Source organism: Anastrepha ludens, chromosome 5 (assembly GCF_028408465.1).
Source record: "Anastrepha ludens isolate Willacy chromosome 5, idAnaLude1.1, whole genome shotgun sequence".
Classification (NCBI taxonomy): domain Eukaryota; kingdom Metazoa; phylum Arthropoda; class Insecta; order Diptera; family Tephritidae; genus Anastrepha; species Anastrepha ludens.
Genome location: NC_071501.1, coordinates 3,522,565 through 3,594,267, shown reverse-complemented (window position 1 = coordinate 3,594,267; position 71,703 = coordinate 3,522,565). Strand labels below are relative to the sequence as shown.

Below are 71,703 nucleotides of genomic sequence, written 5' to 3'. Positions count from 1 at the left end.
TTATATATTAAAATATACATTTCAAAAAAAAATCATAGAAATCGGTTGAATAAGCATTAAAAAAACCGCAAAATAAGGTCCCGGGTGCAAACGTATCCCGGGTGTGTGTTTACGTGGTATTTTCTGGGTGTGTGTTCTAGGGTTAAGGTACGAGCGAATCTGCACCGCATTGCTCTTAAGGGCGAAGGAGCTAGCGCTGATATAACTGCTTCTGAACGCTACCCGACAGAGTTAAAAACATTAATTCATAAAGGTGGCTGTGATTCGAAACAAGTCTTCAATGTTGACAAGACTGGATTACTTTGGAAACGTCTACCTAACAGAACGTTCATATCTGAAACAGAAAATTCTGCGCCAGGATTGAAATCTAGCAAGGATATACTGACTCCTGTTCTTAGTGGTAATGCAAATGGTGATTTCAAATTTAAACCATTTCTCATTTATAAATCAAAAAATCCAAGAGCTATGAAAGATTGTTCAAAGATTCTACTTTCTGTCCACGGGCGACAAACAAAAAAGCATGGATGGCAACATCATTATTTCAAAACTGGGTTTCAGCTTTTGATATCCCAGAAATTAAAGCTTATTGCAAAAAGGGAAACTTAAACTTCAAGGCTTTGCTCCTAGTAGACAATGCTCCTAGCCACCCCAATTTATGTTGATGAGTTGTCAGGGAACGTGAAATTTGAAAGGATAAGGAAGTAATGTGGACTTTTAAAAGTTATTACCTTCGATGAACATTTAAACTTCTTTTAAGTGAGACGCCTGCCATGCTAGAGTTTTGAAAAAAGTGCAACATTATGAAAGCCATAAACATTATTTCTGACTAGTGGGAGGAAGTTAGGCCATCTTGCATGGTGTTTGGCGCAAAATATGGTCTGAACGTGTTCACCGAAGTGCTTCAGAAGTTGATCGTACACTAGCTGTTCGTCATGAAATTTCAAATTTAGCTAAAGAGTATAATTTTGAAGGTGTGGCGGAGACCGACATGAATGAATTGCTAACCTCGCACAACCAAGAATTCTCTAATGAAGAACTCTTGCAACTGGAATTGCAATTCGCTAATGAAGAAGATGACAGCGACCGTTCTATAGAAATATCCAAAGAACAAAATTTAACCTCCGAACAAATTTCCAAAGCGATGTGTTTGATTGACGAAGCTATGAAGATTTTTTTAAAAAAAAGATCCTGACAGCGGAAGGAGTTTTAAAGTGTACCAGGCAGTAGCTACGAATATAAATTGCAGCATTTATCGTACGTTAAAAAAAAAGCTGTTCAACAAACATTGGACCAATTTTTTGTTAAAGAAAGCCGACCTACGACAACAGCCACCATGGACTCATCATCAGACAGTGATAAATTTAAATAATGTTGTTCAGAAAGTAAATGCAAGTTTATTTTGTTTCATTGAATACGTTTTTTCGTTTTTTGTATGTATTATTGTATGTATTATTTTTGTATGTATTATTTTTGCTTTTTAAATGTTTACTTTGTTCAATTTGATTTTTAAAAGGTGGTATTGTCGTAAGCCTGGAACCTATGTCCGATCTTTACATTGTTTGCTATAGAAAATCATCCTTCACTTTGCGTCCTTTCAATTTGCGACGTGTTGCTATCCGAGGCTTTTGTGTAGCTTTCTTGACATTAAGTTTCCGCTGAGTGGGTTGTCAGCCCTACGTCAGTGGGGCTGGAGTTCAGCCAAGTGGTTATAAGGTTATATCGCCCATATTCGGTCGTCAGTGCCTCGTTTGTTATCGACAGGATGTACCAGCGTGTAGGAGAGGTTGACTGTTGAATAGGAGAGGCTTTATAATCGCTTTTTGGACGTAACTACGCCGCAAAGTGGGCTATTGGTGTACATTTAATTTTGCTCATGTTCGCCAGGTGGTCGAAATTCGACCAGTCCTGTCACCACTATTTTGAAAACACTTTTGTTATTATCTTCACGACACCTGTGGATATAAAGTGTGCATGTTTTTGTCTCAACTTGCTCTCATTTATATTCTAAGTCGTAAAACTATTTTCAGGAAGTCTAATAAAAATTAATTTCCTCGCTATTTTATACCATTTACATTGTAAATCCACATACATACACACATATTTTCATAGTTTGTTTCAGTGCTCTAATCTGAATTGTCGTACTCGGCTCAATCGCTCAATTCGGAGTTCACTCGAATAGTTTTGATAAAGTGTTAAAATGGTAAACTCATTTTTGTCACCAGATTTTCATTCTATCCATTCTCGAGTTTGCGAAAGGAGTTCATCAATGCGAATTCCAAACAAGCAAAAACTGTTGAGTCCTCTAAGAAATTAACTCAATTTTGAACTGTCAAAGGCACGCACCACTTGCATGCCAACAATAGACGCGTTTAAGTTCATTCCCAGTAACCAACTCAGCTGCATTTGATTGCGCCAAAGACAAAAAAGAAAACTCACAAAAGTGCACTCACTGTTGAACTGTCATCACTACACAACCCCAACTCCACATGCAACACTAACTCCTGCTCACTTCTCACACTACACCAGCCCAAATATTATTCGCCTTCTACTCTCATTCGCATTCTTTCGCATTTTCGTAGCACCTCAATCTCAGCGGCAATGCACTTCGCCTGCTGGCAACCTCTTGTCTCGACAAGCTCATCAATCTAGAAACGATCGACCTGTCCGCCAACAATTTGACCCAAGTACCGGTTGGACTCTTGGATGCGCCCACCCAGCTGCAGCGTGTCAATTTGTCACGTAATGCACTGCCGGACATTCATGCAACCCTCTTCGCTCAGCTGCCGTATCTGCGCCTGTTGGATATGTCACACAATCAATTGTCGTCCGGAGCATTCATCGTTCATTTCTCGCCGCTCCTGCCGCGTTCGGCACTTACATTGGATTTAAGTGGAAATCACTTAACGCGACTTGATACCGACGCCATGGATGCGTTGCATGTTTGTAGCGAGCGTGTGGAGTTGTTCGGCAACTGGTGGCATTGCGAATGGCTCATTGTTGAGTTGGTGCGCGCGCCAGCCCACTTTCACTTCGGGCGTAACTATTCGCTGGCGGCATCCTGGAGTAGAGCGCTGCTCAACGTGAGTGGCATCGATTGCTATGATGTCGAACGTAAGCGCAGTATTGTGGTGCTCGATGCCGGACGATTGTGGGAGCAGCGTCATGCAGTACAGGCTGCCGAGCAGACGGTAAGCATAATAAAAATGCAAATGGGCCAGTTGCCAACTCACTTACGTATTTTATTGATTTGTGCTTCGTTGCAGACGTTCCTTGATCCGGCAATGCCAACACCTCCGCCTTTAGTTTGGCCGCGTGTGCGCATGGACCGCTTCGACTCGCGCTCGATTATCATATGGATGCTGATTGCTATCGGTTTGGCATTCACCGGACTGCGCATATTGCGGCAGTTGATCGATAGGCGTGAACAAGCCAAGCGACTAACAAAATTACGCGAAATGGTATATTAATAAAGCATTTTTTTATTCACTTAAGTGACATTGAATACTCTTTCAGAAGACAAAGGAGCTGGTGAGACTAACGACGAATCAACTGACCGCGCATTCTGACCGCAGCTAATTTTTAAGATATTTCTCGCTTCCTTAATGAGCGACTAAGGTATTTTTAAACGTTTTTTAGCAAGTAATCGATAAAAATTAATAAAGAATAAATTGAAAGAAAACAAAATTATGAAATAGCTGTAACAAAAACTTGTTAATAAAGCATATTAGGTATCTAGGACTTGAACGAGCCTTTCAATTTCCATAAGGAAACTTAGCTAGGATCAAAACTTACTAATCAGAAACAAGAGACGGGGAACAAGCAGCGAAAATGGATATCACACACAAAACGCACTGTTAGAGTTATAAACAACCAAAGAAAAAGCAGACAATTTTTCATTTCCTCTGTGAATGCCCTGTCTTATGGAAGAGGAGAATGTCAACCCTGGGCAAACCACTGTCCGAAAATCTCGCGCAACTGTCTAGCTTAGACGTCAACAACCTAATAAGGTTCTTAAACCGCACAGACTGGATATAGTCATGCTGGAAATAACCGTTAAATAAGTTGGTAGCGAAAATGTGGCAATAAAATCGTGCAAAACCGCTAGTTTAACGAGCCAACCAAGCAGGACAGCAGTAAGTAAATACATAAGTAACTATATGAACTTTCCGAAAAGCAGAGCCAAATTACACACTGAACGATAGGACCAGTGGTACTATTAAAGTTACTACTACAACAACAACAACCAGCGGTATTACCGACTCATAAAGCACCCAAAACATTGACTTTTTCTGGATGTGATATGTTTCAATAACGGTTTGTGAATTGCTAGGGCCAAATTATTCGAAATAAGTTTTCAGAATTTGCAAATGTCACTCCAGCGTAAATCTATTTATGAGGTTAGTCCAATTATCAACTGAATGCCAATTCGACTGTCAGGAAAGCAGTATTGTCAATTTAAATTCTCTGTCACTAAGACATCCTGCAAATGCATATACAGCGCACGCTCGATAACGTGAACTAGTTCAAACCAAGAAAGTTCACGTTAACAAAAGTGTTCACGTTTTGGAATGCCCAAAAAGACTAAGTAAATATATTTTTTCACACTTAAATTCACATTTTATTCTTGTTTTCGTTACATATTAATTGAAAATTAAGTCATATTATGGTTTTATTTACAATAATAAAATCAGTCATCTTTTTTTGTATCTTCTGTTGTTCTAAAACTTGAAGCACAGCTTTCTCCCATAACCGTCTTAGCACACTCATATCATTTTGATCGATGTCTTCATGGCCAGCCCATATTAACGCATTGTTGAAAATTTCAACTGCTTCAGTCGGCTGAATTTTTTTCAGTTGCTCTGATACGCTGTCAACATCGGATTCGTACTCTTGTTGAGGATTGTCATCTGCGTTGCCCTCCTCGATATCTTCGTTCCATTCATGAATGGCTGGTAACGTGAATTCAATCTGAAATTTTTAATAAAAAAGTTTTTTCAATAACCCACATACATACCTATCTTTGAGCATATCTGCGAGCACGAACGAACCTCAGGACTTAAACTACTAAAGAGATCGACGGTGTTGCTCATCAAGGTGCGAAGTTCAGCTTCCCATTTTTCATTTAAAACCGCCAACGGAACATTTTCTTCGGGATCATCATTGTTTACCGCAAAATCTAAAATACTGTTCCAGCACTTAGCTAATGTTGCTTCACCAACGCGAAACCAAGCCGCATCCAAAAGATTTATAGCTTTTTTTAAGTTAATTTTTTCCAACGACTCGAACAAATCAGACTTTGTCGCTGCTATTGAAGCTAGAAGGCTGTTTCTGTAATGCAACTTAGTGATTTTTATTGCATTCTGATGCATCGGTTGAATGAGGGGAGTAACGTTTGGTGGCATAAACATTGGCGAAATTTGTCCATTCTCCGTTGTCAGTTCAGCTTCATTTGGGTGAGAAGGAGCGTTGTCGATTAGGAGGAGAGCTTTAATTGGTAAGGCTTTCTCCTTTAAAAACGATCTAACCTTAAAAAACAACCAGTTAACCTTAAAAAATACAAAAGGCTTTTGGCCAAAAATACCACCGTAATCTTGCCTTAATAACTGCGCTTGCCTAACTCACCACTGGCAATTTTTCTTTTTAATTTTTAAGAAAAGACGGAAATTTACCACAATTGTGAAGGTAACTTCCATATCCAGGCCTGACCAAAGCGCTTTTTGGTCAGAGATGGTTCGAGGACTGAAAAATGCTTGAGCCAAAAGTATTTTATCTCAGGTATCCCACCTTGAAGCGAACAAAATATAAATGGATAAGCAAATATATATTTTTCGACAAAAATAAAAGTTATCTTAAATGACTTCTGTAATCATCAGTCTAACTTTTCATTCAGCTGATACATTTTTTCTGTAGATCAACATTTTTAGATATCTACGCTTAAAAAAAATCTTGGCTTTATTGCCTCCGCCCTAAATCACAAATTTAAATTCATGCGGCATGCGGCCTGCAAACTTCATGCCGGTTGAGTGGGAGAAGGGTAACTGTTAGGTTGAATAACTAATAATAATGGAGCTTAACTAAAAGCAGTTAGACTCCTCTAAACAGCTGAAGAGTATCCCGTTCCCTTTTGTAAAGAATCGGTGAACGAAGGAAACTTAACTTACTGACATAAACAAAGAAGAACTTGGCTTGTCATGTGAACACTAAAGGGACACTGAGCCACCTTCAAGTGTGATGCCCAGTTCAAGAAATTCTGTATTAGCTGTAAAACTGAAAGATTAATGATGAAATGAATATCCCGCACTTCAAATAATGCAGCACTAAATCACCGCCACTGAATCACCTCCAAGTTTAGTGCGCAGCTCAACAATTTCTGTAGGATCCGTAAAAATCAAAGATGAGCACTTTTTGTGCCAATGTCACTCACTTCAAAGAATTCAGCACTACTTTTCGAATATCTCAGCAAGGACCTGAGCTGCTGAGCCACAGAATAACTAGACGCTTGGATGCGATTCGGGTCTTTTCGAAGACTTAGGGTGTTTCAGCACACGAAGGAGTGATTTGATTAACAAAAAACTGATAAAAACTCATTATCGAGACTAGTTCCCTTTGATGTCATTAGGATGGGACATGGCTTTTGAACTTTTTATTCATAAGAAATCCGTGCTGAAATTTTTACTAACCTCCGATTCCAAATGTATTATTGCATCTGTCATTTATTACAAATACTTTAATTTAAAGACACTTTACAAGAAGCTAAAGTTTTCTGTTTTTTTTAAGATTTTTAGTACGCCCACTTGTTTCCAAGCCCAGTGGCTAATTTTGCTACCAAACTTTCACGTGTTTTTTTTTCACTTTTAGATTGTTTGTATTAACTAAACTAAGTTACTTAAGTATTTAATTTTTGTTTGTAGTAAATTTTAAAAAGAGAAATAGAACTACCCGTAGATGCGGTCTATAACAGCAGCATACTTCTGTAGTATTACTTTACGACGCGACTTCAGTGTTGGGCCCAATTCGCCAGTGGGTATTGAAAAGTCGTGCGGCAGTAATGCGAACTTTTGTACTTTCTGTGCATTAGACAGAGCGCGCGTGTTGGCCCGTTTCAAGGCTTCCTCTATGGCCGTCACTATCTTCGCATCGGGCTTTACTAACACAGTGGCGTCATCGTACTCACTGCAGTCAGCTGGTATATTTAAAACCTCCGATAACTTTGTATAGTTGAACCCTAAATTCTTCAGCCAAGCAACGGCATCCGAATGTAGTGTGTCCAAGGGCATGCCAGTGTGCGAATCTATATCAGTCTGCAAGAATAAGCAAATTTTAGAAATATTTCAAGTATTTGTGTGATTCTTCTGCCAACCTTCAACGTCAGTAGTATGGCTAGATATTTGCGATGGTCACCCACCAGCAGGGCATTGCTAACACAAGGTAATTCCGCTTTGACCAGATCTTCCACATGTACTGGTGGTATGTTTTCGCCGCCTGCTGTTATGACCAACTCTTTGATGCGGCCAGTAATCTGAAGATAACCCTCGATATCCAAATGGCCCAAATCACCGGTTAACAACCAACCATCTTCTGTGAGGACTTCACGTGTCTTTTCCAACTCATTAAGATAACCCATCATGTTGGACCGGCTGCGAAGACAGACCTATGAGAAGCGTAAAGAAACGTTGTAATTAGTTCTCATAAATGCAAGAATACAAGATTGCGCCTTCCTAAAAACCGTTACTTCAATATAAAACAAAAATAAACAAATAAGAAGAAGAGGAAGACGAGGCAAGAGTGGGTGTAAACCAAGCATGTAGAATAAATCGTGCACACATACATCTGCACGTGCATACAATTGCACACAAAGGTTTGTTCATTTTCTGTACTGACGTCACATTCGCGGCTTTCGTAAGGCGCCACCTTCTGTATTCCCTACATCGTGCCATATATGTACTTACCTCGCCTTGGCCATTTACATCAGGATTATTAATTTTTATTTCCACGCCATCTAGTACTTTCCCACAAGTACGCAAATTGGCATAATTAAAATTAACCACCGCGCCACCACCCATTTCAGAGAGTCCATAAGCTTCCGCAAGTGGCATATCGAGACTTAGGAAAAATTTTTTCATTTCCTCTGAAACAGGCGCACCGCCCACGAGTAGCCATTCACACCGATCAAGACCCAAGGTGAGCTTAACTTGATGCGTAATCTTTGATGCCAACCATAATTTGAAAGAGCTTCTACGGAAGAATAAGTGCTACATCAGCGACAGTCTCCCAGGAGTTTAATCCAATACTTACGACTTGTCATTTTTGCGCAGGTAGTACTCTAAAGTCACTTGTCGTGCCCAATCCAATGTGTAACGCGCAAATCTAGACGAGGTTGATTCGAGTTGCTTTAGGTACTCCTGTATCTTCTCAAAGACGCGCGGTACACCGAAAACGCTTGTGGGACGCGCCTTGGCAAATGTTTTCAGGAGTGTCCCTTTAAGTGCATCGCGATCGGCAAAATGGATACACGAACCATTTCCTATGCCCATGTAGACGTCGAAAATTTGTGCGGCAACGTGATTCAAAGGCAGGTAGGAGACAGTTGTTTCACCGGTTTTACGGAAGCGGCTGACTTCTGAGGTGACATATTTAGAGTTTAAGATGATAGCGTCGTGCGAAAGCATAGCAGCTTTTGGGAGGCCCGTAGTGCCCGACTGAAAGTATTAAATTGAGAATTTGTTCACCATTAATCAATGTAATACCCGGAAATGAATTGTTTGCAAAATATTAAATGAAAAAATCATACGTAATGTAAATTTCACGAATTCCTTTCTAATGCAAATTATCAGATTTAATTAACACTAACTTTATAATTTTTAAAGCTAAATATCTCAGTCAAAGCAGAAAGTATAGCGAAAATTTGAAACTGCTATTCCTTTACATACCGTAAAAATCAGCATCGCACATTCATTGGCGCCAACAGCACGCTCACGCCGCGCCAGTTCCTCCCGCAGCTGATTGTCGTACTCCAATGCCAGCATATCAGCCCAGCGATAATAGCCCTCCTCTGTGCCCACAAAATCTTCGAATGGGCCATGCAACTGTATAACCGCGCGCAACTGGGGCAATCTCTCCTTCACTTCACGCACCTTTGCCATCTGCTGCGCATCATCCACAACACAAACAGACGCCTGCGAAGTTTCCAGCACATGATGCACTGCCTCCGGCGAACTGCTCGGATAAATACCGGCTACTATGCCGTTGGCACGCAAAGCAGCAAATTCAGCATAAAACCATTCGGGGCAATTGAAAGCCAGTATGCCAATGGACGAGCGTGGCTGTAAGCCAACATGCAGGAGCATAAGCGCGGTTTGCTCCACATGACGTTCGAATTCCTTGTAGCTGACAGTTGGTGATGCCTCATTAGCGTAGACTAGTGCCGGTGAATCGGCATAAAGCTTGCAACAATCGTGAAAAAATTGTGGTATATTCTGTGGCTCCCTAGCCGTAACACCCTCTTCGCCGATGCGCAATTTTACCGGTTCCTGGAGTGAGGTAGAAATGTGGCTGCTGGCCGGTTTTACCGAGCTCACCGAAGCCGCAACATCTGTGCTCTCGTTCATCATTTTAGTTGAGGGACAACAATTTTTGTTTTGGAAAACTTATCGCACTTGGCGGCTAGTCTTAGTCTATTTTTTGGTTGATTGCGCTGGTGGTGGTGAGGTTTATTGTTATCTGCGTTGCTGTTTGGAACCTTAGCGTACTTTTTAAGTTGAGCAGCTTCCGATTGGTTATCAGCTAATAAATACAATGAGGTTCATTTGTTAATTAACCTGTAGTTATGGAAATAGATTTGTATTACGTTAAAAAATAATGCGGCAAATGGTTAAGCTACTGTTTCTCCCGCTAGAATTGTTCACTAAGCTGGGTCTTCTGAAGACCCTATGTTTTTCTTTAGTTTGTCTCAATTCTTTACTTTGGATGGCTGTTATTTTACGTCTTTTTTTACTGAACGAATCTCAGGTATATTAAGATGCACCCTATTTGTGGCGTGGGCGTTGATGTTGTTCCACAAATGGAGTGACCTACAGTTTCAAGCCGACTCCGAACGGCAGATATTTGCTTTTTTATGAGGAGCTTTTTCATGGCAGAAATACACTCGGAGGTTCGCCATTGCCTGCCAAGAAAGACCGCTATTAGGAAAAACTGTATCTTCATTTTGGTCTTACCGAGACTCGAATCTACGTTATCTCTGATTTCTGAATAGTAGTCACGCACCAACCCATTCGGTTACGGCGACCGCCCAGGTATATTAATAGGATATTATTTTTAACCAATCAAAATCATTCATAAAAATCAAGGTTTTTTATGTTTGTAACTACGGTAAAACACTTAAAACCACGTCCTTGAATCTTCCCAAGACCTCGCTTGATTTGTTAAGGGTTAACCAAATTTGAAGGCAACTCTTGGCACCGATTACAGATCTTTAGTCCATACTATGCTTTCTGGCCAAGTTTCTTCAATAAATTAACCAACCAATAATCGTAGCTGTAGTTAGAAAAATCCCGAATATCAAAAATGAGATGAAGTGGAATGTTTTAATGTTTTTGGGTGCGTGCCTCGTAAAAAAAGATAAACAATATTTGTCAGCATTTCCTCATTCCAAAACTTATTTTCAAAACCTCTTTTCTCTCTCCTTTCTCGCTATTTATAAATCTTGACCCTTCGCTAGTTTCAACGAAGTTTTCTAGGATGATGTTCCATAAGCAATATTGACTAACAAACATTGGTAGCGTGGCCGTCATCCAACACTATTCTAATACCAGATTCGAGAAAAATATTTTCTTTGATTTTGGGAAATAATTTTGTTATCTTCTGGACAGTCGGTCAACGGACTTAACGAAAGGTTTGATAAGGCAACGATTTCTATGCTAATGTACGTGGGATTAACACAGGAACTAATTCAAGCAATGGGATGGGAGAGGCAATTATAAACGATTTAATTGGAATTTTTTGTTCTTTTAAATAGAGTTACGATTTAGAAATAAAAAGTATGTACATCCCTTCTATCATTAAAACAGATATGATATCGATTTCTTTTTAGTTATTAGTCGCTTGGTCGATCATCTTAACCGTAGGAAATGTGACCCTTATCTTCGGATTAAAGTCTCCTCTTGAAAAGATTCGCTCTTTCAAATACCAATAAGATTGCATGCACGAGATGATAACGCAAAAAATAAAAACGAAAAATATAATTCAGCGCTCGGGCATAGATTAATTTACACATAAATAATACTAAACGGCGGTCAAAGAACTTAGATAAGCTGCAGTCAATAACTTTGATACTGTAAAGAAAGCATTTTGCCGTTTAGGGGTGGCATGAACGCTTCAGAGGAGATCATTAGTCCATCGAGGATGATGAACCTAGTGCCAGGTCGTCGACATCGTAGACTCATGAGAACAACAATAACGTTAAAGAAAAGTTGACCAATAAACGCAAGTTCACCATCAAAAAGCTGACAGAGCACCTGAGCATTGCTTATCGATCTGTGTAGGACATATTATTGTAGTTAGAGGTGTGGATTTGAGCCATGTTGCAGTAAAGTTGGTCCCAAAGACCTGAATTTCATGCAAAAAAGCGACCACTTTAAAGAATTTATTTCCAAGATCAAATCCAGCCCAACTTTCATGAGACGCGTAATTGCTGGAGACGAGATGTGGGTTCACGAGTATCACACGCAATCCAGACATCAAGTGAGTGAGTGGAAAGCTTCGATTAAAGCAAGACCGGAAAAATACGTCATTTTCAGTGATATACGAAAGGGATCCTCCCAATTTTTATGGATTACAACAGTATTGTATTTACAACATTAATTTTTGCCAAAAGGTCAGGCAGTTAATAATGATTATTACTTCGGTCTTAGGAGACGTTTGTGTGAAGCAATTTGCCATTAAATAAATGATTTGTGGGAAAACAACTCATGGATTTTGCGCTCTGAAAACACGCCGTCGCACGGTGTCATCATCATACATGAATTTTTTTACCAAAAACGAAACGAATACAATCTAACAACCATCCAAGCTTCTTCATGTGGCTTTTTATTGCTAATTAATATATATAAACCAAATCCTTCACTAGATCTAGAAAGCCTGAGAGGTATTTTTGTGCATCATCATATACCTATATATATATATTTCCCCGTGGTTCCTTGGGGGATCATAGGGCCTCAACAAAAAAGTTAAGCTTAGATTTATTCAATGCAGAAAATTTGATGTGTTGCTATGAACGGCCTACTTGAAGCCCATGTAGACCATCCTTGTGGATATCAGTCTACTGCTACTTTTGCAATACCTCCATAAGGCTTCCGAAGTGTATACCCAATCCATTTCCATTTTTGTTACCGATTATCGTGCAGAGTTTGTACATCACACATTGTCGTATTCCATGTTTCGCAGCCATGCAGAACGACAGTCGAGAGCCTACAAACTGAACAAAACCGGGCAAGAGAGAACCTTGTGAGACTCCAGATTTTAATGGCATCAAGCTCGGGTGATCCAACTTTTTGCCGGCATTTGTCAAATAGTTTTCAAACAGTCTTACTACATCCTTGCTGAATCGCAAGTATATGCAAAGCTTTGTGAAGAATTCTGTGGCAGATCGTATCAAACACTTTAGAAAAGTCGAATGATGTGGGTATCGCAAGGCCTCCTTTGTCAATAGTGATCGCATATCCTCCATAACTTTGAGCATAGCTATTGAGCAGCTGTGCCCCCGGAAATACAATGTTTACTATCGGGATAGTAAATAACTTACAATTTTGAAAAAAAAATACTAATTTCTGAAAAAATTGATTCCTTTTTGCTTTTACCTCCTTTTCCTCTTTTTTTCTTTTTTTGTTTTTTTTTCTATTTTTCAGTTTTTGTAATTCACATATAACTAGAATTTCATGGAACAACTCATAAAGTGGTTAAATAACTTTGGCTTTCCTTTACCGATTTAACTTAAAGTAGCCACTTACAAAAACTAATGGAAAATTAATAATGTTATAACTTTTTTCCATCACAAATGACTCACTGATGAATAAAAACCACATGGAAATATTTCACATGACACATCCCCTGTAGCAACCGAATTTTAAGCAAGTCTTCCCCTCAAAAATTGCGGCAAATCCCCACTTAATTACCTCTTAAATTTCTTTATGCAAATTACAACACTTTAAATTTTTAATATTTATATTTAAATCAATTTCAACTAGAACTGTGTGCAGCACCTCACGCGCAACCGCAGTACTCGACCATTGGAAATGTTTTGAAACTTTAACTGCAGAGGATCGATTACTTATTAACTTCAAACGATGCTCTCGAACACTGATTAAATTCTATGAGAGTTTATCAGTTGGACTAGACAAAAAAAATTAAACATATGTACATAAATTTAAAGAACTATGACTTATGATTTTTTATACAAAGTAAATACCAAATTACAGCGAGATTTGTACTCCCTTATCAGGGACAAGAAAAAAACACCGGGCTACTCTGCTGTTGCTTCTCTTCTTGTTATTATTGTTGTTGCTCAGTCTAGCATAACATGACTGCTGCTGTTTCTATTATTGTTGCTATTGTTGTTTCTTAGTCTAGCATAGCATAATGGGCAGCGATAAGGTAATGACGATGCGTGCATAGATCTTTGGACAGGCTCAGTGAAGCGGCGGTCAAAGGCTTTTAAATGTATCAGGAAAAAATTGAATTGAGGAATTTCTTAATCCAAAAGTAGCATTGCGTTCATAGCTGGTACACTCGAGTTTTTAAAGTTAAAGTTGATTAAATGTTTGGGCCACACTTCTCTTCACCGATTGATTTGTATTTTTTGCTTACTGTATTGAAGTACGAATGAATTTTTTCGATATATTTCATCATTTTTTATTGAAAGTAATTTTCAGATTTTTTTACCATATTTTGAATCATAACGTTTGCCGCAAAAATCATTTAGCTATGCACACTAGGGTGTCTTGCCAAAAAAAGTTGTAGCTTTTCCAAAGCAGTCATACATTTTTTTATATTCTAAGACATCCGCTGAAATATTTGGGAAAAATATTAAGATTTTCGTAAGCAGGATCAATTTGAAAATACCTCCAGAGATTGAGTTTTTTATAGGTTTAGCTGAAAAGAGGTACTTAACTTTCATTATCACTACTATCGGAGGAGCAGATCTATATGTGTCTGCAGCGACAGCCAAGCTGCGCTTATGGCCTTAGACAGCCCCCAAACAACATCAGGGTTAGTCAAGTCCTGTAAATCTAGGCTGAACTATGTCGGTAGACATAATAGCCTGATGCTAACATGGGTCCCGGGACAAGTGGGTATTGCGGGTAACGAGATCTCTGGCTCCGTAGCTAAGATGGGATCTGAGGCCAACTTCTTTGGACCAGAGCCCGCTTTGCCACTCCCCTCTGCGGCCATCACGGCCACGGTTAGCAAATGGGTAACTACTACCCACAAGCGAGCTTGGCAGGCTGAGAGAGGCTGCAGATGGACAAAACTGATGTTACCTGTCATGTCCGATCGACTGTCGCAAACCCTTCTGTCATTAAGCAGAGGGGAGTGCAGACGGCTGGTTGGACTGTTGACGGGCCACTTTCTGTGGGCGAAGCACGTGGGAAGGTTGGGCATCTCAGACAGTGTACTCTGTCCAGCTTGTGAAGAGGAGGATGAGATGGCGGACCACTTCCTGTGCGTCTGCCCCGCCTGCGCTCGAATCAGGTTTGAGGTCTTTGGCACTGATGTGTTAAGAAGCGACCATCTTGGCTCCTTGGCACCACAAGATCTATTCAGATTTCATGTCTTGCTAGTTGCTCCGACAAAACAAAAACACACAAAAAAAAAAAAAAAGAAACTATGCATAGGATAATAATAGGATTTATAAAAATTTCTTTTACGAATAAGCTTTAACATTTGGGCCTAGCAGCTGAGGTAAAAATCCAAAACTCATGATAAAGAGTGCTCAAGAGCCTTTTGACTTTACACTCATTCTGCACAATTTTCGAGAAATGTTGAAACTTTTTTATTTAACTTCCGAAGCCACTCAAGGCGGTCGAGCGTAAATTTTACATAAAATAATAAAGTTACAAAATTTGTTTCTTAGAAAACAGAGTTGTAAAATGCACAAAATTTTATTAATTAGTTGAATTTGGTTTCCATTCACTAGTCATAAGTCATAAGTCACTTGTCCCCATTGACTAATTAATTTCATCATGATCGATTATTAGATAATAATTATTAGATACTTTTACTAATTGACACTATCAGTCTGTTCCTTTGCTTGCGCACGATCGCCTAAGGATGCCCAAAGCTGCCCATTTTTTGTTTCAGTTGTCGGTACTCGGGCTATTAAGAGCCGCTTTGAGAGAATTAACTGTCAAGCTGAGTTGTCAATTTTTTTGTGTAAGGGGAAGAGAAATTGAAAACAACAGTGAACAGCATGACAAGGTTGTTTATACTCTATTGGGAGCGCATTTCGTTCTTACGCGCATTTGCCCGAAAGTGAAAAACAGACCTCATTGCAGGGTTTGGGCTGGCTCGTGACTACCATTCATAACTGCGCGCGTTCGAATCTCCACTCATGAAGCAACAAATGATAGAAAATTTTTTTCGAAAAGCGGTCGCCCTACGTCAGGCAATGGCAAACCTCCGAGTGTATTTGTGCCATGAAAAAGCTTCTCGTAAAAACCATCTGCCGTTCGAAAACAAAAACAAAAAGTAAGAGAGGGAGCTTGGCCAAATACCCAATATAAGAGTGAAGGCGCAGATAGTTACATTTGTCTAAAAAATTTTAGCTATAGATATTTTTAAAAATGATTGCTAAATATTCTTAAGTCCATTTAAGATATAAATTAAATGTAAGAGATTAAAAAGGCTACATGGCTTAATGTAAAATTCGTTGGCTCTTAATTTTTTATAAATGTGTAATTTTCCACAAATATGGATAGCTTAAAAACATTTGTCCCGATATTCACACAGCAGTTGAACTCATTATTAGTGGAATTCGGTCACATGAATGTATGGGTGCAGTCGGTGATAACATTTTACAAATGTACAATAGTAAGCTAGCCAGCGGCTCATTTACAATTCATTCACACTTAAAGGGCACATTATTTACGCTTAATGGGCACTCCAAGTATTGTGGAAAGTTACGCTGCTCGATTCAATGACTGCACTTGAGTTGCAAGCGATAAGACTGGCTCTGCTTGATGGATGTAGTTGGATTACAAGCATGACTCGTAATTTTTTTAATGAAATACATGCGTATATACATACATATTTACGAGTGCTTATGTTAATCTCTTTTAGTGGAAAGCAACAAATGACATATTTAGCTAATCTGGTCAGCTTCTTAATGTTGATTCAAGCGCCAGAAGATTCTATGCAATTTGGAGCTATGGTCATCGCCTGAACTGGGGGTCTGTTACAAAGCATGCAGTTTGGGTATTTGGAAGAAAAGTTTTAAGAGGTGGTTGCAATTTTACATACAACTTATCCTGTATGGTTGCTAAACAGGGGACCTCCATCGACGAGAAATCAAATTCGCCCCTTGTGACACAATTGAAGCGGAGAAAAGAAATCAAAGAGCAGAACAAAAAAAATGGGGCTAATCACGGCTGTGTTAACTGACTCATGCTATTGATAAAATTTATCACATTGTTAACATCTAAGCCTGCAATTACCGATGGCGTAGTAAAGAAGTGAGCACCACAAAATGGACTCAAAGTAATATCGAGGATCGCAGCATGCATTTCTAGTGGACTCTGAGGTTTTATTAACCTTAGGAGCAGCCTCGAGTGCCTCTAATCCACACGTTGCCCGAATGACCTCGCCACCTCGCAATAGCAACCATTTGCGATGAATCGCAACATCTAATTCCAAATTAACATTTACACCCGCAACAAGAATTAGTTTTCCTTATTTTTTCTCGTGAACCACCGCAGGCCACTGTGCAGTGTTTGCAGTGGCAGCATCAATATTTGCAGCAAAAACACAAACAGGTGGTTGAGTAACTGAGAGACAAAGCGAGATGACAAAGCAATAAAAGTAGCAGTATTCAGCAGCAGAGCAGCGTGACAATGTGTTTTTAGCCTGAGTGGGAGAGTGCGAAGATATTTTCCAGTAATGCTTAGCAGTACTCACAGTAATAGAAGAGTGTGAGACATTTCCAGAAGCAGGAATCGATGAAATCAAGGCGTTTAACCCTTTCGGTCCGAATGGGACCCATGTGTCCCGGTATATGTTCGAGGATGCCTAGTCTGGAAATTAAGGGACTAAAATGGGTTTAGCTTATCCCATTTCGTAGCTTATGGTATTCTTAGCGGTATTTCCTTGCATTATTTGATATTTAATGGTAAACACGTGCTTGAAAAAAAGATCGCAAGTTTGGACGCAAATTCCGTAAGTGACACTGTTTCTTGCAATTATTCGTGGTTTTTGAGTTTTAAAAACAACCAAAAGTATAGTAATTTATTGTATTAGTGATTTCGTTATATACAGAGGTAAGTAAGTATTCGTGCTTTTGTTTATTTAAAAATCATTAGCATTTTCATTTCACTGGGACGTATGTGTCCCACCAGTATTCATGGTGTCCCAGTCAGTATTGAAGATTCTTGGAAATTTATTAAAATGTAGATACTGATATTATTTTTCATTTATAAACTCACATTGTTTGTACAGACTCATAATGCCTAAAAAGCTTGATAAAGATGCCATTGCTAATATTTTTGAATCATCTAATGAGGATGACGACTTTTCAAACGGTAGCAGTGTTAACTATGAGCCTTCTTATAGTGAGGTTTCATCTGGTGATGAAAGATATATGGATGACAGTAATGAGGTCGATGCAGAAAATATTTTGGTTCCACAGCTGATTCTGCAAATATTACCACTATTTGGTGTTCTCCTCGTGCAGAGTTTGTACCAATAAAAACAATAACTAGCTATCGGCTTCCCGATATTGCTCATAGCTTTGAGAGGACTGACAATCCTTACAATTTGTTTATGAAAGTTTTCCCTGAAAGCCTTTTTATGCGTATTACCCAGTGCACGAACGAACGTATTGAGATAATGCGAAACTCAAAACCAGCGCACAAAAATATAAAGCTAACAGATATTGGAGAAATTAAAATCGTTATTGGTTGCATGATAATTATGTCATATAACCATTTGCCATCTCTAAGACACTATTGGTCAAAACATAATTCTATGGGAAACGATGCAGTTAAATCGGCTATAACGCGGGATAGATTTCAGTTACTATCATCGAAAATGTACTTTGCTTCACCTGAAAAGCCTGAGGGAGCATCCAAACTTTATTACGTGGAAGATATGGTTGAGTGCCTAAAGACTCGATTTCCAAGTGCACGGAACGAAAGTGCTTACCAAAGTATCGATGAAAGCATGACGAAATGCAAAGGACGCTCCTCTATGAAACAATACATACCATTGAAGCCCACTAAACGTGGTATCAAAATGTGGCTCAGGCGTGATGCTCTTACTGGCTATACTTACGATTTTAATATCTATTGTGGGAGAGAAGATGGAAAAGTCGAAGGAACTCTAGGCGAGCGCGTGGTAAATCAGTTAGCTGCAACAATTCGAGAAACGAATGTGACTCTGTGTTTCGATCGGTTCTTCACAAGTGTCAATCTTCTAGGGACTATTAATTATGCAGCGTTAGGAACTATTAAGTCGAATCGCAAAAAGTTGCCAGTCATCAGCACAAAGCTAAACAGAGATCAGTGCATTTTCCGAGAAAGCAACACTGGTATAATGTATGCTGAATGGCAAGATACCAAGGATGTAGTAGTTGTAAGCAATTGTCACTCCTCTGAAATCTCCATAATAGAAAAGAAATTAAAAAACGGTCAAAAAGTTAACGTGGACTGCCCCGAAATGATAAAATTTTACAGGCAGATAATGCGGGGAGTTGACCGAGCTGATCAAATTCCAGGCCAATATGAGTTGGATCAGAAGTCTAATAAATGGTGGAAAAAAGTTTTTTACCGATTGTTAATGATGTCAGTAGGAAGTTGTTGGGTAATCAGTTCGCAACTTTCACGGAAACAAAACCACTTATAGACTTTATGATAGAGCTGGCGGAACACATGATTGATGAAGGGAAGGAAAGAGCAGCTGTTCAACGCAGTGGCACGTCAGGAAGAAAAAGGAAGCTAGCCGCAGGTCACCTACCCATTCCAATTCCCAATCGTAGACGTTGCACAGGCTGTGCAGATCAAAAAAACGAGAGGAGAACAAAATCGATTTGCGAAGAACGTCAGATTCCTCTCCGCAAAGATTTCTTCGCTCCTTGCCATAAATAAAGACCAAACTTTTTTATGTTAAATATATTGATTTTGTATTATTTTCTGTTATATTTTTTACCGAAACAATTAATTGAATCACAAATAAAATTAGTTTCATACAAAACCAAAGGGCAATTATATATGAGGTACGGATCATAAAATACTAATCGGGACATATAAGTCCCATTCAAAAACACCCATCACCCCTTTTTACCCGATTCAAATCCTGAAGTGATGGAATGCTTTTATTTTCCCTATTGTAACGATTGAAAACGTAAAACAAGTTCCCCTTACCTCAGCGGCTTTTCGGATCGAAAGGGTTAAAACAATAGCATTATTGAGAGTATAAAATATCAAGAGACTGCGAGACAACTTCAGCTGCCAGCTAAGAGAAACTAATGGCTCTATGAGAGCAATGCATTGCACTGTCTCAATGGTATCTCCGTGAAAAGCAGGAGAGCCGTTGTTTACCTTGGCAACAACAACAGTTAATTTGATAGGTTTGGCAATATCACATTTTAAGGCATTGAAACCTGAGCATAAAAAATTTAAAATTTAAAAATGTTATAGTTTTATTATCCTTATAATTTGTGTGATTTGTAAGAGAAGTTTCTTCTCATTTCGTGCCATTTTTCACTTCACCAATTTGGCAAATTATCACAGCAATGATGGAACCGAGCCCATTTCTTGAAACGCCAACAAAGCATGCAGACACCCTCTGCGCACAAATAGAAGAAATGCTTATTCGGCTTAAAACATGTAATATCGCACACAGTTAAAAAGCCCAGCAAGTTAGGACGAATATTTTTTTGTTAACCGCTTTATGCTGTTGACGAAGTTCATCAGGTTGCTAATTCCAAGGCCTGCGCAGTGGGAACCAAGAAACCCAAATCTTAGTTCCACGAGAGTAGGGCAGCTAAGGAGAATGTGCTAAGATGATTCCACCTCATTCTCCATACAGCTGACGCAAAAAAGACACAAAGTATTTCCAAGTCTCATAACATGTATTCCTCGCGGATAGTATCCTGTCCACGAAATTCGAGAGCTGAGATTTTGTCAACCTCAGAAGATTCGTCTAACGTCGCCGATCCGCACGGGGCGAGAAGGATTTCGCGACCTTACAAGTTCGTAGGTTTGCCAGTTTCGCATGCACCGTTCTTGAGCCCAATGCCTTAATTTTGCAAAACATAAACAGACCGAAAAAAATGTACTAAAATTGTATTAATTTTTTGATGTTGTATTACACGAATGCTTGGCCAGTGCATTTATTTTAAAGCGGATAGCATTTATTTTGAATAAGAACCAAATTGGGCCATTAATGCGACTTTCAGAGACATCGCGACTTCAGCGCCACCTACCGACCTTATGATGTTCGCACACAACAAAAAACAAACACCCATTTTCAAAGACAAAATTATTTACCACAGTGATTATAAAAACATTTGACATGTTAAGCTAAACCATATTTTGTTTATTCATAAAGCCGTTCGATAACTTTAGCATATTTCTTTAAAATAACACTACGCCGCGACTTCAAAGTAGGACCTGAAATAAAAAACAAAAAAAAACGATTCTACATAAACATTCATCAAAAATACCACCCACATCTTCAACTTACCTAACTCTCCAGTGGGGATTGAGAAGTCGTGTGGCAAAATCGCGAATTTTTGCACCTTTTGTGCGTTGGACAAGGCGCTTCGGTTCGCAATTGCTATGGCCTCCTGCATCGCAGCCACAACTTTGGGATCTGGATGCACTTCCACGGTGGCAGCATCGAAATCTTCTATGCTCGGTGGTATGCGCAAAACATCAGAGAGACGCGTGTAATGCAAGCCCAGCGCTTGGAACCAGGCAATGGCTGCCGGTTGTAGAGTGTCCAAGGGCAGCCCCGTCTGAGTGTCAATGTCGGTCTGATGGTGGAATGCAAATAAATTTGTAGACAGTGTAGTCTTTCCGCTTAACATTATTTACCCTGATTGTCAATAGTATCGTGAGATACTTGCGATTGTCGCCCACAAGTATGGCGTTGCTGACGCACGGCAGTTCGTTCTTCACTAAGTTTTCCACGTGAACGGGTGGTATATTCTCACCGCCCGCTGTTATGACTAGTTCCTTTAACCGACCGGTTATAATTAAGCCGCCAGCTTCGCTGATACAACCAATATCGCCTGTGTGGTACCAACCGTCTGCATCTATGGCTTCCTTGGTTTTCGCTGGCTCTTTCAAATAGCCCATAAACACGTAACGCCCACGGAAGCAGATCTGAGAGTGTATTGCATTTTTTAATTTGTTGCACTAACTGCGCACTTCAATCTCACCTCGCCGTTCCCATCCTGATCGGCATTGTCGATCTTCATTTCCATGCCCTCATATTGCTTCCCTGCGTCATCCACTTGTCGTGGTTCCACTGTAATAGTAGCGCCACTAGTGGTTTCAGAGAGTCCATAGGCCTCAAGCATTGGCAGATCTATGCTAATGAAGAATTTCTTTAAATCTCTGGAAACAGGTGCGCCACCAGCGCTCACCAAATGGCAACGATCCAAGCCCAAGGCGGTTTTGACTTTTTGTGTTACGAAAGAAGCCAGCCAGTATTTGAAGGAATATAGCGGCTTACTACAAATTGCAATTGCATTACGACTTCCGAATATTTTCCAAAATTAACTAAAATATCTTCCACACTCACCCCTTTCCCTCATGGTTCATATAGCATTGCAACATTGTGCTTCGCGCACGGCTCATTATGAATCGCTTCAGCCATGAAGACTCTGCTTCGACTTGCTTCAGCCGCTCCTGCATTTTCTCGAAAACACGCGGTACAGCGAAGAACCTTGTTGGACGGGCCACAGTCAAAGTTTTCAGCAAACTGCCCCTCAGCGCATCACGATCTGCAAAATACACGCAACCACCATCCCGAGCGCTGACAATGACATCGAACATTTGTGCGGCAATATGGCACAGTGGCAAGAAACTGACGGTCACCTCGGCACTTTCTTTGAAGTATTCATTCAAAGGTAAACCTGCAGCGTTTACGATGACATTGTCATGTGACAACATAACGGCCTTTGACATTCCAACGGTTCCCGACTGTAAACGTAAGGTTAGTACAGACATTCAAGAAACTTCACCCACGAAAAACTACTCACTGTAAACACTAGCAAAGCACACTCATTAGCGGCTATATTGCGTTCGCGTTCCATCAATTCTTGCTGCAGTTTCGCATCGAATTCCATAGCCATCAAGTCTTCCCAACGATAGTAACCCTCATCGCGACCGACAAACTCCTCAAACGGTCCATGCAGCTGTATGACCGCACGCAGCAGTGGTAAACTTCCGCTGACCTCGCGGACCTTTGCCATCTGTGTCGCATCATCCACCACACATACGGTCGCTTCCGCTGTTTCGAGCACATGACGTACTGCTTCCGGTGAGCTGGTCAGATATATGCCGGAAGCAATACCACCACCACGCAGAGCGCCCATTTCGGTGTAAAACCATTCCGGACAATTGAAAGCGAGTATACCAACCGAGGTACGAGGACGTAAGCCCACATGCATCAACGCCAATGCTACCTTCTCCACATTGCGTTCATACTCTGCGTAGCTAACAGTCGTCCAAGCTGGTGAGTTATTATTCATACTCTGGTTGCTGCCACTGCTATTGGAATCATTGGTAAAAACCAGTGCGGGTAGATCTGCATGGCGTTGGCAGGTTTCGTGGAAAAATTGTGGTATTGTTTGTGGGAGTGCCGACGTGATGCCCTCTTTTGTAATGCGAAGCTTCACCGGTTCGCTAAGCGAAGTCGATGTGTAGCTGGTGGCTGGTTTGAGGAGACCCGTCGATGTTAATGACTCGATAACGTCCATGATTGTTGATTATTATATTGTGTGTTGGCGTGTTTGTTAATCAGGACGGATATTTGAGATAGGGGGCATAAGGCTGTGGGAGTTTGGGATAGTAGATGGAAATGTTTTTCACCTAAAATGTGAAAAACCCAATTTAAATGAATTAAAATGAATATGTAAAAATGTATTGGAGGTTGAATTAGTTTTAAAGGTTTTTTTCGAAGATTTGGGGCTTTATTGTGAAAAAACGATACAAAATATTTTATTCGAAGTATTGGCCATCGCTAACTACAACTTTCGCCCATCTTTCGGGCAATTTCCGGATGCCGTTTCTCCAAAATTCTGGCCGCTGCTTGGCTATCCATGACTCAACCCATATTTTGGTAGCCTCGTACGAGGAGAACCGCTGGTCCTCCAAATCGAGACTCATATGCCGGAACAAATGATAATCGGAGGGAGCTATGTCTGGACTATACGGCGGGTGGGGTAACACTTCCCAGCCAAGCGTTCCAAGGTATTTTTTGACAGGTTGAGCAACATGCGGCCGAGAGTTGTCATGTTGCAAAATAACCTTGTCGTGCCTTTTTACCGTTTCCGGCCGTTTTTCTTTCAATGCCCGGCTTAAACGCATCAATTGCAGTCGGTAACGATCCCCCGTGATTGTTTCGCCCGGTTGGAGCAGCTCAAAATATACGACGCCGACCTGATCCCACCAAATGCAGAGCATGATTTTCTTGCCGTGAATATTCTGCTTGGCCGTCGACGTTGATGCGTGGCCGGGCAAACCCCATGATTTTTTGCGTTTTGGGTTATCGTAGTGGATCCATTTTTCGTCGCCAGTCACCACCCGATGCAAAAAACCCTTCCGATTTTGTCGCTCGATCAGCAATTCGCACGTAAAAAGTCGCCGTTCGACGTCGCGCAGCTTCAACTCGTACGGGACCCAATGTCCTTGCTTTTGGATCATTCCCATCGCTTTTAGACGCTTGCAAACGGTTGATTTATCAACGCCCAATGATTCAGCAAGCTCTTCTTGGGTTTGGCACGAGTCCTCGTTTACCAATTCCCCCAATTCCGCGTCCTCGAACTTTTTGGGCTGGCCAAGACGCTCCTTGTCTTCGGTGTGAAAATCACCACTTTTGAATCGTCGAAACCAGTACTCACATGTTGAAATCGACGGAGTATGGTCTGGGTAGGCCTCCTGCAGCAAATCACGGGCTTGGGCTGTATTTTTTTTCAAACTGAAGCAGAAAAGCAAAGCTTCCCGCAAATTGCGTTTCGACGGCACGAAAGTTGACATACTCGGAGCACGAAAACACTGCGTTGTTTATACTTCAGCGAAATGACAAATACTGATAAACAAAGCCTAGGGATGAGGCTTTATCATGAATATATATTCAGTATTGCCAACGCGATAAAGTGATAAATAGCGCCATCTGTGTGTCACCTTTAAAACTAATTCAACCTCCAATAAAATATAAATTTTAGGGGAAAAATTAAAAAGTGAAATAAAATTCTTAAATTCTATAAAATATGATGTAAATAAAATACAGTTAAATAAAATAAAAGGGACAAAATTAAATTAAAAAAGTTCAATTAAAAACTGTAATTAAATAAAATAAATTAAAATAAATATGTACGGCAAAACAATATAAATTGAAAAAAAATTAATAAATGAATGAAATAAATAAATTGAAATAAAATAACTTCAAGTTAAGGTTAGGTTATAGGCCACGGTGGTTGCCACATTTCCTGAGAATGCAGAGGGGCTCACTTAGGCCTGGATGCCCTTTGCGATACCACTTCCAAATAAGCGACACGTCCTTAGCGACCCAAAAAGTAGTGAAATACTAAGGCATTCTACTTGACTGCAGGCTTACTTTCTGGGCCCAGATACGACACGCGGCTACCAAAGCAGCAAAGGTCACGGGTATGCTAAGTAGATTAATGGCAAACATCGGTGGCCCAACACAGAGCAAAAGAAAGCTAATTATGGCGGCCACAAGCTCAATTCCCCTTTATGGCAGCGAAGTATGGAGAATTGTGATAAACTGCAAAGCGAAGCGCAAAACACTGGACAGTGTTAGAGTTGCCTCAGCCTACCGCACTGTCTCAGTTTCAGCAATTTTCGTGATCTACGGGCAGATACCCGTCGACCTCATGGTCTGGGAATGAATGAATGCGTGGGATTCCAAGAAGAAACACGTCATCACTAGCTTCTCAGAACGGAGATGCCAAACCATGCTGCGGTGGCAAAGCCGATGGGACACTGAACCGAGTGGCAGATGGACGGAGAAACTTATTCCATCAACTGACAAATGGGGCCAAAGGAACTTCGGAGAAGTGAACTACTTCTTAATTCAGTTCCTCTCGGGCCACGGATACTTCCGGAGATACCTACACCGCATTCCAAGTGCATATACTATGAAGCGCTGAGCGATGACGCTGAACACACATTTTTTGGCTCGCGGAAATAAATTCTCTGAGGGAGCAGATTGGCGACATCGCACCGAGCAAAATGCTCGAATGCGAGGACAGCTGGAACGCGGTAAAAAAATACATCGAGAACGTACTACGGAAAAAAAAGATCGACCTCGACACAGTGCGGCAAAGTGAAGCCGCACAGATAGAGACACAAGAAGACGAGCCTATAGCATGAAAGCTGGCTACAAATACGGTGGACCCAGATGTGGGTGCGTAGAATTGTTCATTTATGGATGCTGTTCTGGGCCCTTCCGAAATAATATAGAAAGCATTTCCGGGAAGGGTGTCCCCCAGAAGGAGAGGAGGGATCGTTTTAGTGGTCACACCTCACGACGCAGTAGACGACGGTCGCTGTAAATACGAAGGCATTTTGAACTCTACCTCACCCACCAAAAAAAAAAAGAAAAAAACAACACTTGTTTTGGCACAAGTTCTCCCTCTAATTCTCATTTGGTCAGTCTAATAAAAAATAAAAAGCTGTGGAGTTTCCGATTCCAAGTCTGCCAGATATTAAGTTAAAGTATGAAATAAACAAAATAAATTAAGCTAGAGTAAATTAAAATAAAATAAGCAAAAATAGCGCAAAAAATCTAATAAAATATTATATAGGTTAGTAAAATAAAATAAAATTAATTCAAGACAAAATTGAATTTATTAAATTGGAATCACATGAAATAAAAGAAATAAATAAGACAAAAAAATGAGATACACAAAAAATAAAAAACTGAAGAAAATTTAAGGTAAGGTGGAATAATACAATATTTTAAATGAGTAAAATAAACCAAATCACACTAAATCAAAATCAAATATAAAATAAAACAAATAATTGCAAGTTAATAAAAACCAAAATAAAATAATAATAAATGAAATAAATAATACAAAGTCAAATGAAATAATACCTATAATATAAATAATAAATAACATATAGTAAAAAAAAACATTTCTTAAAACCTTTTATTTATTAAAATAAAATATTAAGTAAATAAAATCAAATAAATTGAAACAAAATAAAATCACACAGTAATTACTTAAAACTTTTTTTTTTTAATTTAAGTCAAATTTAATTTAATAAATTTCAATAAAATATTTAGCAAACAATATAGAATAAATAAAACAAATTTATCCAAAATAAATCAAAATAAAATAAACTATTTAAATTAAACCGAAAAAGTAAAAAAATTTAATAAAGGAATATAAAATGCAATAAAATAAACACGAAAAATAAGAAATAATTAAATGAAGTAATCGTGTTAAATATATACAAATTACAAAGAAGTATTATAATAATTGGCGCGTGCACTTCTGTTAGATGTTTGGCCGAGCCCCTCCTCCTATTTGGAGCATCTTGATGTTGTTCCACACCAAAAACTAATTTAAACAAAATAAAATAATATTTAACGAAGTTTTCAGATGAAATGAATAAAACAAAATCAAATGAAATAATGTAGAAATAAATAAGGAATAATTAAACAAAAAAATAGAGAACAAAAAATATAGTAAAAAAATAAATAAATAAATGTAAAAAAAATAAAATATTAAAGAAATAAAATAAACTAAATGACACTAAATTAAATATAAAAAAATTAAATAAATAAAATAAAATCAAATTAAATAATATAGAAATAAATAAGAAATAATTAAATAAAAAATAAAGTCAAATAAGAAATTAAATAAAAATAAATAAAATAACAATAAAATAAAATAGAATCAAATATTAAATGAATAGTTTACGATAAAATGACACAAAATAAAACAAAATATTAAACAAGTAAAATAAATTCAAGAAATAAAACTGAAATTAAATTTTATAAATTACAATGAAATATCAAGCAACCAATATTGAATTAATAAATCAAATTTAACCAAAATAAATCAAAATAAAATAAAATAAAAAAAACGCCAAATTAAATTATTTTAAAATAAATAGAGTCAAAATAAAAGAAATCGTATTTAAAAAACCTAAACTTATTGCGAATCAAATCCACGCATTCAACTTAAAAACTGCAAATTCTCACCATTCATTCACACGATTCATTCCTTCACACCTCTTTTTCGCACAAATGTTTTCGCTCGCCGCTGCAACAGTTAGGTCGCTCGCCCATTTATCGACTTATTTATCATGTTTACATGCACATTACTACTTTCGCCCCCCACACACACACACATACACATATGTATGCATGTACTTATAGATGTAGATAAGTATGCATGCTTGGAGGTGTATGTCTCTACTGACTTACATGAAAAAATTCATATAATAACTATGATACAATAATGTACTAGCCGGCTATGTTGTTTGTGTATACAGATTATTTGTGTGTGATTTATTTGAGATACATATAGATTTCTTGTTTTTCAGCAGGCGCACAGCAATTAGTAGCCGAACGAGATGTGCTCATTGCCTTGCTTCACAATTGTACATATTTATTATGTTATTTTGCCATGCACCGAACCAACCAACCAACCAACCGACCGACCAGCCAAACAACCTAGTTACATACCCACATATCTACTGATATATGAACTTGGGCACATATTCATGCTCGTACTTATGTATGTATGTATGTAGGTATGTGGCTACATCAAAGTACATCCATGCGCTGTTATGAGTTTGTGCATATGTTTGCGTTCAGTGATATCTAAAAGCTGCCTGTTCTACATACGTAAATAAATACTTGTGCGCACATAAGCCGAGCGGCAGTTTCTCACGCATAGGCCTAGCAAATCGAGTGTAATTATGTCTGTATTTTGTTATAAGTAGATGTTGACACATTGGAAATGAATAGTTTTACGTATTTATGTATGCTTACTGCCTTTATGGCCGAGTTTAGAAGACGAATTTGGAAAAATTCGGGATGGCCGCCCTTGAAATACGTCAGCATATTTTTGATACTCATTTGCATTTTCTGGTTTTTTTTATAATATAAAACCTTTGAATTTATTTATAATTGAATATTTTTATTTAATTTAATTTTTATTGATTTATTTATATCAGTGCTATAGCATAAGACTAAGGTATTTTAAAAGTACTATACTCCAACATTATTAGACGCAACTAGAAGGATTTCAACATGAAAATTCCTTAATCTAAATTTTTATAACTTTTCATTAACAAATCAATACAATGGGGCATGAGTTTAAAAGTCCCGGGCCTAACAAGAAAACGCTTTTTTTTTTTGTTCAAAATTAGCTTTATTCAGCCACGTAATTTCCATCAAGAACGACGCAATCATTCACGCCCCGTTTTAATATTTCAATACCACTTTTGTAAAGGGTGATCAAGTTTCAAGGGCCGGTGTTGATTTTGAATAAAATACAATTCTTTTAGGAAATTATTGTCACTTCTCTTTATTATGATAAAATTGGTATAGCTCAATTACGTATCAAACAAAGTATCGGCCAAATGGCTGCCACGGCCTCGGCGGCACACCTCCATCCGATGGTCCAAATTTTCGATGACGCTGAGGCATAGTTGAGGTTCTATGCCGTTAATGTGCCGAATCATCTCATCCTTTAGCTCTTGAATTAATGCTGGCTTATCGACGTACACCTTTTCCTTCAAATAACTCCAAAGAAAGAAGTTTAGGTGTGGTTCACATTCAACATCGGCCCTTGAAATTTAACTACCCTTTAGAATGACTTATCCTTAGCCTCACAGTAGCGAATAGCCACTTCATTCGAGCGAAATTTCATTTTTCATTTTTTTAGGCCAGGGAACACCCAGTAGTCGATGGGAGCCAAATCTGACGAATTCGGCGGATGTGGGAGCAATTCGAAGTTCAATTTATATAGGTTTTCCATTGCTTTACCAACATCATGTTCTTGTTTTTGGCCAACAGTGAGCAAACGCGGCATCCACTTTGAACAAAGCTTGCTCTTAGTGAAGTGATCATGCAATATAAAGCCAACACGTTCTCTTGATATTTTTACGATATCAGCTAACTCACGCAAGTTCACTTTTCGATCATTCAAAACGATTTTGTGGATTTTTTTATGTTTTCTGGTGCTACCGCCTCATTTGGACGTTCACTGCGTTGAGCGTCGTCGGGGTATCTACGACCACGTTTGAAGCCAGCAAACCATCATTGTTATTGTTGTTTATGATGGAACGGAGTGCCATAACACTTCACAAGCCATTGCTTCGCTTGAACGTTATTTTTTCCCATCAAGAAGCAGTGTAAAATTAAAACACGAAATTCTTTTTGATTCATTGATTTGAAAATAACAAAATTCCCGTCACTCTTAGCACAATAACTCACGAACTAATAAAGAGAATATCATGAAGTTTTAACAGCTGTCTGTATAAGGTTAGTACTAACTGCAAAATTGGTGAATGGAATAATGTGTTTGGCGCGGGACTTTTCGGCCCATGCGTTATGACTTAATAATAATAATAAAATATCGTTTTGACTGTAAAAAATATAGTAATCCGAGGTAAAATTTGTAAAATTTCGATAATAAATCCTCAACTCCTTTTTTCTACTACTCGAAATTGAAATTTGAAAAGGTCGAGCCAAGGAGCGCCAGCAGAGTTGGTGGCTCCTAAAACACTCAGGCTAAAAAGGCCATTGTATTTAAAGCTCTGGGGTAGATATTCAGGGAGGGAAGGAGAAAAGTATCAGAGAAAGAGATAGGAAAGAATAGAGACAGAGATAGAGATAGTTAGTTCTGTGAGAATTTTCCAGATTCTTTGGTAAATCTGTAAATATCCTCCAGTTTTAGAGAACGAATATTACTCATTCTCATGACATCGGAGCCCAAAACTCGTAGCCGTGCTCTAGCACAGGCAGGACACTAGCAGAGAAAGTGCTCAGTGCTATCCGCCTCCTCCAAGCATGACAGGCACATTGGGTCCTCAATGATTCCAATGATGGTCATATGCTGACCCCATGGATTGTGTCATGTAATGATATCGACCACCAACCGAACGTCTTTCCTTCTAAGTTTTACTACTTTTTACTACTCTGTGCCACTTTCTTTCGGTTTCACTAAGCAATTTCATCTCATCCCTGTGCTTGCACCTAACTATTTAAGCCTTGTTTTACCCACTAAACCGCTCAAGTATGAATCAAATTGACTTAGTATTGTAAACAAAATTTAAATATACAAATTGCGTTTTAATTAATCAGAGCGCAACATCGATTTCTCTTATCATCTCGATCACATTAAAAATATTTTTATCTTATATATAAAAATGGAGACGTTTTTTTGTGTTCGTTAGTCGCCGATTCACGCCTAAACGCATTCACCGATTTCAATCAAACTTTCACAGATCATTGGTATTGGTCCATAGATGGTTTATGTGAAGTTTTAAAGAAATCGGTAAAAGTATGCGTGCGTTGTTTAAGTGTGAAAAATACAATATTTGCGTGTTTCCCTTATACGGACATTACGTATACGGAATGAGAATACACGCAAATGAGTAGAATATACACAGATATGAATAACATTGTTCTGATGTCGAGTGACGTATGCGACTGTATTATTCGTAAGGCAATAGTTGTCATCTCTTTTCTTTCCTTTTTATGCATGCGTGATACGGTATCAAAGCACATTGCTTTTTTTTAAACTGGAAAAATATTTTGAGCTTCATTTGAACGTTTTATGATTTAGATAAAATAAAAATTCGTTAAATATATTTGATTCCATTAATAACCATCAGCCTGTATTTTTCGAAGTTCAAAGTTTTTGGACAAATATTGAAACGTTTACTTAAATTAAATGTTAAATACATAGGTATATATAAATGCGCAAATGTAAAAGTTTAGATGGATTTAAAATATACGAAATTATTCAGCGGTCGAACCCATACATTTTTTGAAATCCATCACTATGGATCGACAGTCGCCATAAATGTTCTTTTAAAAAATAAAATGTGTTAATTTGATGGTAGCTCGAGTATTAAGATAGGTCTCTATTAGTATAACTTTGTTCATGGGTTTGCGTAATTTTTTTGTGGTGAAAGTCTAAAACCAAGAAAAGAAAACGCGAAAGCAGACGAGCAAAATGTATAAAATAAATCCTCCTGTATGTATATATACTCGAAACAGTTATGCTAACACTTTTTTCATGCATTTAGGTAGACAATTTTATATGGGCAAACGTACATTTACGAGATAAATGCCTAAAAGCAGGTATAACTAGAATGGCGCTCTCAGGGATTTCTGTTACAATACTTCTGTAAATTTCATGCTCCAAGTGTTCGAGCATTGGTATAGCGCTGAAGACAAATGTTCAGGATATAATACAAAAATGCATATTTACTTGATTTCACATAGTAATATTATCATTGTTAAAAGAGAACAAGTTTGTATTAGGTAATAATTAGTTTCAAAGCCAAAGAATAGTTGCAAGATTAAAAAATACCTGAACACATTTTCATTTAACAACTAAAATAGCAAATATGAGCAAAATATGTACTTTCTTCAATTTTCTTCTGTTGCCAACTTTCTGAAAAACATGAATTCACCGCGATGCGATACAGAAACAAAAAGACAGCGACAGCACGCAGAGGGTTTTGAGCAATAATATAAATTTGTATCAAACAACGCATTAAATAGTCATTTTAGTATACTTTTGGTGTTTACTTATTCAAGTAAATGCATGTATTAGTTTTTCTTTAAGAAATTTCTCTAAAATTTGCAACTTTTTTTTATGATTTCTAAAGATTACTTTATTTTTGCCAAAGAGCAACCGTGCGTACAGAAAATTGTGTTGTACTTAAAACTTCACCACTATAAACTTGGTCCTTATAAAGGACTTTCACTACAGTTTGTTTACTGGATATACTGAGGTCAACATAATCAGCTGTATCAAATCCATTTGGTGAGTGGTCAAAAATTTTAAAGTGCGTTTTTCATTGTTTTTTTTTTTTTTTTGGGAAAAAATTTATAAAAATAAAATATATTGTGCGTAAAATTTTAATAATCAGTGAAAATAAAAAAACGGTGGTTTCGTTGTTGTTGTTAGCAATTTTAATGCACATTGTGAGTTTTTCATGTTTTTTTTATTAAATTCATTACTTTTCAATTATTTTCTCTTAACTTATTTGAAATCAACGTATGCGGCCAAAAGAATTAGAAATTTAATTTCAACAATGGGAAAAAGAAAATTATATTATTTATATTTTTATCGCTTTATTTCAGAAATCCCACGCCCGCGAAGAAATGATATTGATCGTCGGTCGCGTAGAACGCGAAATAGATCAAATGAAAGGCAAAATCAATCACAAGAAGAGCGAGAAATTCAAAACCAAAATCAAAGGGAACGTATGGCCAGATCACGTTCAGGCCATTCACCTGAAGAACGTATACAACGTAATGAGCAAGATAGATTAAAACAAACACATAAACAAAACACAAGGACAATCGCTGGAATTATGCGGAATTGACTTAGAATATCCATGCTTCTCCCACGGACAATTATACGAGTATGTATCGTGTTCACGTGTAGGAAAGACATCAGTTCTGTTTATTTATACGACAACTCAGGGCAAAACAAAAAATGTAGTTTACGAAAAGGCTTTGCGTTAGTTTAAGTTTAAAATTAACATTAATTTTATATTGTAAAAAAAGAATAAATACTCATAGAGTGAATTTAAATCGATTGTTCATTATTCATTTCTAATTTTGATATGCCTAGCGAAGCAGGCAGAGGGTCCACTAGTTTACTATAAATTTATGTAATATACAAGAATGTTAGATACAAGATTGCGCCCATCAGAGAGTGCGTGCCGTCACACTAGCCTTGTTGTGCAGTGTTGCCGACCCTTTGCTCTTCGCAACTCGTGCTTTTTTATACCCAAAATGCGTAAATTTTTGAGTCTGGTTTTTGTTTCTTTTTTAATTTGAAGCTACCAAAATTATAAGTTAAAACAAAAAGTTTTATGATTAAAAAAGGCTGAGAAAGGTTTTTCTCAGAAGATTTTAGTGTTATTTAAATTAAAATTGAATATTTTAAAAGTGCACATCTAATTTGTTGCTCCTCTTGAAGTTGTGAAAGAATATTGGATCTACTTCTCTTAACTCTTCTTGCCATTTAAAACTCTTTTAAATTTTAAAAGCCTTTGAATTTACTGAATTTGAGTTAAAGCCCTAGAGGTGTAATTATAGTAAAAGAATACAAAAAAAAAATAGCAGATAATACCGAAGAACCCATAACTTTTTTGAAAAAGGAGTACCTTATCTTGTTACATAACCTCAGATATAGCAAAAAAAAGGTTTTTCGGTCCTTTTTTAAAGAGATTCTCTTAACGTGCGTTTTAGATATAAGGATACATTTATAAAAGTCTGTTTTTTTGTACATAACCATAACTCATTCATTAAAAAAAACGCACACAGCCAATTTGTCACGCATACAAATTTCTTTCAGTAATTCAATAAAAATTTGGTATTTTCTTCTTTTTAAACCGGTATTTTAGTGGCTCTTTATATCGAAAACTAGGCAACACTGCCGTTGCGAGAGAGATGTCACTACTCGAAGGAGAAAACGAAGAACAAATTTGTAAAAATGTAAATAAATCGAACAATATCACACACAAATAAAGCAGGCCACAGAGGTGATACAAATGGGAACAATCGGCTTAAACTCATTTCGCCACACACGTGGGGATTTGTTAACGATTTTAGTTGCTGAGCAAACAAGTCGTTGAATTTGGGCGCAGAACTTGTTTAAAAGCCGAGATTAGTATTCGCATACAAACTTTTGGTTTTTCACACTTTCTGTACTTCAAAGGAAATTCAAAAGTCTGTAAATGAGCGGACAAATGGCCACATTAAGAGCAGCTTATAGATTTTTTTCAAAAGCCATCATTGTGGAGAATTAAGAGCGCTAAATATAATGACTGAAATGTAAATTTAAAATCATGGCAAATTTTATAAGAAAATATAAAGAAATAGATAAAAACTCGAATACAGCAAGTGTGAAAAAATAAATAAATTTAAATTCGAAAATCATGTCGCCCTTTAAGCCTGTCCTGCACGCAAATTGAACGACTTTTTTCCTAATCCGCTCTTCTCTTCTTTTCACGCCCAAACATATAGTAACAAACAGCGTGAAACTGAAATCGTCAACAAATCCGCGCGTGCATGTCGAAATGTGTTTCAACAGATTGTTTCGATTTGTTTCCCGTCAGTGGCCTGCTTAATACACGCACAAATAGCACATGAAATACCAACAATAATCGCCACTTTGGTGATATTGACATCATAGGCCTTAACAACCGGGCTTTTAGTTCAGCCTTTTCAAAACTGGATAAAGAAGCAAAGCGAATGTGTCAGGTAGTGAACGAGCACAAAAAGAAGTACCTCCTGTCATCAAAGAAAGAGTCGGTACACTCGCGTATCGGCACCCTCGTCACTGTTGCCAGTTATGGTTTCGAGGTTGTAAAATACTTCGATTATTTAAGAACCAGCATTAACACCGATAACAGCGACGAATATCGCAGGCGATGGAAAGATGAGCTGTATGAGCTTTACGACGAAATATCCAGCGGCTTCGTGGGCTGGGTCATGTCGTCCGAATGGAAACGACATTGAGCTCCGGCTTTAAAAGTGCGGTAACAGCTGATGGTAGCAGAGGAAGAGGAAGGCCTTCTCTGTTTTCAACTAGCGTCGATTAGCACGAGAAAAAAACGACTGATGCGCTTTGCTAAGTTCGACCAAAATCGAGTAAGCGGTTATCGGACAATCAAGTAGAAAAGGAACACGTTAAAAGGCGAAGAAGATAACTTCGCTAAAGCGACAAAACATTTTCATGTATTTCGTTTTTGTAATTTGGTGGTTTGTTTTTTAACATTTCAGTGAGAATGGAAAGACACAAATACAGAAGCAGAGCACTCTGACTTTCAAATCAGCAAATCGCATAGAAAAAAAGCATAGAAAGTAATTTATAAATTTGATTAGCTCCGAATGATGCCACACATTTCAAATTTTTATTGCAAAAATTGTACTCCAATCCATTTTTGATTTTTGAAAATTAATTTACCGATTTTATAGCACATTCTGGCTTATAGACACGCCTACTAAACAGCAAAAACTCTGTGCATATCGGAACATTCTATGTACAGCTATTAGCATACACAAATACATACATATTTCGGGGTTTTATTTTATAAGATGTGGAAATTTGGAAAATTAGTGTAGTGAAGTCAATTAATGTATCCATATAATTCCGAGTATATAATTTTCGGATACGACATTAGCTATGAGTCATCGGGAAGTCACACCACACCCTAGCTTATCGAGCATTGAGAAGTGCGCCGAATTACTGATTAAATTGCGCCTCGCATTTTCCGGTCACTTCTGCAAAAATTATGTTAAAAACCCCAAAACTTCCAGAAAACTGCTTTTGAACTGAAACACAGGGTGGCGCACAATTAATCACTCTATCCGAAGGTTTATAATTTTCGCAAATGGCATCGACGTCAATCATATTTGACATTTGTGAACTAGACATCTGCAGTATACAAAGAGACAAGCAGTGGAGCGCGTAAAGATCAACTTAAAGATTTCCATCACTCAAAATTATTTAATTTCATATAGTAAAAAAGTAATTCAAAGACTAAGTTGGATGATTAATTTTGCGCCACCTTGTATAACCTTTGAATCGCCGTAGCATGTTACTCGGTGAAATATATAATATACATCGTGGGATATGCCTCACAAAATACATCTATGGAAAACATTCACAACTTTTTACTTCACCTAATACTTAGCGGTTAAATTTCAAGGACCGATATTGAATGTGAACCACACCAAAACGTCATATTTTTTTCTACATTTCATCTAATATTTTTCAATTCCACACTAATTCAATTTGAAGCATGGAAAAATACACAATCGAGCAACGCGTTAAAGTAATTCAGGCTTATTATGAACGGGCGTTCAAATCAAAATCAAAATCATCTTCAGTGATGAGGCACATTTTCACCTCAGTGGATTCGTCGATAAGCAGAATTGCCGCTGCCGCATTTGGGCGAATGATAATCCAAGAGTAATTGCCGAAAAACCAATGCACCCACTAAGAGTGACTGTTTGGTGCGGTTTATGGGTCGGCGGCATCATTGGGCCGTATATTTTCCAAAATGAGGCCGGTCAGGCAGTTACTGTGAATAGTGTTCGCTATCGTGAGATGATAAGGAACTTTTTATGGCCCGAATTGGAAGATATGGATGTGGACGATATGTGGTTTCAATAGGACGGTGCCATTTGTCCCACAACTAACGAAACAATGGCTCTTTTGCGCGAAAAATTTGATGGCCGAATAATCACACGTCGCGGCGATGTCAATTGGCCGCCAAGATCATGTGATTTGACACCGCTGGACTTCTTTCTTTGGAGTTATTTGAAAGAAAAGGTGTACGTCGATAAGACAGCAACAATTCAAGAGCTAAAGGATCAGATAATTCGGCACATTAATGGCATAGAACCTTAATTATGCCTCAGCGTCATCGAAAATTTGGACCATCGAATGGAGGTGTGCCGCTGGGCCGATATTTTGTTTTATGCGTAATTGAGCCATACCAGTATTATCATAATAAGGAGAAATGATAATAATTTCTAAAAAAAATTGTATTTTATTCAAAATCAACACCGGCCCTTGAAACTTAACCACCCTTTAGATATGGAACTATTTGCATTTGGTGGCCTTTGGAGGTGTGCCGCCGAGACTGCGGCGGCCATTCGGTCGATATTTTATTCCATACGTAATTGAGCTATACCAATATTATCACAACAAAGATAAATGACAAAAATTTCCTACAAAAAATTTTATTTCATTTAAAATAAACACCGGCCCTTGAAACTTAACCACACTTTATTTTCTACCTTAAAGGACATCACTTTCACTTTGACAGGCAAACCCCTTCTTAACACCGGCACAACTGAAACCAACATGCACGCAATTGCAAATCACTTAAATTTCCACACTCGCTGCCCATCCATTGTACTTTCAAAAGTTCAACACTCAATTTTCTATTCTTTCTAGTTTCCTCTTACACTCCGTTTAATTATTGTCCTTCAACGCAAACGCAATTTCTCTCACTTAATTCCAGTTGCAGCCGAATTTCAAATTGATAACGTCTTTAGTCAACAACACGCGTGCAGCTACTAAAATATAAATAGAACAAATTTAAAATCTAAACTAAATCGCGCCACAACACATTTTGAGTGTATTTTCTTTGGAGTGAAGTTCAATCAAAGGTTAAAATTCACATTTCTCAGCTGAATGTAGAAACTATTCACAAAAAAGAAACAAAAAAAAAAACACATTAACTTGCACTAAATTTCGTTTTTTGTGCGCCTCTGTTAATAGAAATATCAATTACATTTGTTTTTCATATAATTACAACGGCAGTTTACTTTTGGACCCATCAAATGTGTCCACAAATTTTATAGAAAAAGTTGGAAGTGTACAATGTGCAAAGAAAATAATGATTTTATGCTATTTGTATTCACTTTTATCACTATTTCATTCATTACTTTGGAAAATGGATTCTTGTGAGTGACCTACCTAATGTGAAAAGAATTGCGACTTGTAGATCATTTTAAAGTAGTGATGGGGAAGTTCAGTATTTTCAATCCTTTGTCTCTGTCGCATTATCACTCGCCTAGCTGCTACAATTCGTGAAAATGAAAAAGGTTCGAAACCACTGAATCATTTGCGAGGGAAACCGAAGCAATAAAAATTTATATTTCTGTAGCCTGTCTGTACTTTTTGTTTTAAAATGCAGGCATTGTTTGAAGTAAATATTAATCACTCTACGTATTCCATATTCGAAGTGATAGACACATATAAATAATAAGTCGTTTAAAATATATCAATAGATATCGCATTTATGGAATTGTTTTATATATTGTAATATCTTAGAGGGTTCAGAAACTATAAAGAATATAATGTTAAGTTGTATTCAACTATACCTGCTAACACCACCAAAAGCATCTAACAAAACAAAAAGACACTTGAAGCCCTCCTACTCCCACTCTTCACGAAACACCTGGCCCCAGCCCCACATCAGCACGGTTTCCGACGAGTGCATAGCACCACCACTGCACTCACCGCCATAAACACCCAGATAAACCGCGGGCTTAACCAAAACCGCCCCTGCGAGAGGACTGTCCTAGTAGTGTTGGACCTGAAAAAGGCTTTCGACACAGTCAGCCATTCCACGCTACTAGATGATATTTATCAGTCGACACTCCCGCCAGGGCTGAAGAGGTGGTCCGCAAACTACCTGAGCGTTCGTCATTCCTCAGTGATTTTTCGAGATAAAACGTCAAAGCAGAGGAAGATTAAGCAAGGTGTACCGCAGGGTGGTGTCCTTTCCCCCTTGCTGTTCAACTTCTACATCTCGAAGCTCTCCCAACCACCAGAGGGAGTCTCCCTGGTCTCATACGCTGACAACTGTACGATAATGGCGTCGGGCAATGACATCGAGGGCCTGTATTCCAAAGTGAACAACTACCTTACCGACCTTTCTCGCTTTTTCACTGCAAGGAATCTCCAACTTTCCCCCATTAAGTCCACCGCGACGCTCTTTACCACCTGGACAAAGGAGGTCAAACTGTCCCTTAAGGTAAAAGTCGACCACACACCAATTCCAACGGTAAACAAATCCAAAATTTTGGGTGTAACCTTCCACAGTTTGCTCTCCATCTCTGCGCACACAAGCGCAATTGCCACTAAGGTCCAAAATCACAACAAGGTCCTCAAGTCGCTTGCCGGCAGCACTTGGGGCAAAAGCAAAGAACTGTTGCTATCGACATTTAAGGCAATTGGTCGGCCGGTTCTGAACTATGCTGCGCCTGTCTGGTCGTCTGGAACTAGTGCCACGTAGTGGATAAAGCTACAGACATGCCAAAATACTGCCATTCGGACAGCGACCGGTTGCCTCCTGTTGCCCCCTGTTCAACACCTTCTCAACGAGGCACAAATGCTCCCTGTAATGGAGCGTAACAAAATGCTCAGCAAACAGTTCCTGCTAGGATGCTACCCCAGGTTTCACCTGCAGACACCTGCTTGAGCCTGAGCCTCCTCCCAGGCTCGTCAAGAGACACCTCTTAAACTACGCCGACGAAATCCAGGAAAAAACTGACAGAAATTTACTGGACCAGACAGTGTTTAGACAGTCAATAAACGACATTCACCGGGAGACCGTCACCACCTTCTTAAGCTCCCGTCCTGTGAATGTCGTAATGGGAGTCCAACTACCACCTACAGTAGGTGAAGAGCTCCAGCTTCCCCGTGAGACACGTGTAATACTGGCACAATAACGTTCTGGATACTGTAGCAGGTTAAACTCCTACTTATCCAGAATAGACTCAAACATATGTCGGGCATGTGAAGGCACCCCGCACGACACTAACCACCTTTTCACATGCCCTCTAAAACCTCATCTAACACCCCTCTCCATCTGGACCCAACCCGTCGAAACAGCATGTTCCCTGGGTCTATCTTTAGATGAGCCTGATGAAGACGACCGGCGATATGCCCTACACTGACGGGGCTTCTATTACTGTTAAACAAACAAAAACGAACACGGCTCAAGTAGCAGCTATGGGGGTAGTAGTAGCGCAACAGAAGTGAGAGTAGTAGCGCTGGCTGGAGTACACATGAATAATTTCGCAAGTAGCGGTCCGGCCAACCTCAAATTTTCTGCTACTACTCCAACAACAGACAGTACTTCGGTTTTATTTACTCTCAGCTAATAGCAGTAACGAAACGTAGCCTTGAGCGGAGTAAAACAATGAGCGCACGTTTTACGCTACCTGCTCCACTACTCATCTGTTCAAGTTCAAAGTAGTAGCGAGAGCAGCGCAATGTTTTCGGTAATATTGCTGCTATATTGCAGTTAATGCAAACCCTGTATATGACTCATCACAGGAATATTAATAGGAAGCAAAAGCAGTATCTTAGAGTACGTAGCTTTTGCAATAATTTCTAGGGCAGAGGAGAGTGGAGTAAGGAAGTGGCAGACACAATTAGACAGTTTCGTCGTACAGCTCTGAAACCCTTGCCTTCTTCTTCTTCATAATTTATTTAGGAGTATGTCGTGTTTAAAAACAACTTTGAACTACAATCTATTAACTATAAATAAATCTTATAATAAATAAAATTTACTATGCATAAATTCCTAATGTAAATGAGTTTCATAAAATAGCCAATATTATTATTCGGATTTTGAGTCTGATGTCTGATGTAGGTGAAATGGTTGAAGTGCACCTGGCACTCCACAAGTAGCACTAAGGCGCCGATTTGATACCATTATCAGACCTCCAACAGGCAGATATCTACAGCCAGCCAGAGCTGTTGATATAATGGAGAAGATTGACTGGATTTAGGTTGGCGCACTGCCCCAGGCTATCGAAGAAAGGAGTTCCCAGTGGCCTTAGTCGTCTAGCTGCCAAGCCCGGACATTTACAGAGAAAATGCTCTACAGTCTCCTTCTCTGAAAGGTCCCCCCAGTTTCTGCAAAGGCGGTTAAATGGTAACCCTAGCTTTTCCGCGTATGTGCCTATCGCCCAGTGTCCGTTAAACACAGCTACTAGTTTGGAAATTCGTATATCGTATTGAGAAATAATTTGGAGGTCTACTTGTAGTGGGTCTTTCCAACATAGCTGATTTCACCAGACATTCTGTGGGCGTCCTCAACTTCCCATAAGCGCCTTCTATCGTCGTTCTTCTTGTGGTCAAGTCTGGAGTATCCCGCTATACATCGTAAAGTCTGCATTTCTGCTGCTCACTTGCTTATTTTTCCATACTACATCGCGTAAATAGCCAGGATGATATTATAGCATCTTAACCTTTTTTTAGATCTCCGCCATGACGCCATATAAACGCCTAGGGACATAACCTCCATGACCTACGCCACACTTTCGTCAACAAAGTTCAGAAGGTGTGGTCAATATCAGACCTTTAACTGGCTCTCAACTATTTTGAAAGAATCAGCTGACGTAACCAGGGACAACTGGTACTTTACGAAAAAACTGAGCTTGTGGTGGTGAAATACGAAAAATCCATTTTTAAAGCTGTAGAAAAACGAAATCACTTGCAGAGGTAGATTTACTCAAGACGGCGTAACTTTTGTTGTTATAAAATGGTAATAGAATTTTCATATAAATGTTAATCACAGATGTGACAATCTAACGAAAAAAACAGAACTGAAATCAGTTCACTTAGAGCGTCACCTGACGGTTATGGCGGAAACATTTTGATCCAGGAGGTATGTGAAAAATGTGCAAGGTAGACAGCAAAACACTAAACTCGTTCAAAATCAAAATAATTTAAAAAGCTATTTTATTTTAAATGGCCTATAAAACTGCGTATTCCAAATATTGCTGAAAATTCTAAGTAAAAAGTTTGAAATTTTGATGAACCTTTTTGAGTTTTTTTTTCAAATTTGCAATGGGTGTGAAACTTGGAATTAAAAGGTTTTTGTAGCAGAGTCAATATTTTCATAAAAAAAACTTTAATAATTAAATCAAAATTAATTATTAACTAATAAATTGTCAAAACTTGTCAATAAGTCGTTGGCTACAGTTATTAAACGCAACTTATGGTATCAACTCCACAAAATTTTACTACTTACCAAATTTACCCTAAATTATATTGGAATGTTTTATTATATTATTTAAATATAACTACCATTTCGATAAAATCAGGAATATGTTGTGATCATTTGCTTGTATTTTATTTTATTTTCAAAACCTTTATACCCTTCATGCCTTCATGTCTTCATGAAATGTGTAATGGAAATATCTTCTTGAAACTAAGCTACTCTAAAACTAGTTACAACCAAGTATCTAACAAAAATATAAAAAATATAAAATATCAAAAATTAGTAAATATGTTTTTCACTACAAAAATACAAAGACCCCTACAAATACATATACATAGTAGTGAGGCACTGAAAGTCAACTCTCTTCACTGTACAATCGATCTATAATATGGAGATATTTGTTAATGACGAAACTGCGTTTGAATTTCAGTGTAGGACCTGAAATAAACATAAATAAAAGTTTTATTAATAAATTATTTTAAAAGTATTATTATATTATATTATGTTTGAAAGTATTTAAAATACGCAAAGTTATAAAACGATTGCTTTATATTTTTTTAAAATTACAGTAGGAACTCGATTATTGCGACACAATTTTTTTTCATTCCGTACTCAGTATCTGCGACATTCGAGAATTTTTAACTCGATACTTGCAACATTTTTGGTTTTGTCTTTCTCTTTTGCCCTCTTTACGTTGTACTTTTAGGAATAAAGCACGAAGAAGTAGCGTCGATGTCATTCTAGTAGTGACATATTTTGAATCAGCTGAATGCAATTAGCGGAAGTACCGCCTAATTCTTTGCTTCATTTGCTGACGAAATGACAGTTTAGCGTTAACTTTTGCGTAGTGTGGTCTTATAACGGCAAAGAGAAAAATTACGCTGCTTATAATATAAGGAAAAGCTGGCATTCTGAACAAATTAAATGCGGAAATTTACAACAAAGCATTGGCTAAAAACTTTAAAGTAAAGGGTTTTCCAATTGCAGGTATTTTGAATAACAGGTGCTATTTCGAGAGATGATTAACGATTTTTTATAACCGGAATTGGATGGTATTGATCTGGAAAACGTTTATTTTCAACAAGACGGCTCTACGTGCCACACAAGCAACGAAACCATTCATATTTTACGGGAAAAGTTTCCGGACAGAGTTATCTCTCGAAGAGGTGATCACAATTGGCCACCGAGATCAACAGCCAAGGGTCGATTCAGCGACTGAATTTACCACACTCCGATTGTCCAGCGGTTGACCGGTGTACTTCCAACCGCTCTCTCAATTTCTAGTACCCAACTGCATTGCTCTGACTCATTCTTATATACGCATGCAAAAAGGTTTTTAATGGTGTGGCCAATATCAGACCGCTCGCCGGGTCTCAGCGAATTTGGTAGAATGAGCGGATAGGCTGACGTAGCCCGGGTATTGAATCGGTTTATTTACTATCCTACTAAGAATGTGTTAATGATATACGAAAAAAATTAACAAATTGTCACTTAGTTGCTATCTGAACAACGACTCCTTGGACGAGTGAGTGAATTCATGAGAAATGATCATGCAAAAAAAACACTTCCGTTACATGACAGCGGAAGTTACCATCACAATTTTGTTTTTCACCATAGTTATTGGCCAAACCTATTAATCTGCAGTTTCGTACCGTTTAAATGCAGCCGTTAGTTTTTTAGATAGGTTTATTGACAAGCGATTGTGCATATTGAGATTTAGAGTCTGTGTCAGAAAAGAGGAATCGCGATTATTCATGAAGTATAAAGATATTTAAAATTTTTTTACATGAAAGTACGAGTCACAATTACTCAATAAGCCGTGTAGTTTTCATCGTTGTCCAGAATAGCCTGACATCTTCTTTATGCTTTGGACCAGCTTTTCTGCGTAGCTCGTCGACAAACAGGACTAGATTTACTTTAAATCATGGACTGGCCTTCCGGCAATGTGCGTTTTCATAGTTCCGCACACATTTTTTATACCGCTGATTCCACATCACAACAACTTTTTGATTTTTTAATCTCTTTTGCAGCCGCGAATGCGTGCATAAAAATACCGCCTTAAAATGCTTCGCGTAATTCTCACTCATTTTTGTTAGGAAAAGTTTCGAACGACACTAACCTGAGTTAGCACTGGCGTCGTAGACCTTGCATGGGAAAAGCAGCACGAAATATATTTTGAAGTTACAAGAAAACAACCGGTTCTTTTCTTTTGACACAGACTGTAGTTCAGTTAGTTAGTTCATTTTGTGAGTTAAGAGGGTGAGCGTGTGCTATCCAGAGAAAGGTCCCTAACCTAAGCATATTTCTATATTTATATATGCTACAATAAATTAACTAAAATTTAATAAAGACTTCAGCGCGACCACTAAATATCTGTTGCTTTTATTAGGAAGGCGAACGGGCGGCTCAACACCGAGAGTGGCGTTCTTGAGTTAAATAAAAATAAATTTGTTGTAAACTAGTGTAATTATTAATAAAATATCGGGACGTCTGACTCCTTAGCTAAGATGGGCTCTGAGGTCAATTTCTTTGGCCCAGAACCCGTTTTGCCACTCCCTTTGGCCATTAAAGCTACGGTTAGCAAATGGGTACCTACAACCCTCAAGCGAGCTTGGCAGGCTGAGAGAGGCTGCAGATGGACTAAATTGATGTTACCTGCTATGTCCGATCGACTGTCGCAAACACTCCTGTCATTAAGCAGAGGGGAGTGCAGATGGCTTGTTGGACTGATGATGGGCCACTTTCTGTGGGCGAAGCTCCACTTCCTGTGCGTCTGCCCCGCCTTCGCTCGAATCAGGTTTGAAGTCTTTGGCACTGTTGTGTTAAGAAGCGACCGTAATGGCTCCTTGGCACCACAAGATCTACTCAGATTTCTTCGGAGATCGGGTAGATTTATAGAAAATTAAAAGGGAATCCGAGTGCAGTAGAATTTATTTAAATGTGTCTGAGTGCTGTACTTGCTAGTTGTCCCGACCAAAAAAAAAAAAATATGTTTTTCCAGCTACTGGCAGAGATGATTGAATTTACTGAATTACTTTCTGCGGTGGCACCCCTTCATACGAGCGAGAGCACAAATTCGTTTCTAAAAATTGGAGGTGTCGTTGTAATTGTGCTATCGTGATATAGTAGCACGCTTATTTCACGTGGATTTCCTCTTTTACAGATATTTTCTAACATTCATCCAGAGGAGAATAAAAAAAAAAGTTTTTCTAAAATTTTTCTTTCCAGTGGAAAAATATCGTTAAGGGACTTTGGGACATCAATCTGTACAAAGCGGCCCCACTGTGCAACGTTTTCTCTGAAATATTGTGAAAACTGTTTTTCTTACCTAACTCCCCAGTTGGCACTGTGAAGTCATGTGGCAACAATGCAAATTTCTGTACTTTCTGCGCGCGCGATAACGCCCTTTCGTTGGCTCTTATCCGAGCTTTATCGATAGCCGCCACAACGTTCTGGTCGGGGCTTGGAATCGCTCTCTTATAATCATAGCCTTGAGAATAAGCTGGAACTCTAAGAACTGCCGATAGGCAAGAATAGTTACAGCCGAGCGACTGCAGCCAAGAAATTGTGTCTGGATGTAAGGTGTCAAGCGGTAGCCCGGTTTCGCCATCAATGTTAGTCTAAATAAAGAAATGATTCGATTTTAATTTCATTGCAAACCCTGAGATTTGTGGAAAAGCTCACCTTCAGTGTCAGTAACACAGTCAAATATTTACGATTGTCCCCCACTAGCAAAGCATTACTTAAGCAGGGCAATTCGGCTTTGATGAGATTCTCTACATGATATGGTTGTATGTTCACGCCACCTTTTGTTATAATTATCTCTTTTATGCGTCCGGTTATGAGTATGCAACCATCACTGTGAAAGACTCCCAAGTCACCGGTATGCAACCAACCCTCTGCATCTATAGCCTCGCTGGTTTTCTCCGGCTCGTTCAGGTAGCCCATCATTATGCAGCGCCCACTCACGCAGATCTGTGAATATTACACAAGTAAATTACAGCTATTTTTATGGCTGAAGGAAGTCAAATACCTCGCCTTGCCCATCGCTATTCGGTTTATCGATTTTAGCTTCAACGCCTGGCAATATTTTTCCACAGCTGTCCAAATGGCAGTAGCCTTGTGTAAGTGATATACCACCACCAGCCTCCGAAGTACCAAAAATATCGGCTACCGGTATATCCATGCTCAGGAAGAATTTTTTTAGTTCCACCGCAAGTGGAGCGCTACCAATCCAACAATTTTCACAACGGTCAAGACCCAGTTGAGTCTTAAACTCTTGCATGATTATTGAAGCCAAAATGTATTTAATTGTTGTCTTTGGTTTGCTGCGAAAGAAAAAACATTTCAATAACTCCACAATAACTGGCACACATTTGTATATATATAATTGGGTGTTGGGCCGAGCTCCCCTCCCTATTTGTGGCGAGCGTCTTGATGTTGTTCCACAAATGGAGGGACCTACAGTTTCAAGCCGACTCCGAACGGCAGATATTTTTTATGCGGAGATTTTTTTGGTTTTTCACCGAGATCCGAACTTATGGTAGTCACGTACCAACCCATTCGGCTACAAAGGCCTTTATACATAAAGTCATTAATTTCCACATTGGTAAGTACCTACTCACATTTGCTCCGTGTTGTTCATGTAGGAATTCAATAACGTGCCCTTGGCCCAAGCAATAATATACCGCCACCAAAGCGACGAGCTCTCCTCAGCCTTCTGTAGTTGTGCTTGTATTTTTTCAAAGATTCGTGGAACGCTAAAAATTCGTGTAGGCCGCGCGACTCGTAGACTTTCCTCGAGCGATCCTTTAAGCGCATTCGGACCCGCAAAGTATACACAATCTCCATTCAGAAGAGGCATCACGATCTCAAAAAGTTGGCCAGCGATATGATTCATCGGCAAATAGGAAATAGTTACACCACGGAAATCCCCAGTGCAGCCACTAATTGAAAAGCTAATTTTTATACTTATTATGATGGAATCGTGCGAAAGCATAACAGCCTTGGGAAAACCAGTTGTACCGGACTGTAAATAGAAATGGAAAAGTTAAATTAACGCATTTCGATACGTAGTTCTTTGCAAACTTGCCGTAAAAATAAGCAGCGCACATTGATTTGCCGCCACCTCCATCTCGCTGCGCGTCAGCACTCGCAGCAGGTGCCGATCATATGTCAATACCATCAAATCCGACCATTGATAGTAGCCCGCTTCTTGCGTCAAACCATCCTCTAAAGACCCATACAACTGTATTACAGAATGCAGTCGTGGCAACTTATCTCTAACTGCCCGCACCTTGGCCAACTGTTTGGCATCATCCACCACACATATGACAGCTGACGTGGTTTCCAGTGCATGCTTCACTGCCTCTGATGAACTGGTGAGATATATACCTGCGACCACGCCACCAACACGCAGAGCGCCAAACTGCACGTAATACCACTCAGGACAATTGTTGGCCAGAAAACAGATGCAGTTGTTTGGTGTGAAACCTAAATGCAGGAGAGCGAGTGCAGCTCTCTCCACGTTCCGCTCATACTCTTCGTAAGAGACTGTCGTCCAGGCGCTTGCGGTGCTGTTGTTATTGTAGCTTTTGTTTTCGTAAACCAAAGCTGGCTCGTTTGGAAAACGTTGGCAACACTCGCGAAAAAGTTGTGGAATGGTTTGTGGAGCAGTTGCTGAGACACCCTGCTTTGCAATGCGCAGGCGTACAGGTTCGAAGAGGCAAGTTGATGTGTAACTGGTGGCTGGTTTAAGGTTGGCAAACGTTGCAAACTCTTCGCTAATGCGCTTCATTCTTTAACTTGTTAACTGTAGCCTTACTGAAACAAACAAATATAATTTTATTACCATCAAATGTGGTTGCTTATGATGTACTAAATAGGATAGGATAATCAAAATTCGCCCATTGTGATACCATATAGGGGGAAGTGGAGGGAAAAGAACCGGACAGGTGAAAAACGAAGAAGAGGCTTTGGATTAGAGGATGATGATCAACGGTGGCTATATTAACCGGTAGTCGTATTAACCGCTTCAAGCCATTGATGAATTTCACAAAGTGTGTGATACTTAAACCCGCAATATCCGCAGGTGTAGCAAAAAATTGGGAGCCCAGATGTCCCAGATGCCCAGCAGAAAGGACCTGAAGCAATCCCAAGTCTCACCGCATGGACCACTAACGAACAATGTGAGGTGAGGATACCAACCAAATACGAGAGCTGTGGCTATGATAGTTTCCTTGAGCGCCCCGATCTACCCTTGGCCAAAAGGATCTCGCGCCTTCGCACATTAACGCACTAGCCCAGCGCTCGCGTGACCCATCTTTCCATGAGCAGACCGCAGGTTCTCAAGGAAGCCCCAATCTTTTCATTTTGCTATGAAATCGTCTCCATGATTCTCTATCCAGTCAACTCATCAGCTGTGACTGGGAACCCAAATGAGCTTAATATCGAAGTTTTCGGGTGCAATCGAGAGAGAGCCAAGCATTCCCCGATTAACTTTGAATGCACAAACAATGAGCCCAGCCCCCTAATTGCCGCTTGGCTGTCGGAGTAGATATTTATATCCTTTACAGTAATTATAGAAGAGAGCAACCAATCCACTGCTTCCTTAATTTCGGCTACCTCCTCTTGGAAAACACTAACACTAACACTACGGAAGCCCAAATTTGAGCTTGATGCCGAGCTTATTGTAAAATACTCCCCCACCAACGCTTCCATCCAACTTCGAACCATCTCTTAACATGATATATAGGGTTTAATGGAATGAGCCTTATTTTGTTTAAGCAGTTTTATTAAGCCTCTTGGCTTATACAACTAATATTCTTCAAAATAGGACCCTTGAGCGTCAATACACCGCTGGTAGCGGTGCTCTCACTGCAGGAAACATGTTTTGAACTCATCCGCCGGAATCGCGTTCAATTCGGCCGTCACAGTTTTTTGGATCGCCTCGATGGATTCGAAACGCCTCCCCTTCAGCTTTCTTTTCAGGAGTGGGAACAAGAAGAAGTCAGGAGGGGATAGGTCTGGGCTGTAGGGAGGGTGGGGAAGCACCGGAACCCCCATATTGACCAATGCAGAGGTGCAAAGGAAGGCGGTGTGCGCCGGCACATTATCGTGATGAAGGGTCCAATTGTTTACGGCCTTCCTTGAAAGACTTGTGCCACCATTTTACCTGTGCACTGGACAAAGATTGGTCCCCGTAAGCCTCCTGGTTTCGGTACTCGTTTTGTTTAGCTTTACACAAAATTTGATCGAGTAACGTTGCTCCAACGATCGCTGCATTATCGCCACTGCAAAATCCTAACACACTTTTAAAACAGCTTTCATGCGCGGAGCGATGTTGACTGCACCGCTGTTGCCAGCGAACTGGGACCGGTTTATAGTGGAAGGGGAAGGTCCAACGATCATTTTCCCCCACCAGCCGATTCGGTTGAAGGGAAGGCTTATTACTTTTCAATCAAACCCTGCATGTACTTCTTGTTCATGGAGCGCTTAATAAAAAATAAAAATGATTTTGAGTGAAGTAAATCTTTATGTTGAGCGCGTATAGCTCCACTACTTGTCTGCCAGCTATCAAACTCACTAGTGTCCACTATGAATTGATGTGCGACGCCATTTGCAAAAATTAAAAAAATTTCAGATGGGATGATTAATTCTGCGCCACCTCAATTGCACTTAGCAAGAGAGCAAGAACTGTTTCCTTCAAAAAAACCTCGAAATGAGTGCCATAAAAATCAATTTCGCCAAAACAGGGGAGCCCCGTGACACTTTCCAACAAAAGGCTCGCCAAAATTTATTAAGCCGTTTAAGGACTGTTGCCGATTAAGCAGCCCTTAAAAATTTACGAAATGGAGCAACTCTGCGCGAAATTTTCACTTATCATTTATACTTAGCTTCACTCTCTTATTTCGCTCATTTAATTTTCTTCGGTTCACGCGGACACAATGGAAAAAAAATTAAGAATTAGAGAGCAAACTAAGGTACATAAAAACTGAAATATAATTAAATAATCAATTGTAAAAATATGTAAAAACGAAAAGAATAAAATAAATAAATACCTTCACAGGTTTTTTAAAGCATCATTCAAAGAAGCTATTAAAAATTAGAATCCTCTTATTCTTTGCAACAAGGACTATAACGCAGAAGAAAAAAAAATCGGGTTTGGGTTGTGGAAATCTGCTTGAAGGGCTTTTTACTGCAAAATCACAGAAAGACAATCAAATTTCAATCAAGCATTTAGCGCTAAGTTAGCCTTTGAGTTTCTCTTCAACCATCTGTGCAGTTGTACTGTGGCGTTGGTCTTTCACAAATTTCTACATGCATATGCGAGAGTGTAAGCAGCCGTACTGGTGCAATTTTAACTTTTGTGGTTTTCATTATCAGTGGCCTCGGATACACAATAACTCAGTTATTTAACTTTTCCTCAAATCAACTATGCATCAGCACTGTTTTTACTTTCATTTCAATCAAGCATACACATTTACATACCTATAACTACACTTGTACATACACACATATCGCGCATACAAACATACACACATATGACTTCCCTGCCTAACAGCTTCAGCGCTGCTTTTCCAGCCCGATATTTGAGCAGCAGGAAACACCCCTTACCTGTGTAGCTCGGTCATCAAACCAACAACAATCACAAGTTATACAGTTCACTTCCGCTCCCCACTTCCTATTGGTTTTCATCTATCCACTGGCCCACTGTGCCACTGTACCACTGGACCACCAGCTTCATACTTTCTTTTGTGCACTTGGTTTTTTCGGCAACACTATGCAAAATTTGAAATTTTATGTTCTGTGGCTGCATCGGCTGCCACTACATCGGATGCTGCTGTTACTGTTGTTGTGGTTTTTGCTGTTTTTGCTACTCAGTTTTGCTGCTATTTGCGGCTTCTCGCCTGTTACACATATCGGCACTTTTTGTTAAAATTTGCACAGATTTTACTTAAATTATTTAATAAAAAGATTTTCAAACAACTGTGGTGCACTTTTGTTTGCGAGTAAAGTCGATATTTTTACTAAATAATAATTCAACAAAAATTCGTATTCCAAATACTGTACTTCCACACAAATATTAAATATGTAAATCGCAGTGATTCGAAATGAAAGTAGTGAATGGCCATTTGTGAAAGTCTTTGCTCTTCGCTTTGCGCTGTTGAAATGCAAATCTACTAAAAAGTACTGTGCGCTATGAAAGCAAAAATTCTACATAGTTTGTTAGTGCGATGAAGTATCACAGCTTTCTGTTAAGTTAATGGCGGTTTGGTTTTTTCTATTTCTTACTCGTACGATGTACGAAAGGATGGTTAAATTTCAAGGGCCGATGTTGAATTTGAACCACACCTAAACGTCAACGACACCGTTGTACTTCTTTCTCTGGGGTTATTTGAAAGAAAAGGTGTACGTCGATAAGCCAGCAACAATTCAAGAGCTAAGGGATGAGATAATTCGGCATATTAACGGCATAGAACCTCAATTATGCCTCAGCGTCATCGAAAATTTGGAACATCGAATGGACGTGAGCCGCCGAGGCCGCGGCCGATATTTTGTTTTATGCGTAATTGAGCCATAGCAATATTATCATAATAAAGAGAAATGACAATAATTTCCTAAAAAAAATTGTATTTTATTCAAAATCAACACCGGCCCTTGAAACTTAACCACCCTAAATATTAAGCTTGCAACGGGCATTCCAGCCTATATTTTCACATTATTTATAAGTAGTCCCTTTTGACTGGCTTTGCAATCTAAATTTTATGTTAAGTATTTTTAAGGACTGAGCTAAGCAGGTAATGCGATCTGAATTCCAGATTTTCGATTATTGTAATATAAATTTGTAAGCAAATTCGTTGCCTACTGATTCGCATTGTCGATCGAACGAGGATATTCACTTCAGTACCCGTTTTCTCAATACCTCATTGAGCGCTTAATCCAACTTTAATTGGGAGATAGCTAACTTATTCTTGTTTTTTGGACATTCGAGTATTTTCATGTAATTCCTTCGCGTTTCATTTCAGTTTTTGCGGAAGAAAGGAACAGCCAAAATATACTCAGATGCACTCGTACATGTATTCCTCGGATCAAATACCGACAGCTTTCAACATCTAAAGGTAAGCGAACAAGAAGCAGCAGTGGGGTATAGGGCCAGGTATGCACTTGAAAGGTAATGAAGCAACTGGTATATTTACTGGGGTAGAAACTAATAAAGATTACGTGGCATTTGATAAAGCATCTGATGTCCTATTCGAACCAGATTCCGCTAATGATGTTTAAACTCACGAGTACGTTGGCACATGAGTTACTGATTTTGCATTAGCGGCAGTCTACTAGAACATACTTGCATTCGAAAATGGCTACAAAGGATATGCGAATGGACCACAACTAACTTTGTGGATTACATTTAACAGAGTTTAAGGTCTGCAGTCGAAATTGTTGATCTGCTAAGAATATTTAAATGAATTATGAGTGATGTCAGTGCTTGCATCACCATCATTGAGACCTTGGAATGTAGCAACACACTGATTGAATGCAGTGAAGATGGTTAACTTATAAAAGAGAACGATCCATACACCTTCTGAAAGACTTAAAAACTACAATATTGCTTAGGGGCAGTGAAAAACTGATTAAGGCTAAACAATTAATTTTGTTTTAACAATTCATTTAGAAGTATTAAACTTATACTTCACTTATTTTGTTGTAATGTAGAAAATGTAAAATTTATTACAAACTACAAAGAAAGAGAAATTAGAGGAGTTGCTATATCATAAAGTGTTTGCAGTGGGCGCTTTCTTCGGCATTAAAGAGGCTTTTAATAAAGTCCTCCTGGAGGCACTCTTTCTCTGGAGGCAATCACTCTCACATTCGTGGCAGGGTGCGTCAGTGTCTCTCTCCACCGTCAGGTGAGTAGGCTAGGTTAGGTTAGGTTGTAATGGTTGCTCATAGAGTGGGACCACTTGGGCGAAAGAAGTTTAGTTCATCCTGTGAGATACCATTGGACGAGGGAAAAAGAGGTGAAGGAAAAACAACGATAGGACGAAAACTAGAGGGGTGGGGAGGGTGGAGTATTTGTAGACTATGAACGGTGACTAATTTGCGGTTGTGTTAGCCGTTTTATGCTGCTGATGAAGTTCATCAGATTTTTTATATCAAGACCTGCTATGACAGAAAAGAAGTGAGAACCAAGATGCTTAAATCTTAGTCCCGCGAGAGCGGGACAGTTGAGGAGCAGGTGCTGAGATGATTCCACCTCTTCCTCCTGAAGGCTGAAGGCATTTCTTTTAGTTGTCGTTGCCACTGACTTGCTGGTGGAGCTGGTGAGAAGGGGAGGCAGGGTGATTGCTTACGCGGCACTCATTGTAAGAGTGAAGCCTCTCAAGACGGAGCTCGTCCTATTTACGAAGAAATGTAATATAAAATACCCAGAGCTTAACTTCCTTCAATAGGGGCGCTTTTTGCTTTCTGACAAGTTGACATACCTAGGTCTAATCCTTGATAAAAAGCTAACGTGAAAGACCAAAAGGAATGAGACAATCGCTTTGTATGGGTGCAAGGCGCTATTGGCAAAAGATGGGACTTCTCGCCTAGAGTTGTATTTCGACTCTAAAATATCATTATGAAGTCAATTTCCTTGTATGGAGTAATTGTCAGGTGGAGCTCACTGGGGAGGATGTCAACGGTGAAGAAGCTTTAAAAAGTTCAAAGGACTCATTAGAATTGGTGGAGCGCTTCAAACTACTCCTAATCTAGCGCTTAATGTTATGGTACATATGGTACCTGTAGGCATCGCAGGCAAAACTTCCGCTGCACATGCCACAATCAGACTGAGTGGCTACAGGCTCGACCTCATTTACGGGCACTCAGGTATCTTTAGAAACTTAGGCTTCGTCTCCTTGTCAACTGATACTTGTACACCGTAACTTAGTCCAAGTGGAACATTCTCCATTCACATTCCATCAAGGGAGGAGTGGGTGTGGTGCACCATTTGGACACAGGGCGTAGTGAACTTGTTCACGGATGGCTCGAATTTGAAAGAAAGGTTTGGCTTTTACTGCGCTAGCCAAGCGGCAATTTGGGTTCTGAGCTCGTTGACGCTGCACTTGAAAAAGGGTCAGGAAATGCCTGACTTTACTTTCCTTGAAATAAGGCTCATCTGGGTACCTGGCTATTGCGGCGAAACTGCGAGGCGAATGAGCTGGCCAGGCAAGGGTCCTGTGAGGTTGTTTCTCCCCAAAAGGAGAGAATTTGGATTCCCTTGACGATCTGCTGCCTGCTTCTCAAAAGATAAGTTTCACGTCAACTCACCGAGCGCTGGGCAAGTATACAAACTTATATGGTCGCGAAATCTTTTTGGCCACGTGTGAATCGAAGGCGTTCGAGGAATCATCTGAGGTTGACAAAATCTCAGTTCGCGCATTATGTGTGTGTCCTTATAGGGCACTGACTGCGAGATATACATACATACTGTGGGAGTGGGTATTACTTCTAGTCTTTTTTACGTCAACTGTATGGAGGATGCAGTGTAGTCATCTCAACACCCTCTCCTTAGCAGGCCCGACGAGAGGGGGGGATCGGGGACTTTTTACCCCGAGCCCGGAGTTCTCAGAGGGGCCCGGACTCGAGAATAACTCGAATTATATGAATTAGACATAATTCGAAAGGGCCCGCATATGCCCCCGGGGCCCGGATATGCTATCTACGGCCCTGCTCCATAGCTGCTCTGCTCTCGCGGGACTAAGAGTCAGGCAGCTTGGCTCTCATTTCTTTGCTACGCGTGCAGATATAACAGGTTTTCATACTAACAACCTGATGATGATGAAGAATAATCACTGTTCCCCTCCTGAGGGTAAAGGGGACGACTTTTTGACTCATTCGGAGAATATGAGCCTTTTAAGTTGTATTTGAAATTTAACGGCATCGAATTTAAGTTTCACGGGTTTCCATTTTTAAAAGGGCGTTCGTCAAATATGCTTACACTCACTCACATATGTATGTATGTATGTACGAATAGTCTGCGTGTTACAAATCTATATTAAATACATAAAGAACTACTAATTAATGGCGCTTTCTGTGTTTTGAGTAAATAAACTAAAATTTTCGATGGCAGACACGTCTGTTGGATACGAAAGTCCATGCAAACACAAATGTATATATGCATGTTTGTATGTATGTTTGTCTGTATGATTCTTATACCCATATCAGTATGGCAATGCTGTCAAAGTCGTACTCAAATTAGTAACCAATATGGATGAATGTACTTATGTATGTATGTACGTATGTTCATTTATCAGAAATAATACAAAAGTGTTTTCATTATTCGTTCAGTTATGTACAAATGTATGTATGTATGTATGTATGTATCACGGAGTCTCCAGGAGTTAACTGTTTACTGGAGCACACAAGAGTGGTTTTTCGAACACTTTAAATAGCAAATTTGCGCATTAGCTCGAAACTATCTAAGTATGTATGTGTGTAATACTCGCTTATTTAATATGTAAATGTATATATTTGCATAAATCATCTGTGTGTGTGTGTGTGTGTCGGCATTATAAGGTACATATAGATTTCTTATTTTCACCAGGCGAACAGAAATCTGCAATGGCAATCCGCGATGGCGCACTAGGAAATGTTACTTTGGTGCAAACACACGAAATATGCATACCTATGCACAGTCATACATACCTACACGCACATATGTACATACACATATTTTTATATGCGTTGCTAGACAAATCCAAAACGCTGTGGGTTCCACGACTTTCCCCTCTACAGCAACACACAGCAACTACATACACACATACATATGTATGTTTGTAAATAATTGTAGTCATTTTTAACAACAAATCTTTGCGCAATTATACATACTTATGCACATATGTACACACGTACTTATATATGTATATATCTCTGAGCATTTATGCACGCCACATACCTACAAAAGTATGTTCATAAATAGTTTGTATGGAACTATTCTAGTTAGACGCCGGCAGACATACATATGTACATACTCGTATGTAGGCCCATATAAAATACTTTAATTACATAAATTCCAGCGAACGACTAAATGCCTCGATGGTGGGCTTTTGGTGGGGCTTACGACTCGCGCTTGTGAATGAATGGCGAACTAATAGATAAATAAAAATGTACTAAATAATAGAGTAAATAAGTGTGCAAGTAGACGAAGTTAAGGTGGAAATACACATCCATACTTACATGCATAAATAAATACATACATACATACATACATATATACACACATACATACATACATTCATATACTTAATTGCACAAAAAAGAGCCCATTAAAATCTGGATTATAAACACGAATACTCGCTGAACGAAATTATTGCTTCGCGCTCACATACAAACATACGTACAGAAAAACATACTAGCGTCAATATTTACTCATTGCAAACAAATAATATTTGTTGTACATATGTATATAAGCATATTTGTTTTTCAAAATTTCTAGTGAATGAAATCAGCTGTACCCTACACAAAAACATGCCTGCGCTCGCTGCTATGCATGACATTCATGTTATAACTACACAACAAAAACAACATGCATGCATCCATTCGTACCAGGTATGTTGCGAATATTCGCATTCGCATTCGTAATAGCCGATGCGAATCTCTTGCGAAGAGGAATGTTGCGCAAGTCGTGGCGTGACAAGAAATTGTGTACCAAAACGCACGCCACAAATCGGAGGAAGAACTCGGCCAAACACCTAACAGAAGTATACGCGCCAATCAAGAATGATAGAAAGAAGATTGCGCCCATCGGAGAGTGCGTGACGTCACGTTTTTCCGAGTTGTGCAGTATTGCCAACCATTTGCTCTTAAATTTAGTGCATTTTGAAGTTTGGTGTTTGTTCCTTTTTTTTAATTTAAAGCTACCGAAACTTTAAGTTAAAAAAAACTGTATTATTATACAAAAGAAGGTTAAAAAGGCCCCTCTAGAAGATGGTTCTTATAAAATTTGATATTTTGAAAGTGTGAATTTAATTTTTTGCTCCTTTTAAAGTTATGCAAGAATATTAAATGCCCCTCTCTCAACTCTTCTGAAGATTGAAAACCTTTTTACACATTTTAAAAGGCGTTTGAATTTACTGAATGCGGATTAAAACCATAGAGGCGTAATCGTTTCTTCCGGCCATCAATCCTTAGTTAGACATAGGGCATCAAGAGGTGTATTCATGTAAAAATTAGCCACAAAATACCAGAAAATACTAAAGAAACCATACTGACATTTTTACAAAAAGGGTACCTTATCTAGTTACATAACCTCTAATATAGCAAATGAGTCGTTCCCTTAACAAAAGAGTCTCGCTTAAAAAAAACTCATACATTAAATACATAATACATAAGCATAACACATATATGTATTTAAAAAAAACGCACATTCTAAAGACAATTTGTCACGCACACAAAGTTCTTTAAGAGATTCAATAAAAATGTGGAGTTTTATTTTCTTTAATGGCAACACTGCAGTAGCGAGAGAGAGATTTGACTGCCAAAAGCAGAAGAACACCAACAACTCCGGCAATCGCGGGCAATGCCACCAGATGTAAAAAAAGTAAAGGTAAATAAAACTGAGTAAATTATTTAACTAAAAAAAAATGTATATTTTACAAGATTATAAACATTACACTTTAATTAAAACAGGCTAGAAAAATGTCGTAAAGAAACAGAGACTAAATAACAAAAACCAAATGCTAAATCAAGTTACGAAAATGGTAATCTGGCCATACGGGAGCTAAAATCACGTAGTTCGTTGTCAAATTCGCTGAGAGCAAAGTAACGGGACCACGATAGGCGCCATCTCATTATTCTTTCTATCATGCGCGCCAATTTTATATAAGTGCAGTGCACTCTCTCATAAAGTATACCTCTCTAATAACTAGGAGTGCAACAAGACTCAAGATTAACTTACTGGCGCACATAAATCGAGCTGTCACAAGAGTTGCCAAAGTAAGCGACATGTTAAGTAAGGCATGGCAAACCTTGGAGGTCCAACTCGAAGTAAGCGAAAACTTTTAATGAGCACGACGAACTAAATTGTTCTATAAGGATGCGAAATATGGACAGATTCGCTAAGGGTGCAATGTCGGCGAAAAACTTTACAATGCGCACTCTTGCGCCCTCATATTAACCCGTATAAGTGCCTTTGGTGACCACTAATAAAATTATCTGCTTTAAATATTTTGGAATACCTTAACCATCTCTCTGCCTTTCTAATGCATTTTCATTGAAGTAACGAAGCAATTTGCCATAGCTCAAAAACAGTGGCTAAAAAATCATGTCAACGATGCATCCAGCTTACTTTGGCTCTACTCCTCTCGAAGGCGTTTAAAAAGCACATCGCATTTTCGCCAAATGTCCAAAATGTAACCATCCGCAAAAAAAAAAGTGTACCTCTGGACTAGTACTGTTTTCAGGAAAGTTGATGATGCAGTCACCCTCTTTCATAATTATTAGATTTTGTTCTTGCTGAGTAACATTTTTGAAGCCTTATGCAGAGCACCGCTTCCTATTTTAATTGCAAAAGACACTCATTTTAGATTTAAAGGTAACTCCAATCTAAAAAATGAGGATATGAAAGAACAAATAAAGATCTAAGAAAAGCTTCGACATAATTCTATTCTTTATCCGGACATAATCCTATTCAAATCCACACTCTTCAGGAACTTTCAAGTTCTAAACGTACGGCCTGGAGAAATAATTCTATCACCTTCAAACCTGGCCCCCAGATATGGTTTACTGAAGGATCCAAATTAGAAGATGGCAGAACAGAGGTGAGAATTAATTGGCCTAAGTTCAAAAACTCGATTCCAATGGGTTTTTGCCCACAATCTTCCAGGTAGAGATACATGCAATTGGGATGTGTGTAATTATCTCCATAGGAAAATGGGAATACCCCACATTTACATACATTCAGAGAGTCAGGCGGTTTCGAAATCCTTTCTATCAACTGTAATCACCTCAAAAATGGTAAATGACTAGCTTTCTTAACCTCTTTAGGGAACCTTAGGTTGGGTTGCGGAAATGAGGTATATGAGGGAAATGAAATGGCTGGAAAATGGCTAAAAACGGAGCAAACATTCCTCTAATTGGTACTGAGCCTCTTTGCCGACTTACAAAGCGTAACATTAAGAAATTTTTGTTGGAGGAGAAGAAAATCGTGGAACACTGGCGAAATTCTATCGGTCAGCGATAAGCGAAACCATTTCTAACGTCGAACAGAGGAATTTCTGATATGCGACTTTTGCTCAGCAGAAAACTTTAGACTTTTAACTGGTTACTTAACAGGCTATTTTAGCCTGAGATATCTCTTAAAAAATTGGTCTCTCTGGAACCATCATTTGTCAATTCTGTGAAATGAACACTGAAAATTCAGAGCACATCCTTTGTAAATGGTCTGCAAAAAAAGGCTACACCAATATGCTGGTATTGCGGGCGTTCGTATAACTCATGGAAGAATAAACCCCAGAATGTGTTGCAATTTTTAAAAAGCCTTAAAATATGGAGTACCTCAGCAGGCTCTGCACAATAGATCTCTGTTGGTTTCAGTGCGTAGTAGCCTAATAATTATAAAGCGAATAATCTTTTAAAGTTGGTGTACCATGATACCAGAGGTGACAAGTGTTTTATGTTTCTTACTGTTGGGGTGCTTATTTGACAGATATATTTCCATTTGGGCGAAAACTTAGTGGCAGCAACATCATCGGTTTTTTAATACCAAAGCAAGAATTGAGCTGGTGTCTATAGAATTTTTTATAATTTTGTACTTGGATACAGAATAACACATTTTCCAAAATATTTTAAGTTTATATAAGCAATATGAATTGATTAGTTTTTTATAAAAATTTGCAACTTTTCCATTTTCTCATTTATAAATTTTTTTTTTTTTTTTAATATTTGATATCCGCATTCGCATTCGTAAAATTTCTTCGTAAATTTTGCACATTCGCAACATCCCTAATTTATAGAAATACATGTGTACATGCATCACCAATTATTTGTACCTGAGCCCGAATAGTGAGCCCTTTTAAATTTATTGCTGTTGCAATGCCTGTCTGTTATTGTACCCGATCTGCGACCTATCAGCTACAGTTCAATTCATACGACACCCATTATCATATCAGCAGTGATAACAGCATAAATCAATTAACAACAATAACAATGATAACAGTAACAATTTACGTTATTTATATTAAACAACAACATAAAACTGGTTTCCCTTCTACTTGATTGATGATTGTCTCTACATTAGGATCGATCAACTTGAGGTGGCGAAAAAATTACATGCACGAAGGATAGCTCAAAATTTTAAATTTTTCAGAAGAGCGTAGAATTCGAACAAAATTCTTCTCTGTTATTCGCTCAACATCTTGATTACTTTATTAATATTGCAACCAACGATTTTTTGTCGGCCTCTAGCGGTAGTTGGTTTTTTGTGAGTAACTTTTTTAGAAGAATTTACTATTTCATGCCAACATGCGTTCGGACTTTTGCAAATATCTGCTCAGAGGAGCGACTGAGGCAACTGAAGAAAAGATTTTTTTTTTTTTAATTTTAGAGCTTAAAAAATCATTACTTGGAGATCGAAAACAGGTGGAGAGTGTTCCATAACTTTACTTTAACAAATGTGCATATATAAATTTAATTTACTTTAAATGCATTATTTAGTATTCAGTAAATTGATTTTATAGCTGTAATTATAAGTGATAAACGTAGGGAGAGTTGGTCCAATAGAAGGGAGAAGAGGGAGATAGTGGTTATTAGTGTAGCCCAGAGTTAAGTCCATCACAGGTGCCATGAGTACGACATCTCATGATGCCCTTAATCAATTCCTCATCGATTCAACTATGGATTGACAACTTCATGCGGTCTACCCGCAGAGGTTGTTGGTCTGAGTTGAACTCGTGCAGAGTAGACAAGCGCTTTGTGAAAGACTCAAACAGGAAAACAGCGACCTTTTTCCTAAAACTTAGCGGAAAAGACCTGAAAGTTCTGGTGGGTATAATCACAGGGCACAACGCTTGTGGTCAGCATATGGCTACCATGGGGGTGGTAGACAGCCTGTTGTGCCTATCCTGTCTTGAGAATAACGACACTGCGGAGCATTTTCTCTGAAGCTGTCCTGCATTTGCCAGAATCAGACTTAAGATATTGGTTTGCGATGCACTGAGTATGGATAAAGTTCATACTGTTCCTCTTCCGGGTGTCCTAAATTCTTCAATGAATGGAAGAGTGTCCTCAAACTAATTTATCCGTCTTACCATCCACTTTTTATCTTTCGTATCTCTATTCTTTCTACTGATATCTATACGGGTGTAGTACAATGGTCTACTGACTGAGTGCTTGGACTTGTCCAACCCCCCATAAATCTAATTTAATCTAATAGATAGGCCTGCTTAAATTCAGCGGTGCTTTTCATGAGCCCGAAAGAGATGGCGACATGAATCAGGCATGAGTCCATAAGGTTTTCAGTTCATTAATTGGGTGAGTTTTAAGTCTCGTGTGAGACTCCATGGAAGAAATATGGAATTTTTTGGGAAAATCAGGTTCTAACTACCGCCATAGAATATTAAACTCTCTAATTTTTCAGCTAAGAGGAGCGGGTTAATCTCTTGAATTTATCTGGCAACAAACCGAACTAGTTTTTCGTATTATTAGGATTGATATTTAAATTTGCCCTCCTTGTTTATAAACTTTTCTTAACGAAAGCATTTTCTCCACACTTGAGTTTCTAGGATTTTACTTAATCTCATGATTTCGATGAAGAGATTAACTATAAGTCGCAAGCATTACGTGGGAACAAATCATCCTTTATTAATTAATTAAACTATTCAAATAATATGATGTATAGCCTAATTCCGGAGGAATGTCTTTAAACTAATATAGCAATTGCATAAAATGTACTATCATTCTAACTAATTGGCGGGATAACCGCTTACGCGAGTTGGGCAGACCACCTACGCACTTCCGAATGAACGCACTACTAACTTTGCGACTACGGCGGCCGCCTTCTTTCTTTTCTTCTGTTTGATTGTGTCGAAAAGCCACTACGGGGCACGCGTTTTAACAGCCGCAAGGAAGTAATGGAGAAGTCGAAGACGGCTATGATGGATTTATCGAAAATAGAGTTCCAGACATCTTTCGACAGCTGGTATCTCTGATGTCCGGTTCAGTGTGTAGCAGCTCAGTATAGCACTAAACTCTCACCAACCACCATGAATCAGTGCAAGTATTAAAGCTTAGACCTATAATATTTTAATAAAAAAAATAAATAAATAATTGGCGCGTACACTTCTGTTAGGTGTTTGGCCGAGCTCCTCCTCCTATTTGTGGTGTGCGTCTTGATGTTGTTCCACAAATGGAGGGACCTACAGTTTCAAGCCGACTCCGAACGGCAGATATTTTTATGAGGAGCTTTTTCATAGCAGAAATACACTCGGAGGTTTGCCATTGCCTGCCGAGGGGGACCGCTATTAGAAAAATGTTTTTATTAATTTTGCTTTAACCGAGATTCGAACTAACGATCTCTCTGTGAGTTCCGAATGGTAATCACGCACCAACCCATTCGGCTACGGCGGCCGCCGAATATATTTTAATAATGTGTATTTAAATCCGCGTCCACTTAGAAGAAGACGGACGTTATTGTCTTCTGAATATCCCACAAAGATAAATTTGCTATTTCATCCATAAATATTCATCTATAAATATCCGTTATTCGCGACGCTAATAATGACGATGAACAAAACCAGGTGCTCTTTGCTTGCATCGCTTTAATTAATCTCTCTTCACTTCGAATTTTGATAAAAATTGTAAAATGCATCTCAACCAAACTTTAAATAAATCGTCCGTTGAGTTTAACAAACTTTTAAAAGGACATTAGGGGTTAGAAAGTAGGTGTAGAAAACGCCCGCAGATTAAAAATTATAGCACGCACATTCCGAGGGAAAAAGTTTTAATTTACAGTTTGAAATATTGAGTGTTTGTGTAATGGAAATCTTATTTCTAATTCCTTTTTGACTGCGCAAGCCTCAATTTTCGTCTCAATCTATCGACCCAATCTATCGAGTTAGTTTTATCATTGAGATATCTTGGGGCTTCCAGCCACACAAGAAAGCTAAAACTTTTATATAATAATGCTTTCTAGTGGGAGTTAGCAAATAATAATTCAAAAATATTTTCACTTTCAGATTGGTGGCTTTTTCAACTCACTTCTGAACACTTTTTCTCACGCTTTCGATTTTCTTGCCTTCGCAAACGACTATTCGAGCACACGTCGTATCCAACAACATTCAAATGGAAAACTAAATCTTTTATGGTTATCAAGTCATGTTTATACAAACTGTGTTTTAATTGCATAATATTTTTTCAGGAACATTGTCGCAATTAATCTACTTTTTCCGGTCATTATTCAGATTTGCACGATTTATATGCGGTAAATTATTTGTAGCTATTAAGCCTTTTAACCGATTAGCAATTACATCTTGTTACAACTCGATACGCAACATTGTGTTTTTCTGCATACATTTTTTCTGAAACGTAACCATAAAATAATGCACATGCATTATTTAAGAATAAGCTGGCATAAAGTGAGGTAGGGTCTTTCCTGCTTAACCTTTCGAAAGACATTTTCTCCCAGATGTTTTCTTCAAAATTTCTGTAGTGATATTTCAGAGAAAATCAAATTGTACGCAATAATTTTTCATTCATAGTGACTTTGTGCTAGCAGGTAGAGATTGTAAAAAAAACAAAAGGATTCCCAAAATTGTGTATTCATAATTAAAAATACGTTAACAGTAAAATATTAAATATATTGGGTTAATTGCAGTTCGGACCCTTCCTGTGATTTTCGTATCATTTTAATTAACATACAGTTAGTAACAGAAGTAAGTATACACCGGACACGTTTTCAATTTCCCCCCAATCAATTCCTTCAAACCTAAGTATAACAAAATTGTGTTTTATTTACTTGAATGAAATACAAAAATTATATTTAATCCAAATAAAGACATAAATAAGTCGTGGTGGCATTGATTTCACAAAGTTTTCAGTTACAGTTGGTGGTATTTTATTTCATTCCTCTTGAAGGACGTTTTTCAGTTGTTCCTTATTTCTAATCAGAAGTTTACGGGTTGGTATCCGGGGACTGTGGCGGTGTTTTCAGCTGTTTTCGCACATTGTATAACAGCCACTCCCGTACAATGTTGGATGTGTGCTTGGGGCCATTATCCTGCTGGAAGATCAACGTTCCTCCAAGTCCCAATTTCGTAACGCTTTCTTTTAAATTATTTTTCAAAATATTTAAATAACCATATCGGTCCATAATATTTTCGATAAATACCAAGTTTCCCTCCCCGTTCACAGCCATACATCCCCAAACCATCACAGAGCCCCCTCCATGCTTCACAGTGCCGGTCATATTGTTTGGATCCAATTCCGTATTAACTTTTCTCCAAACTTTTTCACGGCCATCAGATCCACAAATACTGAACTTTCACTCATCAGAAAATATGACTTGGTTCCAAACCGTTTGGTCATATTTTTCATAACCTTTTGCGAATGAAATCTGTTTACTTTGATTGACATTACTCACGAAGGGCTTTTTCCTAACATTGCGCCCATGGTAACCAGCACTATGCAAAACCCGGCGAATAGTTTGGGTGCTAAATTGTGTTGCAGTCTCATTTTCAACTTCAGATTTCAATTTGGGGGCACTTATAATGGGGTTTGTCCTGATTTTCCGTACGTCTAAGCTTTTTTCTCTGGGACTTAAGAGCGGCGGACGCTCACAAAGCTCTTTATTAGTGGTGCTTCCCGCACTTTTATATTTATTCACAATCTTTTGAACTGTAGCAAAACTCCTATCTATCAAACGACCGATTTCTCGCAATGATTTATGTTCCTTGTGATATAATATTTTATAATCAGTTTTTTTAAATCATCAGAAACTCTTTTCCGCTTGGTGCTATTACTACAAATGTCGCAAAAATTAATACAAAATGTACTTCCCTAAATTTGTATACACACTTAAATTATTTCCTTGTAATAGCCTTAACTTTTTTAATCAATACGTAAAAGTAAATGGTATGCTAACTGAACAATCGTTTGCTGTATACTAACTTTTGTGACATAAATTTCGCTGGCATCAAAGACAAAGCAAAGCATGGATAACGGTACCTAAAATTTACAGCTAAATTAAGGCGAATATGAAAGCTTATCCCAGTACAAAATTACTATGTATAAAATATTTTGATTACATATTAAGGAAGCGTTAGCGTCTAACAATTCCATAAATCAGGCTCCTGTATACTTATTTATGTTACTAACTGTAAGTATGTATAGTCCCTAGAGAGCAGAAGATCTATACTCTCAGTGTTTTATGTTTTTAAGCCTACGCTGGCCAGACCTTTTTCGACTTTGGACGTGATTTAACATATTTCTATTATAGCTAACGACTTCAGCTTCCTAAAACTTAACTTTATATTAATTTATGGATATAACATTTAAAAAGGATCCTCGAACAGGACTGAAATAACTATGTTTTACGGTCATTTAGCTTACCAGCACATGTATAAACCGGTTTTTGTCTCATTTCTTTGTCCTTTTTTGTGTACGTTGAACACTTAGAACTGTAGAGCCAAAAATAAAGTTATTTTCGCTCAAAATAAAGCATCATAATGAGCGATGAAAAGGAGTTCATTTACAACACAAAATCTCGTGGAAGAAACACTCATAGTTGATTAATACAACCGAATTTCTTCGGCTTTAGAAACTGATATTCGTCGTGGAAGTACAGTTGAAGTTAACGATGTTCAATTGTTGGTGGTGATTATTTGCCGGAAGAAGGTGCATCCGATATTGATTAAGAAGAAATAATCGAGCCAAATGAAATACTCGACAGCGATAAAGAAATTGAATGAATCGACGACGGCTGCGCCAGAACCAAATGCTGAAATGTTGTTCCACGGCAGAGATGGAACAAAGTGTAAGAAAGATGACCCATCTGCGGCTATTCGCCAAGGCATTAAAATTTCGTTCCCATTGAGATATTCAAGAAATTTTTTACACCCAATATTTTCGAGATTCGCTTAGTGAAAGCTCCCCATAGATTGTCAATGAGGTTTAAGCCGTTTGACTGGTTTGGACAATCCATAACTTTAACATTATTTTGTAAAAACCATTGACGTAGTAACATTGGGGAGTGTTTTGGGTCATTATCTAGCATAAAAAGCCCCCAAAGTGGTATTTTCGCCTAAGCAAATGATAGCATCACTTCTTGAATAGGTTCTTGTAAATAAATTTATCCATTTTATTGGCTATGAGGTGAATAGGTTTTACTCCATATCGAGAAAAGCATCCCCAAGTCATTATGTTGCCGTCACCGCGCTTGACTGTGTTCTTTTTTAACCGCGGAGAGAACCATACATGACTAGATGTGAAACTCGTTTTCTCGTGAGAACGCTGAAAAATGTGCATTTTTTATAACATTCGCCAATTTTACCACACCGATAGAAACATGAATTGGGTATTTTTTAAACAAAAATTGGGAATTTTTAATTTCCACTCTCTCTCAAAATGAAAGAGTTTCACATCTAGTCATCTATGGTGAGAACCCTTGTACTTTAGAGTTTCAGACATTCCACCCAGCATCCTTTGCAAATAAATTTTCTTTTTGTTTCATTGCTCCAAAGTATGTTATACCATACCCTTCTTCATACCCTCTGGTTCACACAATGACTTGTGCTCTTGAGCAAAATTTTTCCTATTCCTTGAATTTGCTTACTTCAACAGAGGTTACTCTAAAGTTCCTTCTATTTCTGCCTGGCAGGTTCATGTTGCACAATCGACGTTATACAGTTCTATGTTGTTGATTTCAGCTGCAATGGTCTTTGATGACTTAAAAAGATCGCTTTTGGCAAAAGTCGCAACTAAATTATCAGCAATGTTAGTCGTTTTCTTTTTGTCACTACGTCGTTATGTAGATTTTTTGGGCTTATGGGCATTTAAAACAAAATTTTTGGACTTTGCAACCAATAACGCAACTTAATATAACGAGTCAGTCTATTAAATTCCTTTTTAAATTGACAACAAAGCGATGATGCCATTTAAAAAAAGCAAATTTCAGTAACAGATTGCCGATAGATAAACGCAGCGTACCTATTTTAATGTCAATATGGTCTGTACAGTAAGAAAAAGAAAGTAATTAATTTCGCGGGAGAGGGAATGAAGTGCGAGTGTACAATATATTCTTTTTTGTAATTCACTCACACATCTTACGATAATTTAATCTGTTCTCAGCAGCCGCTGATTTCTTCATAGTATATCAGTGAATGTAAAAGTGTATCTACAATAACTTGTGTTCAAAAGAGATATCTACATCTATGTATGTATGTATGCATGTGCATATAAATGTTTGAATTTTGTCTATACAAATCTAGGCTCTGCAATACGTGCTCATGTGTATACGCACAGTCATCAATTCATACTACTTTACCACGGCTGTTGGTGCGCTCTCGCTGTGCTCGTACCTATTCTCGTACTTTTTCTCCGCCTATATGTTGCCTGTATCTGTATGCTCGTATGTAAGTCACTCGTTCGGCTCTCTTTCATTACCGTCATTTAAATTTGCATTTATGATGTACTTACATATGTTTATAGCTAAATAACATCGTGTTTTTGTTTAGTTGCTGGTTGTTGATGTTGATGACCACCAACAAAATAAACGACATCGACCGACGGCAACTAGTCGTGCATTGCTGTTTGCCTGTTCCGATGGCTTGTATGTTTTGTATATAATGTTGTGCGATGCCATGTTATTTATCAGTATTTGTTGTTACATATTAAATTCAAAGCGTTTTTATATTTATTTCAACCGCAAACATAAACACATGTAAATGATATGTAAATATGCACGCATGTACATACATACAAATGCTAATACGAGTGAGTATATTGGCGACATTAACCAACATTGATATGTGCATATGTGTGTATGTATGTGCCTACATATGTAAACATGGATAAATATATCTAAATGTTGCTACATAGTTGGAGTGTGAAGTGTGCCTGTTAAAAGATGAAAAGAAAAAACGTGCTAGCTGAAATGAGCGCTCATAGGTACATGCATATGTAGATATGTATGTATGAATATATGTATGTATGTATGTAAGTTCGTATGCCCATGGGAGAGTGCAAAAATGTTAGAAAAATCTTCGTGTACACCCAGTGCCAAAGTATAGAATTATTTATGTATGCATATTAATGAGAGTATTTTTGTTGTACATACATTACTTTTGATGATTTGGAATGTATTGTGAAAAAGAAAATACCCAGCAGGAAATTGAAAAACTGATGTAAACCAGTCGACCAATAGTGCAATTCACAAACCATCAACAATACGACAATTGTTACTTTTGTATACAATATTTGCCGTTTGTACTAACAATTGTGCGATTCACAAACTTACATATGTTAACGACCACTATGCATACTAGCCAAACTGTTAAATTCAACTTTGAGTGGTTTCTTCAAAAAGCAAGTAAATTAATATAAATATTTATTTGAATTTGACGTTTACTTAATACTTTTGGCATATGCTTCGAATAACGGACGACCTGACTAAAGGTCGCTCATAACATCCAGTTGCAAAAAGTCGCCATGCAGCTAACTCCTACTAATATAAAAGCAAAATTTAGAATTGAATAAGCTTGAAGATTACAAGATTTACCTGTTTTTCGATCTAAAACGCTGTTTTTCTGGAACCTGTATGTTGACTGTCAGACTGGGAAATTAGGTATTCAGCCAAGTCTGGAGTTAATCGGAGTCGTTTTTGGAACTCCTCTGAGCCAAATGTAAGGATTGTCCATATCTCGGGGCGAACATCGATTCACCTCTTGAGAGCTCATTAACTCCTCGTAACGTGATAAATCATAAGCCAAATAAATAATAACTTTTTGATAATATAATTTCACCGTTTTAATTAAAACCATTAACTTTAATTTTCTCGTTTGAGTTAACCACACCAAAATTGTCGTCATCCTTATTGCGATAATCGACTTGTTAACCAAAACTTCTGAAATTCGGACTAATATCGACATTTACTAAGATGTTATCGTATTTCGAAAATTAATATACTAGTTTACAGAGTCAGACAATTAATAGTGAAGTTTGTTTAAGTTTATTTCTATGTTAACTGATATTAAATTTGGTTAAGTATTATTAGACAGAAATTCGAAATACGAGTACTTTAATTATTCTGTTAGAAATATCATTACTCTTCATCGCACTAATTTTCCTCATTTTGCGTAGGTCGCCAATTCTTCTTCAAACAAACATGGCGTACGCCTTTACAACTTGCATCTCGCCAGAATTGCTAAGCACGACTAGGCCCCTCAGAGCTAGATAATCAAGACCCCTTAGAACAGTAGCTCAAACTGTATTCAGCAAAGTCGAAAATCTATGAAATATTTTCATCAGAAAATCTTACAATCTCTTTAGCAGCACAATATCCTATGAAATGAAATGAAAAACCCCAGGTGCACTAATTTGCAGACCTGCAGAATATGGCACATATTCACATTCACTTAACGGAGAACAAGACATTTATGCTGAAAACAGTGACCGACGTACACAGTCCCTTACCGCAGCCGCTTACCGAGGACAAAACTGAGCAAAACTCATCCCGTAGAGAACAACTGCGTTCTTTTAGTTACATATTTACACGATACATAGGCTTGTGCGTGTATATGTTTTGTTATATTTACACAATGTTGCCATTGATATTTTTGCTGGCACACTTTTTCACACATCCGCGTTATCAGTCACAATTTTTCATTGTTTAATAAACCAAAGCCAAAAAACAACGCATGCAAATAGTTCATTTATCTATAATTAACATTATTCAACAGTGTTTTTAAGTTATTTTAATGAAAATTATAATCTTTCTAGGTTTGTTTTGTATATGATTTCAAAATGTACTGCTTGGCAACACTGTGTGGTAAGAGAGCAATCAGCTGACAGGGTTCTATGGGAAGGAATTCTTCATTTACATGGTGTTCTCATTAGTTTGATCGTAACAGCTGAAATGGGATTGTGTTTACGTCGGTCACTTTTTTCAGCATTGCAAAGGCTCTTAAAAATTCTCTGGTGAGATATCAAACTATTTACGATATAACCGTCAGTCTCGATAATAGTTTCTAAAGGAGCTCGGCAGAATTGATTCGATGTTTCTTTAACAGATTTCCGAGAGACTAAGACTTTGGCGGCCGCCGTAGCCGAATAGGTTGGTGCGTGACTACCATTCGGAATTCACAGAGAGAACGTCGGTTCGAATCTCGGTGAAACACCAAAATGAAGAAAAACATTTTTCTAATAGCGGTCGCCACTCGGCAGGCAATGGCTAACCTCCGAGTGCATTTCTGCCATGAAAACGCTCCGCATAAAAAATATCTGCCTTTCAGAGTCGGCTTAAAGCTGTAGGCCCCTCCATTTGTGGAACAACATCAAGACGCACATCACGAATAGGAGGAGGAGCTCAGCCAAACACCCGAAAAGGGTGTACGCGCCAATTATATATATGCACATATATATAAGACTTTGCGAAATTGGAATGTTTGCCCACAGACTCGCTGAAAAGGCTAATTAATATTGCCAAAAGATCGGAATGATTAATGGCATTTGAAAGTAGAGTAGGGATTGTAGCAATCTTTTCGAATTCCCGCAACATACATGAGTGATCGCCAAGGTAACTTTTTTAAAACCACCCCTTTAACTTAACTTAGTTATTCCGATGCGCAGAATCCGAACCATACTATTTTCTAGTCAGCTCTCAGAGCATTTAAATGATTTTTTTGTTTTTCGTGTTTTGTAGCCAGAAGCAGATTTATGACTTAGTTGCCAACCACGGATCTATATTAGAGTCTCCCGTATTGAATATAATTAATATATCTTCAGAGATCTTCAATAATGTTCTTGAGTCATTTTCGTCTAGGTTAGGTTGAAGCGGTTGTCCTGTGGGACACATTCAAGCTCATAGCCCATTGTGATGCCGCTGTCAGTGAAAATGTAGATGTCATTTCCAGATATCGCTTCACACTGCATCAATGTCGCGGATTTCGTTATTGCCATCAGTTCGGCCTGAAAGACACTACAGTTGTCGGGGAGCCGAAAACTGAAGGATATCCTTAATTGCTCGGAATATATATATTATATTTTATTCTAGAAAGCAAAACTTTTGCGAAATTTAAATGCATATTAAATGTATTAACTTTATATTAGGCCTTGGTATACTTGCTTATGTAATTAAAAAAAAATGCTCCTACAACACTGAGTTTTTGATTTATACCTATCCACCGATATAATTCCCTATCAAAATTTTTGGCGGTGTATATGATATATAAAAGGTTGACAAGAGAAAAGGTGCTAGCATACTTTTAGGCGGCGATTATCAGAATTGATTACTTGCCTA

General features: G+C 38.4%; 5 protein-coding genes across 10 annotated transcripts in view; 2 read left to right on the top strand and 3 right to left on the bottom strand.

Annotated features, from left to right (window-relative positions):
* The window catches only part of LOC128864038 (insulin-like growth factor-binding protein complex acid labile subunit), a 10,514-nt gene extending 6,784 nt beyond the window's left edge, over positions 1–3,730 (top strand). Inside the window, exons 2-4 of one of the 2 annotated variants that reach the window (XM_054103516.1) lie at positions 2,580–3,188; positions 3,264–3,458; positions 3,517–3,730. In XM_054103516.1, coding sequence (XP_053959491.1) covers positions 2,580–3,188; positions 3,264–3,458; positions 3,517–3,576 — 864 coding nt within the window. In that variant the 3' untranslated portion in view covers positions 3,577–3,730. Of the gene's footprint in view, positions 1–2,579; positions 3,189–3,263; positions 3,459–3,513 lie in introns of both variants that reach the window. The other variant, XM_054103515.1, reaches the window with a different exon arrangement.
* Positions 3,731–6,669: 2,939 nt separating this feature from the next.
* On the bottom strand, positions 6,670–13,275 carry LOC128864037 (long-chain-fatty-acid--CoA ligase heimdall-like). 2 transcript variants are annotated; one of them, XM_054103514.1, is made up of 6 exons: positions 13,170–13,275; positions 8,931–9,818; positions 8,296–8,699; positions 7,950–8,235; positions 7,361–7,651; positions 6,670–7,301 (listed from the first exon to the last, which is right to left on the bottom strand). In XM_054103514.1, the coding sequence occupies exons 2-6, from the start codon at positions 9,609–9,611 to the stop codon at positions 6,936–6,938; spliced, it is 2,028 nt and encodes a 675-aa protein (XP_053959489.1). In that variant the 5' UTR covers positions 9,612–9,818; positions 13,170–13,275; the 3' UTR covers positions 6,670–6,935. The 2 variants fall into 2 exon arrangements, with proteins under 2 accessions (XP_053959489.1, XP_053959488.1); XM_054103513.1 differs by having other exon boundaries at positions 8,931–9,783.
* Positions 13,276–17,710: 4,435 nt separating this feature from the next.
* On the top strand, positions 17,711–19,107 carry LOC128863367 (piggyBac transposable element-derived protein 4-like). Its single transcript, XM_054102494.1, has 2 exons — positions 17,711–17,855; positions 17,939–19,107. Exons 1-2 carry the CDS (start codon positions 17,711–17,713, stop codon positions 19,105–19,107), a joined length of 1,314 nt encoding a protein of 437 aa, XP_053958469.1.
* Positions 19,108–20,781: 1,674 nt separating this feature from the next.
* LOC128863955 (long-chain-fatty-acid--CoA ligase heimdall-like) lies at positions 20,782–37,756 on the bottom strand. Of its 3 annotated transcripts, none has more exons than XM_054103394.1 (7): positions 37,700–37,756; positions 22,475–23,306; positions 22,015–22,415; positions 21,650–21,944; positions 21,303–21,593; positions 20,950–21,241; positions 20,782–20,876 (listed from the first exon to the last, which is right to left on the bottom strand). In XM_054103394.1, the coding sequence occupies exons 2-7, from the start codon at positions 23,192–23,194 to the stop codon at positions 20,803–20,805; spliced, it is 2,073 nt and encodes a 690-aa protein (XP_053959369.1). In that variant the 5' UTR covers positions 23,195–23,306; positions 37,700–37,756; the 3' UTR covers positions 20,782–20,802. The 3 variants fall into 3 exon arrangements, with proteins under 3 accessions (XP_053959369.1, XP_053959368.1, XP_053959370.1); XM_054103393.1 differs by having other exon boundaries at positions 37,654–37,750; XM_054103395.1 differs by lacking the exon at positions 37,700–37,756 and adding an exon at positions 27,673–27,804.
* Positions 37,757–42,329: 4,573 nt separating this feature from the next.
* LOC128863954 (long-chain-fatty-acid--CoA ligase heimdall-like) lies at positions 42,330–63,534 on the bottom strand. Of its 2 annotated transcripts, none has more exons than XM_054103390.1 (7): positions 63,450–63,534; positions 47,305–48,035; positions 46,838–47,241; positions 46,246–46,540; positions 45,897–46,187; positions 45,541–45,832; positions 42,330–42,650 (listed from the first exon to the last, which is right to left on the bottom strand). In XM_054103390.1, the coding sequence occupies exons 2-7, from the start codon at positions 48,007–48,009 to the stop codon at positions 42,568–42,570; spliced, it is 2,070 nt and encodes a 689-aa protein (XP_053959365.1). In that variant the 5' UTR covers positions 48,010–48,035; positions 63,450–63,534; the 3' UTR covers positions 42,330–42,567. The 2 variants fall into 2 exon arrangements, with proteins under 2 accessions (XP_053959365.1, XP_053959366.1); XM_054103391.1 differs by having other exon boundaries at positions 47,305–48,031; positions 63,450–63,527.
* Between the last annotated feature and the right edge of the window lie 8,169 nt (positions 63,535–71,703).

Excerpts from the sequence above, each read along its gene's own strand:
- LOC128863955 (XM_054103394.1), bottom strand. The coding sequence starts at position 23,194 with ATGGACGTTATCGAGTCATTAACATCGACGGGTCTCCTCAAACCAGCC. Across the intron at positions 21,242-21,302 it reads CGATACTATTGACAATCAGG|ACCGACATTGACACTCAGAC; the intron begins GTAAATAATGTT and ends TTCCACCATCAG. Across the intron at positions 20,877-20,949 it reads AATCCCCACTGGAGAGTTAG|GTCCTACTTTGAAGTCGCGG; the intron begins GTAAGTTGAAGA and ends TTTTTATTTCAG.
- LOC128863954 (XM_054103390.1), bottom strand. The coding sequence starts at position 48,009 with ATGAAGCGCATTAGCGAAGAGTTTGCAACGTTTGCCAACCTTAAACCA. Across the intron at positions 47,242-47,304 it reads GTGCGCTGCTTATTTTTACG|TCCGGTACAACTGGTTTTCC; the intron begins GCAAGTTTGCAA and ends TTCTATTTACAG. Across the intron at positions 42,651-45,540 it reads AGTGCCAACTGGGGAGTTAG|GTCCTACACTGAAATTCAAA; the intron begins GTAAGAAAAACA and ends TGTTTATTTCAG.
- LOC128863367 (XM_054102494.1), top strand. The coding sequence starts at position 17,711 with ATGCCTAAAAAGCTTGATAAAGATGCCATTGCTAATATTTTTGAATCA. Across the intron at positions 17,856-17,938 it reads TGAAAGATATATGGATGACA|AGTTTGTACCAATAAAAACA; the intron begins GTAATGAGGTCG and ends CTCCTCGTGCAG.
- LOC128864037 (XM_054103514.1), bottom strand. The coding sequence starts at position 9,611 with ATGATGAACGAGAGCACAGATGTTGCGGCTTCGGTGAGCTCGGTAAAA. Across the intron at positions 8,236-8,295 it reads CTGCGCAAAAATGACAAGTC|AAGCTCTTTCAAATTATGGT; the intron begins GTAAGTATTGGA and ends ATTCTTCCGTAG. Across the intron at positions 7,302-7,360 it reads CCATACTACTGACGTTGAAG|ACTGATATAGATTCGCACAC; the intron begins GTTGGCAGAAGA and ends TTATTCTTGCAG.